The following is a 71,009-nucleotide window of genomic DNA, read 5'->3' as shown; positions in this document are numbered from 1 at the left end:
GGCTCGAGGGGAGGTCGGGGCCTCCAGATGGGAGTGGGGCAGGGCGGAGGCCGGACAGGAATGGTGATTCGCCGAAGAGAGGGACAGGCAGCCCCGGGAGTCTAGGGCGCTCCCACTCAGCAGCCCAGGATTCCCCGCTGGGGGCCATCCCTCTAGCCGCCTCTCCCACCTCAATGACACCAGGGCCTGGGGGGCCCAAGGCAGAGCTGGGCTTAGGCCAAGCAAGGGTGTGAGTGTGGGGTGGTATCCATCTGAACAAGCCCAAGCTCAGGAGTCCAGTCAGAGGGATCTTTCCCATTCATTCAACGAATATAACTGTGGAAAACAGCATGGAGGTTCCTCAAAAAAACTTAAAAATAGAATTGCCATATATGGTCCAGCAATCCCATTTCTGGGTATATTCAAAGAAACTGAAAACATTAACTCGAAGAGATAGCTGGACTCCATGGTCACTGCAGCATTATTCACAGTATGGAAGTAACCCAAGTGTCCATCACTGGCTGAGTGGATAGAGAAGGATTTATATACACTCTGGAATATTACTCAGCCAAAGAAAAGTATGAGATCCTGCCATCTACGTCAATGTGGATGGACCTTGAGGGCATCATGTTGAGTGAAAAAAGTCAGACAGAGAAAGGCAAATACTGTAGGATCTCACATCTTTTTTAAAAAGGGGGGATCTAGGGGGCACCTGGGTGGTTCAGATGGTTAAGTGTCTGCCTTCGGCTCGGGTCATGATCCCAGGGTCCTGGAATCGAGTCCCACATCGGGCTCCCTGCTAGGTGGGGAGCCTGCTTCTCCCTCTGCCTCTGCCTCTCTCCCTCTCTCTCTCTGACTCTCATGAATAAATAAATAAAATAATAATAATAATAATAATAAATGAAAAGAGGGATCTAAAAAAGCAGACTCTTTAAAAAAAAAAGCAGTTCATAAATAGAGAAAACAGATGAGTGGTGGGGATCGGGCGTGGGTGGAATGCATGAAGGGACCCAAAGGTACAAACTTTGAGTTATGAAATCAGTAAATCATAGGGAAGTAGTATACAGCATGCTGGCTCCGGTTAATAACACTGGATCACACATTTGAAAGTCGCTAAGAGAGTGGATCTTAAAAGTTCTCATCACAAGAAAAAATGTTTTCGCTCTGTGCCGTGACAGACGTTACCTAGACTTCTTGGGACGGGGCGTCGTTTCACAATAGATACAAATATCGAATCATTATGTTGTACATCCGAATATAATGTTGTAAGTCAATTATACCTAAATAATCCACGTATATAATAAAAGATGAAGAAAATCGTGGTGCCTCCTCCACCTCCACCCCAGGGAAGAGGCCAAAAGAGCAGGTGCTTGGGGTGGGGTAAGAAGGGCCAGAATTAGGTTCGATCCCACCAGCAACGTTATTGAGACTCACAGTGTGCTGAGGGTCCAGGAACGGCAAGGAGGATGCAGAGCCTGGAGATGAAAACAGTCCGTGAGGTCTCGGGTCCCTGCAGGTGGATGACAAACACCAGCCTGGCAAGGGGAGAGGCAGCTGGGCCGACGTCAGCAGAGGGGCTGTAGATCAGGTTGGGGTCAACCTCCCTGGGTGGAGGTCCTAGGTCCCTCCACTGGCTGACTAGGGGACCGTGGGCGACTCTCTGAGCCTCAGTGTCCCCATCTGTGAAATGGGGACCGGATTAGCACCTACCTGGTGAGAGAGAGAGAACTGAGCTCACACTGCCTGCAGAAGGGACCTATTCTCCCCGAAGGGGCGAGGAAGAAGACAGCGGGAGGCCGCCCTTCGCCTGGTCTTGAAGGGAAGAGAGGCGCTAAGGCTAGCGGGGCTTTAAGCGGAGAGATCCCAGCACGCGGAGATGCGGGAAGACAGCTGAGCGCATTCCAGGAGCAGGGGAAGTTCCTGAGGCTAGGCTTCTGGGTGAGCCTGGGGTGCAAAAATTGTCACAGAAAACACTGAATATTTTCGAATTTAGGATGTGCCGGCCTCCGTGTGCTACACACATCCTCCCCACCGGTGCTCGCAGAACACCTGGACATGGGGCTGCAGGGTGAAAGGCTCAGAGTCCCATTCATTCAGCCACCAAATACTTAAAAAGCACCTACTGTGTGCTGGGCCCCAGAGAATCACTGCTGAGCACGGAGCCTACGTTCTAGGGAGAGACAGATAATAAACACAAGCCCACAGATGATGGCGATGGCTCAGAAGGAAAGAAAACTAGATGCCGGGACCCAGAGTGACGGGGAGAGGCACAGGGTGATCAGGGAGGCTCACCTGCAGAAGAGCCGGGACCCAGAGTGACGGGGAGAGGCACAGGGTGATCAGGGAGGCTCACCTGCAGAAGAGCCGGGACCCAGAGTGACGGGGAGAGGCACAGGGTGATCAGGGAGGCTCACCTGCAGAAGAGCCAACAGGGGCTGAGTGACAGGGAGGGGGAGTGACCCAAGCTGGGACTGGAGGGACATGTGGGGACCTCACTCTGGGTCGTGTGGTCCAGGGGAGATTTGGGATTTCATTCCAAGTGTTGTGTGAAACCAAGAGGTGTTTACACAGAGAAGTGACAAGATCTCGGATTGACATTTTTAAAAGGTCACTCCGGCTGCTCAGGAGAATGCGGACAGGCCGCTCACAACCGTCCCCTTGCCCAACCTGCACCTCTCCGACTCCAGCCTCTGGGACCGAGGGAAGCGTGCTCTCTAGTTATATTTCCTGGCATTCTGGATCTACCTGGAAAAGACCCACCAGTGACTTTAGAGGAAAGTCGATTACAGCCCTCCATGCTTGTTTTTCAGCATTTTTACAGGCCCTGAGGGTCCGTGAGATTCAGAGCATAAATGCATAGACCCGTGTTTGCCCATAGGAGCCTGGGTGCATTTGCGCCTGGAGCAAAAAACCGCAGGGGCCAAACTCCGCTCTCTGGTTCAGCACAGCAGAGCACCCCCCGCCCCACCCCCTGGCAGAGCATCACAGGGCCCGGGTTCAAGGGCCGTCTCTGCCCCTCACTTTGGCAGCCTCTCCTAACTTAACAGCATCTCTCCTGTCCGGAGACCCCCTTCTCCAGAACATCGAAGGTGGAGCGGATGTTCCCTGTGGCCCTTCCAGATCACAGAGGCAAGAACAAGCCAGAGGCAGCTGCAGAGAACCACCTGGAACCTCTGAGTCCCGGGCCTGGGCAGCCTGTCTTGGGCTGAAGAGGCAGCCAGGACCTCACCTGGGGACTCACCACCAGGGCAGGGATGCAGCAGCCCTGTGCCGCCCCACTGCCCCAAGGCTCAAGCCAGCGATCCTCAGTGGAGAGTTCCTGAAACATGCACCTATGTTATTTTTCTTCTTATTTTCCTTTCCTCTTTTTACTTTGCCCCTGACTCAGGCGGCCCCAGGAAGGGCTGAGGCAGAGGAAGGCAGAGGAAGGGGAAGTCTTTTTCCTGGCTTTTGAAGTTCAAAAGCCTAGGCCTTGGGAGGAAAGGAAAGACCTCCAGGCACTGGTTTTGTGGAAAGAGCCAGGCTTCCAGAGCCCCCACCCAGAAAACGATTGGCTGAGAAGAGCGAGCATTACCAAGCGTTGGTGGGCCCTGCTGAAACCAGAGGCTGCAGCCCACTCCCAGGTGCAGGCAGGAAGAGGGTTTAGGGGCGCCAAGGTGGCACAGGCCCTTAAGTGTCTGCTTTCGGCTCAGGTCATGATGCCAGGGTCCTGGGATCGAGTCCTGTGGTCACGGGATCAAGTCCCGCGTGGGGCTCCCTGCTCAGTGGGGAGTCTGTTTCTCCCTCTGCCCCTCCCCCTGCTCGTGCTCTCTCTCCCCCTCAAATAAATAAATAAAATCTTTAAAAAAACAACAACAACAACAATAAAACCACTATAAACAACAGTACTATCACGGGCTGGTGATGGGGGACATGAAGCTCCAGATGCCCTCACCGACACAAATCCCTCCGACTCAGTCCCGCGCAAGCGCCTGGAAGATAAACACAACCCTGGGAAGGTCGTGGGAGGGAGTGACCATGACTGAGTCTCCATCCCCTTAACAGAATGAAAGCTGAATAAATTACATATTGTTTTAGTTAAAATATAAATATTATATATTATGAATTATACGCAACATATATGTTATATACGTCTATGAGATAAACATGCATTGCATAATATATAGTACATAAAATATATAAACATAAATATAAAATGTAACTATTTCAGTTATAAAAATAGATAGAGGGGCGCCTGGGTGGCTCAGTCAGTTAAGCGTCTGCCTTCGGCTCAGGTCATGATCCCAGGGTCCTGGGATCGAGCCCTACATCGGGCTCCCTGCTCCGCGGGAAGCCTGCTTCTCCCTCTCCCACTCCCCCTGCTTGTGTTCCCTCTCTCGCTGTGTCTCTCTCTGTCAAATAAATAAAATGTTTAAAAAATAATAATAATATTAAAATAAAATAAAAATAGATCAAAAAAGATGATGATGATAGATAAAGGGAAGCCCTAATGTACTGTGGAACACCTGTGCTTGAGAGCCGGCCTTACCCCACTGGAGCGGAAGTGATGTGGTGTCCAGAGGGGACATCACAGGTGGTTGTCTGGGGGACAGAGAGCCAGGGGCTCACCAGGCTCCTCTTGGGTGGGCCACCCCTTGCCTCAGACTAAGAGCCAGAGGGAGCTCGAGGTGGTCTTCTCCCCGCCCTCCGCCCCCGACCCTGTGCATCTCGGACAGCTGCAGCCCTGCAGAGCCACGCAGCCAACCAACCCACGTCTGCTGACCAAGGCGGCTCATGTCCCCCAGGACGGCCAAGAGCAGGGCCGTACAACCCACCCAGAGGGGCCTGAGTGGTGACCTGCCACATCTGTGGGTGGGAACAGGCCCAGGGCAGGGAAGGGGAGAGAGGACAGCCACAAAAGGTAGGACCTTGGGTGACTCACCACAGAACAAAGAACCTGCAGAATTAAGCAAGCTTCCTGGAAAAGGGCAACAAGTGAATCGTATTGTGTGTTATGTCAACCCCCCGGCCAGACCGCTGCCCAAATCCCCAGAGTTGGCCTGTCAAGTGGAGGGGAACCAGTTTCCAGCCGCAGAACAGGGACTCCCAGCAACTCCATTGTCCCCACCCCTCAAGTGGGCTTGTCCCAGAGCAAAGAACCGGCCGGCTCTGCCAGGCTCCACGGGGAGCAGCCCCAGGTCCCAGGCCTGCTCCACCCTCCCACCCTCCAGGTTTCAGTTCATCTGACTGCCTGGCTGGGAGCGAAGAAAGGGCTCTGATCCCCAACAGGTCACCGCCTGACACACCCCCACCCCTCCCTGAAACTCTCAGGCTCAGCCTCCAGAAACAGCTAACACCAGGTCACTTCGCGCCTGGGTCCGACTCCCAGCTGGGGTAGGCAATGGGTACCCAGAGGATGCTCTCAGCAGCCCCAGGAGCATCTCTGATGACTCCCACCCTGGTCTGGGGCTAAGGGACAACATGCCCTGGGAAAATGACCAAGATTCCCGTGAGAAGATTCCTGTGGGAAATCAGAGCAGTTGCCATCGACACGCACCCTCCTGCTCCCAAACCCCCAGCCCCGACCTCAGCAGCAGGAACAGACAGACTTCAGCCTGGAGAGTCAGCACCACCTGACAGTGGCAGCAGGTCTGAATCCAGGCATCTCTGCTACAGGGCAAGTCCCCAGAGCAGGTGGCACCGAGTGTGGCTTGTAATGGCAGAAAAACTAGGAAAAATAAAGACGTCCATCAGTAAGGTACCGGGAACTCAAATTGTATGACATCCTACAAAGGGATGTTCGGTAATTTGAAAAAAGCCAAGTATATCTACAAGAGCCAAAGTTTCAAAAGATATCCAAGACATAATATGAAGTGAAAAAAGCAAGATCCAGAACTGTATGTCTAGAATGATACCACTATTCTATATTTGACCCTCACCCCACCCGTCTGCTCTCTGCCTTTCTCTCATCTGCTCTGTGCCCCCAGGACGCTGGCCCCTACGGACCACAAAAGTGGGGCTCCCTCGCTGGCTGAATATCAGTTGGTTAGGCCAATGGAACATTCCAGCGATAGATCAGAGGATGGGATCAGAGACAAAGTGGGGCGTTTCTTCGCTCTGATCCCTCTCTTCCTGTTCTGACGGTGGTGTGCTCCGCAAGCCCAAGCTGCAAACACTGGGAGAGCGGGACGCGAGGCCCAAGCTGCAAACACTGGGAGAGCGGGACGCGAGGCCCAAGCTGCAAACACTGGGAGAGCGGGACGCGAGGCCCAAGCTGCAAACACTGGGAGAGCGGGACGCAAGGCCCAAGCTGCAAACACTGGGAGAGCGGGACGCGAGGCCTTCCTAGTGTTCATGTTCCCACCCCACATCATATCAAACACATTAAAATATACACACTTCTCACACTATGCATAATTTTGGCTATAAATTTTGAAGGGGCTTGTATAAATTTAATAATTCTGAGCCTGAGAATACATTACGTATTTTGTTCATACCAGTTAAACTTTATTGCTTCTACATAAAGTTAGGTCATAGCTGAACCTAGTTGCAGTAAGCTAATTGAAATGATGTTACCTAAATAAATGCTCATTAATTACAATTTTGAGGATTTCTTTTTCTACTTTGGAGCCAGTAGATACATGATCATTTGGGGGGGCACTCTAAAAAATTCACAGGTCCTAGGCATCATGGCTGGCGGCCAAAATGGCTGGAACGTCCAGAAGTTGCCAGGCCCTCCTGGGTCAATGCAGGGATCAGCCCAAGGAGACGCCAAGGTGGAAGAGAATAAACCAAACCCACAAGGGGAAAACTGCTCTGCTCAGAGGCTGCATCAGAGCTAGCACAGAGCCAGAAGCTTAGGGCAGAAGGAGCCTGAATTCTGCAGCTTGCCCAATGAGCTGACCCCAGGAGATGAGCTCATGAACCTGTGGCCTGACCAGTCGCCCTTCAGCAACCCAGCCAGATGGGTAGGATCAGAATGGCCCACCCAGGCCTCCAACCTGTTTTGTGGGCCATGCTGGGACTTGCAGCGCAGGCGGCACCCCAGCTTCCTGCTCATTAGGATACACCAAGCACTGAGCCCAGGGGCTGAACATCTGGTCCCAGTCCATACCTGCTGGCCCAAGCCCTCCCACCCACATTGCTACCAGACCCTTAAATGGGGCCTGCAGAGGCTCCCCAAGGGGCTGTGAACATGACTCACCAACCTGGCACCACGTGCACACACACACACCCTGAATGCTCTGGGGGAGGACCAGCAGGCCTAAGGCTTTATAGTCCAAGTCCCCAAGGGGGACTTCCAGATCCCCCGGGACCCTCAGGCTCTGGCTGAGGCTCCTTCTCCTGCTCCTCTCATGGGCCAGAACCAGGCATACCCTCCAAGGCAGACTCCCTGGCCGCTCCCCCAGCCCTGCCCCTGAAGCTGCAGCAAACCTGGGGTCAGGGCTCACACAGACACAAACACAGCCAACCCAGGGTACAGCTCCGGTTGAGGAGGAGGGGGGCTCTGGCAGGAACCATGCAAATTCACTGCCATGCCTACAGTGCTAATAACCAAGGAGCTTGTCTTCCCTCAGACGGTTTGCTTGTACAGTGACCGGGTCACTGCCCAGCATAGCCAGAAACAGCTGCTCCCTGCCCTCCCCCTGTGCTAAGGCAGGCTCGAGGGTTCTGGCCTGGAGCTCACCGTGTGTGGGGTTTAAGGATTTGAGGAGCAGGTGTTAGAGTCTAAGAAACTCTGAGCCTTGACTAACACTTTTTACCTAACTGCTGAGGTGGCTATTCTGTAGGCTCCCTGGCAGGGGAGAGAAACACCCCCCACCGCCAAGCAGGGCTCTCCCAAGGACCAGGATGGAAGAGCCTGCCTTAAGACACTCGGTGGTGGCCCTCCATGTCCCGCCCAGAACTGAGACAAACCCCCAGCCTCATACCTGGAAGGCCACTGCCCCGAAAACAGCAGGGGCTGTCTGTCCAAGGGCCATGGCAGACCCTCTTAATGGCAGGAGAGATGTTAGATGTCAGGTTCCTCAGCGACCCAGAAGCCAGCTCTTCTGTTCCCAGGACCTTGAACCATGAAGGTGGGATGCAGAGAACAGAGTCCAAGGCTGTGGGTGATGTGCTGGGAGACGCACAGGCCCCAGTCACTCCTTCCACCAGCTCACAGAGGGACTGACCCACTAGGGGCAGCACTGAGGGGCTTCGGGGTGCCCCAGCAGGTCCAGCATGTGACTCACACACCTGAAACTGAGCCCGAAAGATGGGCTGGCCTCAAGAGAGCAGATCACTGGATCATGGAGTCAGACCCAGGAGGAAGGCGGTATTTCATATCGTGGGGGTTTGGTTTTCTTTTCTTTTAATAATGAACAGCTTTTTATTTTCAGCTTTCAGAGGGCTGGTTTTGTTTGTTTGTTTGTTTACCTCTTAGATAAGGAGCCCTTCAAATAAACCTATCATGAATCTGTGATATTCCCAAAGCTGAATTCTGCAGCTTGACTACAGGGCCTTATAGCCCAAGGAAATAAACTAAAGGGAAATAAATTAAGCCTTGGGACCCCACTGTGATGCCCAGAGCTGATGGCCCCAGAAGGAGTTGGATGAGAAAGAGAAGGACCTGGGTGGTCGATTGACAGATCTGGAAGGGCCCTCGGAGAACAGCAAGGGGGGCACTCTCGGAGTTGTTTCCAAGCCCATGCACTTGGTGGTAGATATGGGGCTGGGTCAAGATGACCCCAGGGAGGGTGAGGCATCAAAGATGTGTCTCCAGGTTATGTGACCGATCGGGTGGTGAGGTCTTTTGCTGAGATATGGAATCCTGGGGAAAAATCTACCAGGCTGAGATTATGAGTTTGACTTTGTACAAAGTGAGTTTGAAAGCCTTTGAAAATTTTATTTTTTTTAAAGATTTTATTTATTTATTTGACAGAGAGAGACACAGTGAGAGAGGGAACACGAGCAGAGGGAGCGGGAGAGGGAGAAGCAGGCTTCCCGCCGAGCCGGGAGTCCAATGCGGGGCTCGATCCCAGGACCCCGGGATCATGACCTGAGCCGAAGGCAGACGCTTAACGACTGAGCCACCCGGGCGCCCCAGCCTTTGAAAGATGTAGATGAGGATGTCTAGCGGGCATTAGACGGTCAAAGCTGCAGTTCTAAGAACGCTGAGATGGAGATCAAAATTAGGGAGTTGTCTTAACGCAGGAAGTGACTGAAACTATGAGCAGGGATGAGGTGCCCAGGGAGAAAATACAGAGGAGGGGAGGGAGGGGGAGGAAGAAGGAACATGGAGGAACAGAGGAACCAGAAAAGGAGCCTCCAGAGAGAGATGGTGGGAGCAAGAACAGGACACGCGCGTTTCCCCTCCAACAAGCCGTGGAGACCAGCACGGACGGCCAGACCGAAGTCTTTCACAAAGGCTGCATTTTTAAGATGCTTGACCCGATGAACTGTCCTGATGACACTCATCAGGCCATTCTCTGTACAGCCACTGTGTCCCCAAGCGGTCACGCCATGTGTCCAGACGCCCTCCCTGCTTCAGGGGAGAACACACGGAGAAAGCCTCGCTCTACAGTTTACAACTCAGGGGACCTGAAGATACTCCTGGGTATCTAAGCCTCTTGACACGGCTTACGTACAGGTGGACCTCCGAGCTCCTTTTTCTTCGTGTAAGCTCCCCTATCACCTCTCACCCAGGGTCAGGTCAGGAACATGGGTGTCAGCTAAGCCTTCGCAGCTCAGCATGTGATGGACACAGCACAGTAGTTGGAACAAAAGAAAAGCTCATCCTGATGAACTAAGCTGAGCATGGAAGGAGATCTTCCCTGTCCCGGTCCCGCACGCGTAGACTTGGACTAGGAAACTCCAAATTGAAAGGTCTTCCCAGCGGAGATGGGCAAATACAATAGTTGGCAAGGTTCATTCACAGAGCACGTTCTCCACGCCAGCACCGCGCAACGTGCCACAGGTAGTAGTATCATGCTCACTGTACAGACCCGGAAATCAAGGCAGCGGGGGTGACCGACTTGACCCAAGATAATACAGCTAGTAAGCGATGGGTCTGGGATTCAACTCAGCCCCATTCTAAAACCTGTTCTGCACTTTTTTATTTTATTTTTTTATGTTATTATTTACTACATTTTATTTCATTATTATCTACCCTTTTTACTACTTTTTTCAATTGTGGTAAAATGCATATAACAAAATTTATTATCTTAATCATTTTGCAGTGCTAAGTTCAGTGGTGGCAAGGACATTCACACTGTGGTGCATTCACACTGTCCCTGCAGGACACTCTCACCACCCCAAACTGAGACTGTCCCATTAAGCAAAGATAACCGCCCATTCTCCTCCCCCTGCAGCTTCTGACAAGGCCGTTCGACTCTCTGTCCCTATGAACCTGACGCCTCTAAGGACTTCATATAAGTGGGGTCATACTGCATTTGTCTTTCTGTGACTGGCTCGTCACTTAGCATAACGTCCCTAGGGTTCATCCATGCGGTGGCAAATTTAAAAATTTGTTTTGAGGGGCACCTGGGTGGCTCAGTCGTTTAAGTTTCTGACCCTAGGTTTCAGCTCAGGTCATGATCTCGAGGTCGTGAGCTCGAGCCCCGCATCAGGCTCCGCGATCAGTGAGGAGTCGGCTTCAGATCCTCTCTCTCCGTCCCCCTCCGTCCTCCCTGGATTGTGCTCTCTCTCTCTCTCTCTTTCTCTCTCTCTCTCTCAAATAAATAAATAAATATAATCTTTTTTTTAAGATTTTATTTATTTGACAGAGAAAGAGAGAGTGAGAGAGGGAACACAAGCAGGGGGAGTGGGAGAGGGAGAAGCAGGCTTCCCGCGGAGCAGGGAGCCCAATGCGGGGCTCGATCCCAGGACCCTGGGATCATGACCTGAGCCGAAGGCAGACACTTAACGACTGAGCCCCCCAGGCGCCCCAAATATAATCTTTTAAAAAAAAGTTTGTTTTGAGGGGCACCTGGATGGCTCAGTCAGTTAAGCATTCACCTTTTCATTTCAGCTCAGGTCTTCACCTCAGGGTCATGAGTTCAAGCCCTGTGTGGGCCCCACAATGGGTGTGGAACGAACCTACTTAAAAAAAAAAAGTGTGTTTCAAATCAATAGGGTATTTACACGGTTCCAAATTCGAGGGCCCCAAAATGTTGAAAGTGAAAAGCTTCCTTTCTCAGTCTCCCTCCCACATGGTTCTTCCTTCTGTAAACAGCCAGCGCCGCTACTTCCAGAGAGCTTTTATGCGCACACAGGCAGTTACCTACGTGGATTCCTTTTTGCTCTTTTTTCATCCAAGTATTTTTTTACTCTGTTCTGCCTTGCTGTTGTTTCTCTTCCCTCCGCAGTCTGCCGTGGAGATCATTCCCCTCTTAGTTCAGAAGATCTTCCTCTCCTGCTCTATCAGCTGCTTGGTGTTGCATCGTCCGGACACACAGCGGCTTACTCAGCGAGTCCCCGTGGCTGGCTAGTTTGGAATTCATGCTCTTAGTGTCTTTAGGCACCTCTGAGCCTCATCGTGGCCTCCAGATAGCACATGACAAGCAGGGCTCCTGCACTGATTCATGCCATGGCTCCCTGCTTAGCAACCGTGACATGAAAAAGTCAAGTAAAGAATCGCACAGTTAGGGGCGCCTGGGTGGCTCAGTCGCTGGGCGTCTGCCTTCAGCTCAGGTCATGATCCCAGGGTCCTGGGATCGAGCCCCGCATCGGGCTCCCTGCTCCGCGGGAAGCCTGCTTCTCCCTCTGCCACTCCCCCTGCTTGTGTTCCCTCTCTCGCTGTGTCTCTCTCTGTCAATTAAATAAATAAAATATTTTTTTAAAAAAAGAATCGCACAGTTAAAACGCTACATGGGGAGCTCATAACGGAGGGGTATAGTAGTGCGAGATCAGCCACGGGAACTGCAGGTGGGAGAAGGCTCCACTCGGGCCCCATCCCCAACACTATTCCACCTGACGAATTCTCTCTGTCAGGAAATAGCCCCCCATGCGCCCAGCTGTCCCAGCCAGAAACCCGCCCGGCTCACCCTGTCACCTCCCTCTGCTTCACCTGCTCTGTTCTAGCCAGCATTGAGCCTGTCCAGGTGTCTCTCAGACCCTCACCCCACTGCCACCAACTCGTCCAAAGCCACCATCCCTTCTGCTGAGCTGCTCTGTCACCCCCTCCCCCGCAGCCCCCACCCGCAGAGTAGTCAGGGGCATCCCATCAAAAGGGAAATCAGACCACATCTCTCCAGATTAAAACCTTCCCAATTGTGCACCCATGTTCATAGCAACATTATTCGCAATAGCGAGAAGGTGGACACAACCCAAGTGTCCGACAAATGGATAAGCAAAATGTGGTCTGCACATACAATGGAACATTATTTGGCCCTAAAAGGAAAGAAATTCTGCAATACGTTCCATGGATGAACCTTGAGGACACTACACTAAGTGAAATGAGCCAGTCGGAAAGACAAAGACTGGGGGATTGCACATAGAGGAGGCACTTAGTAATCTAAATCATGGAGCCAGACAGTAGAACGGAGACTGCGGGGGCTGGGGACAGAGAAGGAGTTGGTGTCTAATGGGGACAGTTTCAGTTTTGTAAAGCGAAAAGAGCCATGGGGAGGGGCAGTGGGGACGGCTGCACCATGTGAATGGATTTAACACACTCAACTGTGCACGTACAAGTGATAGAGATGAGAAACTTTGCGTTATGTGTATTTTAACATATTTTTTAAAGCATTAAAAAAAAAAAAAAACCCTTCCAGAGCTTCCCAGGACTGCGAGCATAGAGACCTTGCTTAGCGGGAGGCCCTGCGAGATCTGGGTCCTCGCTCCCCACCGCAGACACCACGGACGCTCTGTGCTCCCCGGGGAACACCCTGGTTCTTCCCACCTGAGGGTCTGGGTGCTGGGCGTCCCCTCGGCCAGTAGGGAGTCACCTGCTCGGAGTGACTGCCCGCTGACTCCCCCACCTACTTTCTACCCCATGTCCTGCTTCATGCTCCCCTAGCTCCCCCAGCACCCCTGGCTTCGTGGCCCGCTTGCCAGTCTCCACCACCAGCACGAAGCTCCTCAGCGTTAGGGACCCGGGCCTGCCTCATCCATCACTGCCTCCCTGCTGTGGGTCGATGCTGCCATGGAAGCCGATGCTGAGACGGAATCTGGAGGGTAAGACCACCATCAGGGATAGTAACTGTGTGGGGAAGGGGCCACAGCAGGCTTGGGCAGAAGGAAAGCCGGCTGGCGATGTGGGCCTGACAAAATCTCAGCCGGCCAGGTCAGAAGCTCTGGAGTCGGTATCACCCACCTGAGTGGTTCTGCACGGTGCAGAAGTGCCATCCTTGCTTGGCCGCCAAAGGGAGCGGCCCCAGGAAGGGTGTGACCTTGAGCGGGGCAGTGTTCTGTGCCCAGGGCAGACCCCAAAGTTACAGGCATCTAGCGGCTCTCTGCCGACCATGCTCCTCATGGCCAGGTGACAAGCTCTTCTGGAGGGGCTTCAGGCAATGCTTCTCCATATTTACCCCAACCCCCAACCCCTAGCACAATGCTTGGCACATAGTAGGTGCTCAGAATGAATGAATGAATGAATGAATGAATGAATGAATGAACAGTTGATTGGATCTTGAAGTACAAACAGGATTTGGAGAAGGAGACAAGGCAGGAGATGTGTATTCCGGGCATGAAGCATCCTTTGTGCAAAGGTAGAAAGGCATGAAGAAACACATGGGATGTTCCCGAATCCACAAACACAAAGACAGGTTTAAATCACTATGCAGGGAAGTGAGGGAATGAGGCTCAAATGATAAGCAAAGGCCAGTGGACAAGGGCCTTGTAGATCACACCTGAATTTTACCCCGTCGGCAAAAGGATACTTTCAAAGGGTTCCAAGAATTGACATGATCAGCTGGTTTTAGAAAGATCATTCTGCTGGCCTTCCTGAGGACGGCCCAGGAGGGCAAGCGAGGGACGGGAGGCCGATCAGGAGTTGGCTTTGCACAGGCCAGGCCTGTGTCCTGAGGCGCGGGTACTGGGAGAGGACAGATGTGGCAGCGGGAGGTGAGCAGGGGCTACGGCCAAAGTCTGGAACCGCCATCAGGGAAGAGCAGTCAGTAAAGAATAAACATCTAAAGAACAAGGATGGTCGGTTGGGGAGAAAATCAGGAAAGAACAGGGCCATGGGAACACAGGAGAGAGAACAGTTCAAGAAAGAAAAAGTCAAGAGGGTCAAGGTCGTAAAGAGGTCAAGCGAGATAAGGCCGAAAGTGCCCATGGAGTGGACCACCAGGAGGGCAGGACTTGAGAGCAGCTTGGGGTGGCAACAGACCCAGCCCAGGCCAGTACATTCTCCAGTCTGATCTGAGGCTCAGGTTTCTCGTGGGCTTTCTGGAGAAAACCTTCCTCTGTCAACATGCTTCAGTCCAGGGTCTCCCCCGAGTCTGACCACGGAGATGCTCCGGTCCATGTGACCCTCCGGTCGCCTTCTTTGGAAAGGCGATGGCAGGAGCCCGATGGAGCATCAAGAGTCCTGAGCCCACATGGCACCATGTGTGAGGGGCCTTAGGCCTCAGTTTCTCCTGGGGTGATGGGTCCAGGTGGACTCTGCAATTGCCTCTGTTGATCTGGACTGGCCCGGCGCTCAGGTTCAATGAGAGTGGCACAGGTTGTTGGCTCTCCACACCCTCTGACTTGAGTCCCCTTGTGGCAGCCACATAGCACTCTGGGTTTCCCCATCCAAGTGCCCCATTGTGTGAACTCAGTTCCAATGAGGAAAGAAACTGGGTTGAGAAAAGAGAATATTTACTTTTCCCACCAAGCTGATACCCAAGTAAATAGTGTGGTCCCATCAGTAGAGCCCAGGCCTGCCCTCCTCCTCCCCTCCAGGTAGAGCCTGGAGCATTTAAGAAGGCACCCCGATGGACATGTCTCACACAAGACCACCCGATCCAGACACAGGCCAGCGCCTCACTCACCAGCCTCCTGCCCACCATGAAGCTCGCTGTCATCCTCGCCCTGGCCACCCTGGCTCTCTGCTGCAGCCCTGGTGAGTTCCCAGAGCCCCTCTCCCCCAAGCCAGGCTCAGGAACTCTTTCTGCTCCCCAGTTCTGCTTCCCAGTTCTGCTCAGGGGGCAGCTGCTTAGGTGGAACACTGAGTCCCAGCCAGGAAGCCGCGTCTGTGAAGAGGGCCATCTTGGGAACTTGGGGAGCACCCTGAGCCCGTGAGGAAACCTGGAAGGGATCCCATCTTCCATAGCCAACAACCTCGGAATTGCAGTGTTGGAACAGACTGGAGGCAGGAATGGAGGAGATCCTGTAATGGATGTGTGTGTTCAATGGCCAACAGAATAGGAACGATGAGCTCCTCAGAGTCCAGTCTCTCCAAGAGACCCCCAAGATGCCAAGAGACCACGGTACAGTGCCGCCCTCAGGTCTGGGGTCTCCACACCACACTGGCAGCCAAAGGGGCTAGGAGGAGCTGCAGAGCCTCATGTCTCCAAAAGAAATCCAAGCTAAGGCAAGGTCACCCATTCTGGGCAGAGAGGAATATTCTAGAAAGGGATCTTCCTTTGGGAAACTGCCAACCCGGAGTGGAGTTTTCTAAACATTTCTGTCCTCTGCCAAAAGCATTAGGAGTCTCTGAATAGTTGCAGCTGTCATTAAGAGGAAAGGAATTGGGGTGGGGGCGGGCGGGAGGGAAGGAGGGAGGGAGGGAAGGAGGAAGTCCCCTGATCTTTTGGTAATTGAGTAACTGGTTTTTACTCTGTATCAGCCTCTTCTATTCCTTTTAATGAGCAAACAAACAAAAAGGTTTTTTTTAGCAAATTTCAATTAGTTCACTTCAAAAGTTTCATGACACCCATGGCGATAAGTTTGATGACCCTGGGGAGTAGCAGAAGAGCTGGAAAACCAAACCAAGAGGCAATGGGGACAACTATTGTGTAGAGATATTTGTCTTTAAGGGGAAATAACATCATTTTGGACTGACATGTACAGTTGACATATACCGAACAGCACAGGGGTTGGGAGTGCTGACTGCCCCCCCCAGGCAAAAATCTGCCTATAACCTTTGACTTTTAACTACTCACAGCCTGTTGTTGACCAGAAGCCCTACCGATAATATAAACCACTAATTAGCACATAGTTTGTATGCCGTATGTATTATATACTGTTCTGACAATCAGACCCAAACTTTTCTGAATTTTTTCATTTTTTCTGGGCTACTCAGTTCATCTAGGAATCCTTCAAACTGTCACAAATCTCAAAAAAAAAAAATTCCAATACATTTATTGAAAAAATTCACATGTGAGGGGCCCCATTCAGTCCAATCCGGTGTTGTTCAAAGGTCAATTGTATGTTACTTAGATATCAGTGCTGTGCATAGAGCTGGTGGCTCAGCAAGATAGGGCTGAAATATGATAAGGGATGAATCTGGGATGCCTTTGTGTATTTGTGTGTTCGCACACATGTCATAATAACAATAATAATATCCCCCATTTATTCAGCCCTGACAATGTGCCAATCACTGTTCTAAACCCCTTTTGATCCTTATAATAACCCCATGCAATAGGGCTATTATTCCCATTTTACAGATGAGAAAATGGAGCCACACAAAGAGAAAGTAACTTGGCAGATGACGTAGTAAGTTGCAAAGCAGGGCTCTAAGTTCCGGAGGGGGTTTGACTTGGAGTGGCCATTCTGGGGGTCCCTGGAGTCCAGGCAGGGAAGCGGAACTTGCACACGAGGCAGAGAATTCAAGGACGGGGACCAAGACTCAGGCATAGGAAGCAGTGACTCTCTCCCCCCATGTTCCTGGGGCAGAGGCCTGAAAAGGGAGCACAACCTGGGGAGCACTACGGGTGAAAGGAACATAGTGGGGCCAAGCTTGGACACAAGAGGCATGTGGGCAGGTGAGTGCACCCCAGGGGCCCAGTGCTCATGGTGCACACCTCTTCCCGGGCCAGTTCAGGGGATTGCTCTTGTCCTGGACAAGTATTTCTTCCTGCCAGAGCCTGACTCTGCCCCCTGCCCCCACCACCACCCCCCGTGGCAAGTGGCTCAGACCATCACTAACCATAGGTAAGAGGCACGCTTCCGGCGGGACAACAACCAGAATCCCTCGGCAGCCCCTTCCCAAACCCCCACTGTTGCATAAAAGACCAGATCAGCAGCTTCTTTTATCAATCCTCTACCTGGAGCTCTAACAGAAAGAACAAATGGCAAATTGCCCCACCCCAACCCAGGAAGTACAAGGAGGGCTCGGGCAAGCCACGAGAAGCTGGCTGCAACCCTGGAAAGCCTTCCCACAGTGCCAAAGAGCCAACGGCGTGGAGCACCACCAGATCTCATGTTCAACACCATCCCATTGACAGGAAGGCTGCTCTCTCTTGCTGACAGGCCCGCCCGCTTGCCTCTGGGGCGGGCCCAGCCAGGGGGCTGGCCAGCTTGGAAAAGGGCCTGGACACGCATGCTCTCTCTTTTCTGTGCTTCAGCTTCTGCAGAGATCTGCCTGAACTTTCTGAATGTCATCAAAACCCTCTTCATGGGCATGCTCTCCAGTTACGAGGCTGCGATTGAAGTTTTCGTCCCAGACGCCAACATGAAAGATGCGATGATCCAGTTGAGGAGTCTGGTGGACACCCTACCCCCAAACACCACGGAGAACCTCCTAAAGTTCATGGTACACAGCTCCCTTCCCTCTGCGCCGCTTAGCAGCAGATCCCCCCTCCCCCAGTCCCTGGGCTGCAGCCTCGCCCCATTTTTTTGGAGCCCTTTCTAGCCCTTTGGAGCAGATTCAGTCATCTTACCCTTTTTAAGAGGCTTCTGAGAAATGATCAGAACTCTTACAAGCTTAGCTCTTCCCAGAGCTACTGAACTTCTTAATTGACACTGAAGTTTCTGCATGCAGACATCTTGGTCTGACTTTGAGTTTTCGCTCACTATTGTCTTGGGGTTTTTTGGTGTGTGTCTGTTTTAGGACATTGTCTTAAAGAGCCCAGCGTGTGCTTAGGACTTAGAAGCTGAAGATCTCCGACTGCTGGAGCTCCTGCGGCTCCCGGACACTTCCTCCACCCTGTCCCCAGCCTGGCTCCCTTCAATAAAGTATGAGCATCTCACCTTTGTGCCCCCTGCCCCCACCTCTTTTTTGCTCACCTGCTAGAGTGAGGAGGTCTGCCACTACGAGGGTAAGGTTAGCAGGTGCAAAGGGAAAGGCAGCGGCCAAGCAAACACATCTCCGAGGGGCCCAGGTGTCTCAATCCCAGTCCCCCACACATACCAGACTGGCCACAGGTGGCAAGACAGTGTCCAGCACACACTCCCTGGCATGGGCAGAGAGCCACCCAGGGCCCTGCTCAAACTTAACCTACAGGGGAAGAAAAGGGGGTCCATAGAGGGTGGCGGCTGACCTCAGACAGACTCCTCAACCTCCAGCCATTTAGTGATGAAATTAACTGTTATGTAAATATTTAAGCTGATTATGCTACCCAGCCACACCTGCAAGCAAAGATGGAGCTTTCCAGAGAGTTACGTCTCCCAAAGATAAATGGAAACATCTGCTTCAAGCATGTGGCCAGAGCAGTTGGGATCACTTAGGGGCCGGCTGGCCCAGCATCAGAGCATTTCACATCACACACGGCGCACAATCCCTCAGGGAAGGAATTGGATTCCTGTAAGACACTTACACGACAAAGGTGGGAAGGTTCAATTCCTTGATTAGGGATCCAAGGTGTTTGGGGTGCCTTTGAGGGTGACAGACCCTGACTCCTCAGGGCCAGCAGGGGCGTTCATGTGGAGTCCCCAGACATGGCAGGATATATGCTACATGAAATTACTTATTAAACTATTTTTTAAAGGGGGTGGAGAATAGAAAAAAAAAAAACCCTGTTATGCATTTCCTAGATCCTTTTATCTGTCACCATAGTTAGGACATTATATTTCCAGGTTGGTTTGTTCGTTTTTAAGTAGTCTCCATAACCTGTGTGGAGCTCAGCTCACAACCCTGAGTTCAAGACCTGAGCTGAGATCAAGAGTTGGACGCTTCACTGACTGAGCCACCAAGGTGCCCCTATATTTCCAGGTTTAAATCGCAAAAGCCTACAAGTCAATCTGTCCATTCACATCAGTCTTACTTTAAAGACATCTCTGCCCCGAAGAGAACCCCGGGGTGGGGAGCGATGTCACAGATGCAGGGCTGGTCAGCACCGGGTTACTGCTGTCCACCGTCCATGTCCATGGGGTGATGTTCTTGCGCCCTGACTTGTGCCCCTGCCCCCTTTCCTGAGTCCCTGTTCAGTCAACTTTCCTGCAGAAAGAGAATCAGTCACCCCTTTCTTCTGTGGCAAAGGAGTCTTCAGGCATGAAACTAATCCCTAGGTATTTACTGGCATTTTCAATGCATGCATAGTGGCGCTGGGCACTCTGAGGAACCCAGGAGCAGATTTCATAACCCAGGAGGTATGTGTAAAGCACTTGCTCTGGGCCCGAAGAGCACTAAGGCCCAAGTATGGCAGTGTGAATAAAGCAGGGGCTTCAGCTCTCAGGGAGCTGGCGATCGGATGGGGAAGCTCACCAGCTCTGGCAAAATAAACGAGTCAAAAAACAGGTAGAGGAAACAGCGATAAAAACCATAAAAGAAATCCATGCAGTGATGCGAGCCAGAGGAGTTTAGACAGGCCAGCTGTAGCTCGGGAGGCCCCCTTCTTAGGATTTGAGCAGAAGCTTAAAGGGAGGACAGGAGCCAGTCCCCAGGGGAGGGCATTCCAGGCAGAGGGTAAAGCAAGAATGATGGTGAGGCAGATGCACAGAGACCGGGGCGTGGAGGATGCCTGGGGACACCCCCTCCCTTCTTGAAGCCCCAGTGAACCCAGCCCTTGGATCCCAAGAGAAAATTCAGAACCTGTCTAAAGAACCTTTCCTCTAGGTTCTGTTACCTGTCCCCAAAAGAGCCCAGACCTCCTCCCCAGATCATCTACCCCACCCCTCAAACTCCGCTTGTCCAGAGGAACTCATGCTCCACCCCTCACCCCGGGCTCTTTCCAATCTCAGTCCGCTCTCTGGCTGCTGCAGCCAGAAGGACGTGCATCCCTGACCCTGCCCTGGGCAGTGCCCATTGCATCCAGCCAAGGAGGTCAGCCTCCAAAGCCTCTAGGAACTCCCTCCATGTCCCCAGGGCCACCCCCAACTGGGCCACACCAGCCACCTCTCCCTTCACAACCCAGGGGCCTCCTAGCTCACACTCAGCGCCCCTGAAGTCCATTCTCCTCCCAAATGCCAAAGTTATTTTAATCATATGAAAACCCCCTTCCACCGCCACCCTCCTCCACGAAGTAAAATCCCTCAAAGCTTTCTAGCGCTCTTATAAAATGCAAACTGCGGAACCTGCCCATCGCTGGCTCTCACCTCCCGCCCTCCTTCCCGTTGCTTATTCCCTCTGCTCAGTCCAAGTCCCTCCCTCCCTCCCTCCCTCCCTGCCTTCAGGTCAGTGTTTTTTTTTAAGAGCCAAACCCCTTCCCACCTCAGGGCCTTTGTCCTGGCCTCACAGCGTCAACTGCTCAAAAGTACTGTTTAGAAAATGGCCCTAGAACAAACTGTGCAAAGAATAGAACTTGTCATAAAGATGTGTCCCGTGTGGATATAAAAACACCCCCCTGTTCCGTGGCCATCGGCCCCCGGCCGAGCCACACCATCCGCGGACACTGAATGAAAGTGTAGGACGTGCGGAGGGGAGGCAGGCACGGAAAGAGCATCGGCGGAGCGCAGGCAAGGAGGCTGCTGAAGAGAGAAACCTCTGCAGGCGGAATTTTCCAGCCAGCCCCGCGGGCGGGAGGGCGGAGACGCGCCTTCCTCGCCCTCAGCGCCCGGGGCGACCGCGGCCAGTAGGGGGCGGTGTCGGCCAAGGTGTCGGGGAGCGGACGCGCGGCTCCCATACCCTGCGCGCCGCGGCCCTGAGCCCTCCCCGGGACAGATGATGAAACCCAGCGCCTTCCTGGGGCCCTTTTATCGTGTATATGGTTTCTTTAATTTGATTTCTGAGATTTTTTTTAATATCAGAATTCTGAGAAAACACAGGGACAGTCCCACAAACAAAGCGGTTGCCCGCGGAAGGCTGCCAGTGATGTGTCAGCCCTTTGGGAATTAGTAATAATTCCATTCCCAGACTATTCCAAGGGCGAGTCCAGCAGAATCTACAACCTGCGAGGACCAAGGGGCGCTGCTAGAGCTGTCTTTCGCCCTCATTCCGCCCCATATTTCAAGTCTGGCAGCAGAAAGCACAACCTAGTAATTATCTTTATAGATGGCTTACTTGCTAGGGGGCATTCTTGCAATTTCTTAGTCTTCACACAGCCCAGATTCCAGAGCCCAGGCCCCCACCCCTGCCGTACAGAGAACGAGATTCCAGACGCAGGAATCTGCTAAGCCAATAAATAAGATTGATGAGCAGTGTCCACCCACCCCCAAACACACACGTGCATGCACACATCCTAAAGCCACCGCGCCCCACCCTTCCTTGTGGGACAATGCTGAGGGACTGTGGGACAAAGGAGGGACTCTGTGGTGGTAAAAATTCCAGAGCAGGTCATCAAGATTGGCAGTTTCAAAAGAGATTCTTGGCAGAAGGTGGGACCCTGGTGTGGGGCCTCCTGACTCTCCCACCTCCTACACTCACTCCCTCACTGCTCAGGCCCCGGGTTCTTCTGCATCCAGGTCATCATCCACTCACATACCTTTGCCTCCCGTGAGCCCTCCACCTAGGTGAGTATTGTTCCAACGGATAAGGATCCAGGGCCATAGAAGGTTCAGCATTTTAATTACCTATTCACGGCCGGGGAAGTATTTACCTAGGGCAAATACAACACAGGTATCTTGAGATGAAAGGAAGTACAATTATACTGCAGCGGGTGTCTGCCTCAAGGGGGCTAGAGATGTAGGTGATCCACAAGAATGTGAGCTGTCAACACGGAAACGTGTGTTCAGTTTTGAGAGAACAGAATGCAAGATGAATGGATTCCAACCACAGAAAGAGCACGAATCCGTATGGTGTGTGTTGCCAGAAAGCAGGAGGAGCTTGGAGAACCGAAGGAATGTTCGTTGGGTTCTTTTCTGTCTGCATGTGCTTACCCGTAAGTTAGAGCACAGGTCCACATGCTCTGGCCGCAGCCTGCATTCAAGCCATGACCTGTTTTTGAAGATTTGATTTATGTATTTATTTATTTGACAGAGAGAGACACAGCGAGAGAGGGAACACAAGCAGGGGGAGTGGGGGAGGGAGAAGCAGGCTTCCCGCAGAGCAGGGAGCCCGATGTGGGGCTCGATGTGGGGCTCGATGTGGGGCTCGATCCCAAGACCCTGGGACCATAACCTGAGCCGAAGGCAGATGCTTAACGACTGAGCCACCCAGGCGCCCCATCCATGGCCTGTTTTTGAATGGACCTCAAGCTAAGAACGGTTTCTACATTTGAAGAAGGAAGAGGAGAGCAGGAGAAAAAGTTTGCCCATTCCTGTATCATATAAATATATAATTATATAACCAGCCTTTTTCACCATGAATATGCCAAACACCAAAACACAGGGAGGCCAGTGTATGAATGTAAGCCTCCTGCATTTGAGAAGCATTACACGCAAACTAAAGAAAAAACTTACAATGCATCCCAACAAAGCAAAAAAATATATATATGTATATGTGTATGTATATGTATATATGTATATACATATTAAAAACAAGGGGGAAAAGCCCAAGAAAATTATATTTTTAGTACTATATTAGTTTTGGCGTTCATACCTCTGAGGAGCCCAGGGGAAAGATTGCATTCCTCGACCACATTGTCAACTAAAGTGTGAATCTGGGTGAAAACGGTCTTTGAAAATAGTCTGTCACCCCCACCACCTACCAACAAAGGAACATTTACTCTTGAAGGAAAGAGGAATGGCGAGTCTCAGACACTGCCATCACATTGCAAAATCCCAGGGCTTGCCATTGCTCTAAGTCAGTGTGTCCCCGAAGTGATTGATCGCTAGGAAAGCTAATTTTAACACCCTCAATGCATGAAACAGTTGAGGTTAGCCTGACAGAAAAATCTATAAATGACTCACAAGGCAGGAAAGAGGAAGCAAAACTAGCCCTCATCAACTTTATCAGGATGATGTGGCTAAAATTATGTCTAGTTTATGGCTGAGGCAAGGCATGCTGTTTGTGAAGGCCAAGGGACTGGTGGGTAGTAATTCTCCGCAGGGTGACCGCCACTCAAAACGGCTTCAGGTGGACGATAAAGCACACCTTGATTGATGCTGGCGGGGCCACACAAACAATGCATCCTGAAACGTGTAATTAGGGAACACTTCTCCCAAGCACTTACAGAACACACCAACGGGCACATGGGACAATGTGAGGATGAATCATCCGTAGTAAGCCACCCCACATCTTTCCATGAGCAAACTAAAATTATAAGACTATAGTACATGCGGGGGGGGGGGTTGGAATCTGAAAATAGATTCAGCTAAACATGCACAGTGGCCAGTGTCGGGGTTTGGAACCTAGATCTGTTCCCCACCAAGTGAATAGATTCCTGGCCCATGGAAAAGTCTAGTTAACTCATAAAACATCTGAGGTTGTGTGTCTGCGGCACCCGACCATCCTGTGTTAAGTGTGAGGCACATAACTAAAGAGCATCCTTTAGAATTCCCTCCTGTGGTTCTAGTAGCCCAAGAAGTACTCCCTCAGCCCTGGGACAGGGTAGAGGCTCAGGTCAGGGGCTGCCTTGCGGGCCAGATGAAATGAGGAGCAAGCCTCAGGGTACTGGGCAGGAGAAGGGTCTTCTGCTCCCACCCCGACCCTCTGTGTCCAATCAGCCTCTGAGTCCATGTCCTCAGTTTCTCTTGACTTTGTTCCCTTCCTCCTGCCCCTCTTGTCAATAGCAGACCTTCACCATCTGTAGCCTGGGTTATTGCAAAGAGCCTCTAAATTCATTCCCCATGGCTGCTAGAACAAATTGCCAGAAACTTGGCGGCTTTAAAAAATGTATTATCTTATAGGTCTAGGGGTCAGAGGTCCAAAATGTGCTAAAAATCAAGATGTCAGCAGGCTGTGTTCCTTCTGAAGGCTCTAGGGGAGCAACCAGTTCCTTGCTTTCTTATTTCTAGAGGCCGCCTTCATTCCTAGCCCTGTGGCCCTTCCCTTCCCTTCAAACTCAGCAGTGCAGCCTCTTCTGTTCTCTGGCTCCGGTCTCTTCCTCTGCCTCCCTCGGCGACAGATGAAGATCATTGTGCTTGCACAGCGCCCACCACCCCCATCCCCCCATAAGCCAGGCGGCTCATGGCCGCTCAACGTCCTCTGATTAGTCATCTCAATTCCACACGCAACCTTCATTCCCCTTTGCCATGGAACCTAACACATGCACAAGTTCTGGGGATTCAGACGTGGGCCTCTTTGGGAGTCATCATTCAGCCCCCAAAGAGTCTCTAAGATTTCAGTCATGCCCCCTTCCACAATATTCTTCCCGCAATTGCCAGAAATCAAACAGAAATGCCATGCTTTTGTTTAAAATCCTTCTCTGCTACCAGTCTCCTATAGGATAAAGTCCAGACTCCTCACCCGGCCCTGGAGGCCCTCCTTGGAGACGGGCCCTGCCTGCAGTTCTGGCCTCAAAGCCTCCTGCTTCCCCCACCTACACCACGGGTGCAGCAATGCGCAAGACTTGGAAGGAAGGTTGCCCTCCAAATTAGGTTGGCAAGTTCACAGACATGGACGCAGTGAGTCGTCTACGGGGATGAGCCAGGAGATGGTCCCTAACGAAGAGGAAAGGTTTCTGCCACACCCTGTACTCCACCAAGGTACGAGGGCGTCACGTGAAGAACGCGGGGGTCACCTAGTAAGTGGAAATCCAAGCGGACGTACTGTGCCCTGCTGGATGAACAGAAAGGGCTGGTGTGCCAAAGATGAGGGGTGGGCAACAGCACACTGAGACAAGGGGTCCTGAGCAGGAAGAAGGGACAATGGAGGAGTCTCTGCCGCTTCCATCCGCAAGGAGCCTTGACTGGGTCCCTTCAACCAGGATCTTATATACTAAGTCTGTGCTCACCGCCCAACCTTCCTGACTTGTCCACAGGGCAGAATATACTTGTCTAGTCTAGACAGTTCTCACAGCAAATTAACAAATGTGCTCCTGGGGGCGCCAGGGTGGCTCAGTCGGTTAGGCATCCAATGCTTGGTTTCAGCTCAGGTCATGATCTCAGGGTCATGGGACTCAGCCCCGCTTCAGGCTCCACACTCAGCACAGAATCTGAGATTCTTTCCCTCCCCGTCCCTTCCCTCTGCTCCTCCCCCTGCCCCCTGCTCTCTCTCTCTCTCAAATAAATAAAACCTTTAAAAATAAATGTGATCTGGTTGCAGCTATGGGTCTGGACACTTAGTATGCAGCCTCCTCTGAAAGATGGAGCCCTTCTCATTCTGTCCCCTCACACAGGTTCTCAAGCGACAAAGCTAGGAGAAAGACCCAGGTCCCATCTCTCATCTGGTTCCCCCAGACAGCCCCAGGTGTGTGGTCTATGGAAGACAGACAAATGGAAGAAAGGGCGAGCAAGCGGGAAATCGGATGCCACCAGCCCAGAACAGAGGATCCTCCTGGTGGGCAGACCTCCTTCCTCAGGTGACACTTACCTGCATTACTGTGAGGCACACACATTTATATCCGAAAGAGGCACCACATCCATGCTGTTCACATCTCCACACCTTTGCAGGCAGTTCCCACTGACTGAAGTACCCTCTCTTCTCAAAGTCACCTGAAGATCCACACTCTACCCTTCATGATCCGTGCAATATCTGGGACATAATTATACTCAAAAAAATCCATCACTTATCTAGAATTCAGACTTAACTGGGCATTCTTTTTATCTGCTACATCTAGCAAATTTGCGGTTCCTTCAAGACTCAGCTCTTGGGCTCTTCCTACCCTCCCCCCGCTGCCCCGAGGCCCGGGGACTCTCTCTACCACCATTGCACCTCACCTAGGCTCTGTCGTACACTTATCTCATGGGAACACGTTCTCTTGTATCTGCTTTCCTCTCTCAAACATGAGCGCCATGAGGGCATGATCCAAATTTGTGTTATCTTGCCAGTCATTGAAGAAAAATTAGAAAATCCAGGTAAGCAAAAGGGGGGGGGGAAGCACTCAAATATGAATCCAGTACAGCAGGATCCTACTTTTGAGCCTCTGGTGGAAAAGTTGAGACCAATGTGGAAACTCAGACAGTAGATTAAGCACGTTACAGGCGTAGAGAGCCTTTTTATCCCCATCTCTCTTCTTACAGGCGGGACCACATCAGTCACCAAGTGGTCCCAGAGAGATAACCCTGGCTCCCAAAGAAGATCTGCCATCGCTCACTGGCCAACCCCTTGGAGGAATGCACGTGTTCATGGGCAAGAAGGTCTAACCAAAGTCAACGCATTCCAAAAAGTTTGAAATTCATTGTTTCCCCCTGGCTCCTGTCTTTCTTTCTTCCAATAAAGATGAGATCAGCTTATACAACTGGATGTTCTGTAAACCACAAATCTATCTGAAGTGTATTCATTTCACCCTTGATGAATTTCAAGACCTGATTATTTTGCAATTATATCAATGTTGATAAGTGTTAACTATTTACCAGATAAACAAAAAATTATTTTTGGATAACCAAAAAATCAAATTTTGATGTCTCATATCATAGAACAAGAATTTCTGTATGTATCCCCGTAACGGGAAACTTTGAAAAATCATATGCATAAAGAAACGTATTGACTCACATGTTAAAAATAACATTTTTATTTTTGTAGACTGGTAAAGAGGAAAGAGAAAGGAGGGAGAGAATGTGCTCGGGCTCTCTCTAGCTCCTGGTCATATGGAGTCAGTAGTCATGCACGGACTCTGAAAATTGACAAAAAGTGACCAGAATCCAACTCTCCCTGATTTTTTTTTTACATTTTTATTTATTTATTTGTTTGTTTGTTTGTTTTAGAGAGGGAGACAGAGAAAGCATGGGGGGAGGTGCAGAGGGAGAATCTTAAGCAGACTCCACAACCAGCTTGGAGCCCAACACGGGGTTCGACCTCACAACCCTGACATCATGACCTGAGCCGAAATCAAGAGTCAGACACTTAACCCACTGAGCCCCCTAGGGGCCCCACTCTCCTGATTTTTAGCGCCAGGGAAGGGTGTAGTGAGAACCACCAGCATTGACCCAGCATAGATGCTCGATAGATGTTTATTCAATGAATGAGTAAGACAACCACCAGGGCCCCGTAGTTGCCAAAGCCCACCCTGGTTACAAATGTTAGCCCACACCCCATCCCCTTAGAAGTGAAGAAACGCACCAAGTGGAACTCCTGCAGCAGCCCTGCGTCCAAAACGGGCTGGGGCTCTTGAAGCCACCTCGTGGAAGGTATTCTTTTAACTGCAGGTGTTTGTTTCCTTTGGCACAGAAAGATGTAATTTCCCATTTTTAGAACAATGCTCCAAAGAACAGTCACAAAAACAGCTTTCAGAGGGGGCGGTTTTCTTCCTGGCCACTGCTACAGCCCTGTAAAACAACAATAACAACGGGATTTTTATTCAAAACACTGTTTGCCTCTCTCTGTAAAATCAGGAGGCCATTCGTTAGCTTCGCACGAGCTGAGAAAAGATCCCTGCGACCCCTTGGTAGAGCATCCAAACTCTTCTCTTTGGGAGGGGTCGATTTGGAAACTACTCTGCTGTTGGATCTGTTTTGGTCTTGATACACCTCCTTCCATGTTGTTCTTATGCGGTAAGGGTGGAAAGGAAGTGTCTAGAAAGCCTGTGTCTGTTCTTCAGGTGCCCCGTGCAGTCTTGAAACCAGAAGAGGACACTCTGTTCTTGAGGACATGCAAATAGCAGACTGAAGGAGAGGACCCAGGAACCGATGAGGTGCATCCCCTCCTGTCTTAGCCATGAAGAAATCCCTTTCATTACCATCTCCACACAGACTTCCTCTCTGCTTCGTAAACTCAAGAAATTGGCTCCAAGACTTCGGGAGCCCTCCCCCTCCCTCCCCATCTACTTAGCCCTTCCTTTCCATGCTGCTGCCTCACCTGGATCACACAGAACTCCTCCCCACCTGAACTTGCATTTTTCTCTCCTCACCGGCCTCCTGGCCCAGTCACTTGGACGTCCCGTGTGGGCCTGCACACCCCAGCTTCATCTACACCCTCCCTGCTCAACCATGGTCAGTGACTCCTCTTCCTATAGACAAGAGTCCAGCATCCTTGGTGGGACCTCATCTGGAGCCAGTCTTCCTTTCCAAGCTTATCTTCCACAAGTTCCTACATAAATCTTAGGCGCCCTCCAAAATGGCCGGCTCACCACTCCCAGACTCCACACCCGCCCTCTGGGTACCACCTCCCTCCCTCACCCCTTACCAAAGCACTGAGATTCTGCCCCATCCACAAAGTATCTTCACTTCGTAAAGAAATCATTAATATAACTTTTTTTTTCATATATGTGCTGAATTGTATGAAGGAGAAAGGTGCTAAGCCACTTTAAGAGTCCTGGGTGGAACCAATTCAGTGTCAGTTTTGACATTTCTATACTACCCTTTACTGAGCACATGCTATGACCCTGCTGCTGAGCTGAGGGCTCCTTAGGTATGACCTCATTCAACCCTTGCAATGAAACTATAAGGTAAGTACCGCGTCCCCTTTTTACAGACAAGGAAACAAAGACTTTGAGAAGCTAAATAACTTCCCCGAGGGCCTCCCGGTTTAAGAGGAGTGAGCTGGAGCTCAGGCTTGGCTCACAGTATTGACTGCTGTGGCCAATACTTGACACTTCTTTCTCGGAGACTTTACAACACAGCACAGTTAGGATGAGCAGCATGGGTAGGAAACCACAGGTTCTTCTCCCAGTTAGAACAAATTCATGGAAAGTTTCCCCATTCAGTGTTGGGGGGTTTTTTCTTCTTGTTTTTGTTTAAGACAGTAGAGGGATTTAATCCTGGAATATTGGGAGACATGATGAAGTTTTCTTTAAAAAATGGTATCAGGGTGCCTGGGTGGCTCAGTTGGTTGAGTGTCCGACTCTTGGTTTCAGCTCAGGTCGTGATTTCAGTGTCTTGAGATCGAGCCCACATCAGGCTCCACACTCAGCATGGAGTCTGCTTGAGATTCTCTCTCCCTCTCCCTCTGCCCCTCCTCCTGCTGCATTCTCTCTCTTTCTCTCTCTCTCTCTCAAATAAAAATAAATAAATCTTTTTTAAAAACGGTATCTAAGGCTTTGATGCTTGGAGGGGAAGCTTTGATGCTGCACCTACATCACCCTAAGATCCCAAGCCAAGTAGCAAGAACATGGATTGTGGTGCTCAGGTTCTGGCTCCTATGTTTTGCAGCAGAGAGGCCCAGTAAGATATTTACCTTATGAGGTCTCAGTTTCCTCTTCTATAAAATAATAATACTTAGCCGACAGGGTGGTTTGGATGGATTCAATGAAATAATTTATACAAAGCACCTAGCATACAACGAGTGTTCAATAAATTAGTACTGTTACTACTTCCCTTGGACATAAGAATCTGTGTTTCTTTTCATTTTTTTAAATCGAAGTCTAACACATATACAGTCAAGTACTTAAGGAGTGCACTTGTCGTGATGAGCACAGAGGGATGTATGGAAGGGTTGAATTATACTGTTGTACATCTGAAACTAATATAACACTGTATGTTAACTAACTGCAATTAAAATAAAAACATAAAATAAAATAAAAACTGGGGTGCCTGGGTGGCTCAGTCAGCTGAGCACCTGACTCCTGATTTCGGCTCGGGTCATGGTCTCAGGATCCTGGGATTAAGCCCCAGGCGTAGGGCTCTGCCCTCAGGGGCGAGTCTGCTTGAGGATTTGTCTCCCTCTCCCTCTATCCCTTCCCACCCCCACCCACCCAACCCCTGCTCACTCTCTCTCTCAAATAAATAAATAAATCTTTAAAAATAAAAAAATGCATAAATGGATAGCTTGATAATCATTTACATATATATGCACTTACATAAGTATACCAGTCCAGACATAGAATATTTCTAGCACCCCAAAAGTTTCTCTCGTGCACCCTCTCATTCCATAGCTCCACCAGATATACCTATGATTTGACCTTTCATATTTTAGCTTTGCCTCTTCTTGAACTTCGTAGTAATGAAATCCTACAACGTGTAATCTCTCACTTCTATGTAGTACTCTACTGTAGGAATACACCACCATTTGTTTATGGCTTCAACCTCCAGTTGATGGGAATTTCAAGTTTGGAGACAATGCCTTTGAACATTCTTGTACATATCTCTGTGCTGTTTATATCTCTTAGATACATATACCCAGAGGGGAATGACAGAGTTAGGGAGTAGGCATATCTTTAGCTCGAACAGAAACTAACAATTTTCTACGTGATTGTACATTTCTACAGTCCCCACAGCAATGTATGATAGATAGTTCCAGTGGGTCCATATCTTCAGTGACCCCTGGTATTGTCACCCTTTTCATTTTTGCCGCTCTGGTGGGTGTGTAGTGGTATGTCCTCGTGGTTTTAATGTGCATCTTCCCAGTGAGTAATGCTATTGAGCACCTTTTCATAGTTTATTTGGCCATCTGGATTTGTTATTTTGTGAGGATCTATTAAGTCTTTTGCCCAGTTTTTATCCGGTCATCGTCTTTTTCTTACTGATTTGTTTTAAGGACTTTTTTTTTAAGATTTTATTTATTTATTGGTGAGAGAGAGACAGAGAAAGTGCAAGCAGGGGGAGGGGCAGAGGCAGAGGGAGAGGGACAAGCAGACTCCCTGCTGAGCGAGGAGCCTGACACGGGGCTGATCCCAGGACCCTGAGATCATGACCGGAGCTGAAGGCAGATGCTTAACTGACTGAGCCACCCAGACACCCTTCTTATTGATTTAAAATGGTTCTTCGCATATCCTTAAAACGAATACTTGGTCAAATGTATGTATTGCAGATTTCTTCTGAGTCTGGGGCTTGCCTTTTCATGTTTTTAATGGTGCGTTTTGATGAGGAGATGCTATAATTTTGATAAAGCTCAACATACCTATTTTTCTTCTATGGTCAGTGCTTCTGGCGTTCTGTTTTAGAAAATTTTGCCCACCCCCAGGGTCACAAAGACATCCTCTCTATGTTAATTTCCTTTTATCTTGCTTTCCCGGTAGCTTCCTTTAGAGTTGAGATTAGCTTCTATTTCAATAAGGAGAAAAGGTCCCACAGAAAAACTCACCATGACTGGTTTGCGTGCTTTTGCTCACATGATCATGACTACCAGTCTTTGGACCATCCAGTCTGTTATCCTAAGGCCAACTTAGAGCATCAGAGGGCACCATTGCTGACTGGCTGCATTGCTGTAATTCCAGAGACTCTAATTTGGGCGGCGGGGGGGGAGGGGGGGCATCCTCCAAAATGAGCCAGAAAGGAGAAGGGAAGCTATCAGTCCCCCTCAATACTATTTACATTCTCAGGCCAGCGGTTTACTCCAAAACCCTAGCTGTGATCACTTTGCAGACACATTCTTCCCATCCTAGCAACTCTCACTGCCCCTCCTTTATAAGCCTTTTCCCCACGCATGTTCTTTTCTCCCTGGATTTGCCCTTTCATCATCATTCACCTACCCAGTTGACGCCTTTGCTTCTTCCCCCCTTAACCACCCCTCCTCTAACTCCAGGTTTCCCAGCTTCAGTGGGGAGGAGCCTCATTTCCCAAGTGCCACGGACATTTGGGGCTGGAAACTGTTGCTGTGGGGCCTGTCCTGTACACTGTAGGACGCACAGCTCTTCTGGTTCCTCCCATTTCCTTCCCACCTTCCTTCTGTCAATCAAGAGGCCCGAGGGAACAGTAAGGGGGTGGGAGGCAAATCATAGCTTTTTCAAGCTGAAGAGAGCCTTAGATATGATCTAGTGCAACCCCCTCATTTTACAGATGAGGAAACGGATCCCGAGAGGGGGAGGGAAAGGATGCACCAGAGCCAAATATGTGGGGGAACAAAGCCAGGCCAAACAGGAAGTTGAAATTCCAGGGCTTGAGGCAGAATTTCCAGTCCCACCAGGGAACCTGGGACTGCTTCCCACAGCAACTTTCTCCTTCCAAGCCATGCATCCTATTCCAGAAACAACCAGGACTGCTCAGATAGAGCAGCAGACTCAGATGGGACAAGCCCCCAGCGTGTGTGCATGAGCATCGGTCCCTGAGAGCCTGCTCCAGAGCCTCTCATGGACACAGATGACAACCCATTCTATCGGGGATGTTTTGAGATGACAAATGCCATGACCATGTCTTAGTTTTAATTCTATCATCATGAGGGAAATGATGGGCATACCACCTGCCCGCATCTGTCCCAACGGAGGAGTTGGAGAGCAACAGAGGTGGCTGGAGAGCTGGAGGGAGCCTGGAGATCGGGTCTGTCCTGGCCCTGTCGCCAAACAGGCAGATGATGGGACCCCCCTACCCCAGGGTAGCGCTCAGCTGGAACCTCCCAAGTTATGGTGGCTGTTAACACCTACTGAGCGCTTACCGTACACTAGACACGGGTGCCCTCCAGAAATGTCTTCGACGGGGTCACCCATATACCCAAATCACCCTACTCATTACTTCTTGCCAACACCAAGCTCACCCCTAATGTCACCATCAGACATCCATGGAGACCCCCTTGTGTGTAAAAGTCCACACCAAGAACTTACACAAAACTCAAGATTTTAGCGGTTCCATGATGAGTATTTTCACTTTAACAGTTATGAACTTGTGTCAACAATTATTAGAAAAATGCCAGATTTCATTTATGGTAGTGATGAAGATTTCTTTTTAATTAAATGTGAGGTTTTAAAATAAATCTGTTTCAAGAGGACCATTAAACAAACTGTACGGAGGGCATGTGGATGTGCAGAGAGGGTGATGGTGGCCCTGGATGGACTTAAGTGTGGGCCTCCAGCTTAGAGGCGGCTGCCCTGCCGTAGCCCTTGCACATCGGACTCCCACCTGCCGCTCCCACGGCCTCTGCCTCAGTAAAGCCCTGTGGATTTGAAAGACCCTAGTCAGCCCTTCTGCCTTCTCCTGGCCTGTTCCACGTGAGGGTCACTCACTTCTGGATTCTCTCTGCTTTCTGGTGGTAAAAGAGAAACCCAGCAAGGCTGATAAATGTACTGAGATCCACAACCAAGAGGCCAAGTAAGAAGACAGAAAGGCATGAGGATACCGCGCCCTTAACCTGGTTCCAGTCCTGGGCCTTCTGCCGCCCAACGGACTTACAAGACCCTGGCTGGGAAAATGTCCGGCCCAAGGCCCTCTGATGAGGATCCCTCCTGCACTGGTCTGTGCACTGGCCATGCTGTCAAGGACCCCACACCACCCCCTCCTGCCGGGGGTATGGTGGCATGGGGGTAAATGGCGCAGGCTGGTGGCTCCAGAATCTAGGTCCTATGGGAATTCCAGCCTCAGACGAAATTTCCTGTACTAGTACCTATACCTGGTGATACAGGAAGGACTGTCCTCCCTTGGCAAATAGAGACAGTTTATAAATAATACTCATAAATGAGATGGGGGGACTTGCTCAAAGCCCCAGGGATATAACAGCAAACAATAGGCTGGAATCCCAACCAGCCTCCAAACCCCACCGTCCCCAGCTCTCTCAAAGACAGGAGTCAAACACCATCTGCCCTTGGAGTGCCGGCCATTGTATTCTCTTAGGCGCCACCTCCCCCACAGCTGGGCGGGTGCCTGGACAAGGAAGCCTGAGCCTTGTTCAGGGCATTGTTCTCCCTCAGAAGAGGATCTCGAAAGCAGAAGGAAATTAGAAACAACCACACAATGAATACCAGATTCTCCTTTCTCCCTGCTTTGGCGGCCAGGAGATTAAGCAGGGCCGGCTGACAGTGCACCCCACCCAGCAGCTGCTGGCCCTCCAGGAAGTCGTCCATGCCATTGGGAAGGGCTGGTCTTGGAGGCTGCTCTGGTTCTCTATTGATTTCCACAAGGTCCATGTTCTTTCTCCAGCTAGATGCTGACTCTTGGAGGGCAGAGACGCATCTGGGGCTTCCTTCCCACAGGGTATACCCAACAAGTTGCTGGCACTCTGTGTTGGCGGGTTGAGTAACTGATTCCACCTGGGCACTTTCCTAGACACTTCAGAGGAGTAAACTCATCGAATCCCCATAGCCATCCCATGAGGGAAAAACTACTGTTAGTCACATTTTGGTCATGAGGTAGTGGAGTCCAGGTGACCCAGGGACGGGCAGGACTGATCTGACTGGTAGCTTTGATGGGACTACATGATCCCGCTCCTCACTTCTTACCAACATCAGCATCCCCCAGTGAAGCCATGAGACATGCATGGAGGCCTCCTGAGGTCAACCTCCAACCCCACATGCCAGCTAAAGAGGGTGACCTAAGAGAAGACATGTCCCCTTCAGTACTTGCACCCCGACCGACAGCACAGGATGTGGGTGGACATTAACAAGCTCTTGAGGAGGAGACGCACAGAGCTAATGTCAATCTTACGAACTTTGCATCTGAACATTCCTGCTAAGGATTTTTTTCTTAAAAATACACTCTTTTTTTCTGTTGGGGCTATTATTCATTTTAACATAATGTTGTGTTTTATGCCTCCTACGTAAGTAGGCACCAGCTTTAAATGTTGTGGAATATTGAGCTCATATATCTTAGTCAAACTTCTGTTTGCTTTTTGCTGCATCCATAGCTACGATCTGAATAAATAGAGGAGAAATGTTTGGCTCCCAATCCTACTAGCTGGGCCCTATGCCATCATTCCCCAAAACAAAGGGGAAAAGATGCCAGAAGTGAGGGACCAGGATTAATGGTGAAAGAAAACACCGTCCTGTTCCAAGGGGTCCTGTGCAGGGTCAAAACTCCCCAGAAAGGGATGTGGAGAGGGCAGGAAGGCATTCCCCGTAGGTCCTCATGAGGAGCATGCGTATTTTAAACCTGTGGGCCGAGGAGAGAGGCTGTCACAGCCCAGCCCACTGCAAATGAGGTCACAGGCTTGGAGGACACCAGTGAACCCCAGCTTGTAAGTGGTATGCCTAGACGTGGGACCCAAGTCCTCTCTGCTCCCCCACCACCTTGTTGTCCATGGGCTGCAGGATCTGGAAGCTCTGTGCTGTCTGTTAAGTGTCCTGCACCCTCTGAATGGCATGATGTAATAACCACACCCCTGACCATGTACAGGGCGTACATGAACAAGAAACCTCAAGGATCAGGCTTTGTCCTTGGACTTTCTAGTGTACAACCACACAAATGGATCTGGGGTTTTTGTTGTTTTTGTTGTTGTTAGTCTGTTATATCAGAATGTTAAAACAAAGGTGCTGGAAAGGTCAAGGTCACCCGTTCACTCTCTAAATGAGCCCATTGTCACACAAAGGAAAGAGGGGAATCTTCATCCCTGGGCATCTTCACCATCCTGCAATCCTCCTCCCATCTCCGAAGGCATCTGAGTCTCCAGAAAAGCCTCCCCACTGGGTCCAGTAACAGCCACCACCTCTTGTGCACTTGAACCCATCCTCGTGCCTCTTTCAAGACCAGGGAATCAACTACCCCATCTTGCTTCCCACTCTCTCCTGCTGGCTTCTTTGGCTCATCCAAAAAACATCTTCAAGTCTGCCCCAAGAAAGATCTCTTTGTGTCTGCCTCCTGTGGCCAGAGATTGTCCCATCTTTCCTCTTTTTTTTTTTAAGATTTTATTTATCCATTCATGAGAGACAGAGAGATGCAGAGGCAGAGGGAGAAGCAGGCTCGCTGCGGAGCAGGGAGCCCGATGCAGGACTCGATTCCAGGACCCTGGGATCATGACCTGAGCCGAAGGCAGACGCTTAACCGACTGAGCCACCCAGGCATCCCCCATCTTTCCTCTTACCTTTAACATCAAACTTCCTGGTAGTCTACCTTCTTCTTCTAAATTTCTCCCACTAATTCCTAAGCCTGCAGTGGGCAGCCCAGCCCAACCACTCTATGGGAACTGCTCTCTCAAGGGCCACAAATAGTCTATAAGCATCAACTCCAGCAGCCACTGCTCAATACCCATCCTATCTGACCTTTCTACATCAATCAAACCAACAGAAAAAACTCTTCCTCGTGAGATGTGCCTAGAGCAAGCACTGTGCATGGCTTACTCAAAAACCATTCCCCTTCTCCTCAGCTGGCACAAGACCAACTTTGTTCAAGGACAGGAAAGAGATTCTTTTATTTCAACAGGGTGGGCACAGGCCTTGGTCCAAGGGCAGGCATGTATCCTTTCTAACCAGTGGAATATGGAGGAACATCTGTTGGAGTCTTCTGGGGGCAGCCCACCCCCCACCCATAAGAGAGAGACATATGAGGAGGATGTCTGCCCCATGCTGCTCCCTGTTTCCTGTCTTTGAACTCAATTGTGTGAGGATGTGATGCTTGAAGCTGAGGGAAGGCCAAGAGCACTCAGCAACACTGGCCCAGAGCTTTGCCACCAAACATTCTGACTATGAGAAAAATCATCTCTGTCTACATCACCACCGGACAGGTGTGCCATTACCTGGAGCCAATAGCATCCCTAACCAATATGTCACTACTCTCTTGGTTACTGACACTTCTCTCCTGTCCCTCATTCTCAAGTCTCCATGACCCTTTGACAGCCCCTCTGCCCACCCCTTGAATATCGGGGTTCTCCTGGACCTCTCTGCTGCTTGGGTGTATGTCCTCTTCATCCACCTGCTTACTAACTCAACAGATATCTTTTGGCACCTTCTATGTGCCTGGCTGGCCTCATAGAGTTGACGCTCTAGCGGAGGGGACAACTAATAAACAAGATGAACAAATAATAAATCTCAACTTTTGATCACTGCATGCTCTGAATGAAATGATCAACTAAAGAGGATGTTGAGAAAGATGTGGAACGTCCTCAGGCTGTAGTCAGTGACCTGAGAGGGAACATTTAGGCTGAAGTTTGAAGGATGAAAAGGAACTGACAACGATGGGGCACAGCATTCCAGACAGTAGGAACAATGTGAACCATGGGTGAGGACCTGAGGAAGGAAAGACTTGGCACGTTAAGGGGAATGCAAGGAAGCCAGTGAGGCTGAAGAAGAGTGATGGGGAGGAGGAAGTCAGATGAAGCTCAGATCCGTGCAGGACCTTGTAAGCCTCAGGAAGGCAGTGGTTGTTAACGCTAAGTGCAGTTGGAATTCATGAGGTAAGATGATTAACAGTCGAATCTGTGTTAGTGAAAGATCGATGCGGCTGGAATCTGGAGCCAGAGTAGAAGAGGGGAGGCAATGTGGACTCACAGTCACCCTGGTGAGAGATGGGGGTAGCTTGGCCCAGGATGGTAGCAGCGTTGACGGTGATGTGTTTCCCTTGTGATGTACTCCTGAGGTAGAAATTATGGGACTAGCTGATGAGGCGGATTCCAGGGGTGAGGAAGTAAGAGGCATCAAAGATGTTCCCCATATTTTCTAGCTTGAACACAAGTGAGTGTCGTACCATTGATTGAGATGGAGAAGCAGGTTTGGAGGTGAGGCATGCAAATCATTTTTGGGGTTCTGTTTTGGAGATGTTGTGTTTGAAATGCCTGAGAGCCATCCAAGTGAAGAGAGCAAGAGACAGCCAAGTACTCAAAGTTGGAGCTTAGGGAACTGGGAATTTGGAGATTGTCAGCCTAGAAATGTATTTAAAGCCATGAGGAAAAATAAAATAATAAAATAAAGCCATGGGAATGGATGGGATCCACTGACGGAAACATGGACAGGGAAACAGTAGGGTCATCAGGCCATTTAAATGAGAGATATTTATTCTTCACATCTCCTTTTGTCTTCTCCTTGTGTTATTAGATTGCCACATCTTATCGGTTTAAGTCCAAAATATCCCAAAAGCTGTCTTCTCTCTCCATTCCCATGATTGTGCCTTTCCAGCCTTGACCTTGTCTCACCTGGAGACTTTCAACAGCCTCCGGGACCTCAGTGCCTCCAGGGCATCCACCATTCTGCCACCGGTGGGGTGGGCCACTGCTCAGCCTTAGCAAAACTGAAACCAGAGGGTGCAGCAGGAAACCTCAGAGAAGCAGTTGTGGGAACAGGGTTACTCAAGCCTGAGTTGGAGAGGCCCCCAGGACAGAGAGAATGAGGTGCCCAGGTCGGTAACCGCAGCAACTGGGGTGGGTGCAGGCAGACTCAAGCCATGCACCTTAGTCAGCACCCTGCTCTGACAGGAGTGCCTTTATTAGGGCAGTTGACTCACATCAGCCCATGTGGTTTCAAACTTCAAGGTGCCACGCAACACCTGGCATGCGAGCGGGCTCTCTACAACAGACAGCAACCACAACACCAAAAATAACAGTGACTAACGTTTGCTGAGCGCTTACAATGTGCCAGTCACTGTTCCAAGTGCCCATATGCTCCCCAAGTCCACAAGACAACCCCACGAGGCAGGTATTATAGACGGGGACGCTGAGGCTCAGGGAGGTTGAGGAGCTGTTAATAGCAAGGGCTTTGGTGTTAGACAGGCATGGGTTTGTCTGCCGCTACCTGATTGGGCTTTGTGGGCTCTCCCAGCCTCATCTGCAAAAGGGACTTAAATAAGAAAACTTGGGGTGCGCCTGGGTGGCTCAGTCGGTTACGCCACAGGCTCTTGATTTTGGCTCAGGTCGTGATCTCAGCGTCCTGGGATCAAGCCCCACGTCGGGCTCTGTGCTCAGCGGAGAGTCTGCTTCAGGATTCTCTCCCTCTCCCTCTGTCCCTCCCCACCGCTCACTTGCATGTGCTCTCTCTCTCTCTCTCTCTCTCTCTCTCTCAAATAAATAAATAAATCTTGAAAAAGAAAAAGGTAACTTGGTAAAGCCTTTAGTTAACGCTTATCATAAGAAATGCTCAATACCGATCACTGTGATAGCTATTACAAGAAAAACAAAAGCCAGCTTGTGCCATTTCCCCATATAAAAACCTCCAGTGGCTCCCAATCCCCAAAGATAAGGACTCTGGTCTCACCATAACCCACCCACATGACCCACTCCTCCATCTGGGGCCACTCACTTCCTGAATGTACCACCTTGTTACACCTGCTTCTCTGCTCTTGTTGTCTCCAGGAGCAGAACGCCCTGCTGGCCCTACTCCACCAGGGAGGAGACAGGAAGTTGCACTCAGGGAGGTCCAAGGGCCACCAGCCCTAAGCTCATTAGACTTACAGACTGGGACCTCTCTCTCTTTCTTGCATTCTGAGCACCTAGCACAGCGGCTGCCACTCAGTAGACGCTGACTGAAGCAAGTATCAAAAGCTCATGACATCTTCAAAAAGCAGCCATGGGAAGGTTGATGGAGAGACCAGTTCAGGATTCCAGGAAGGGCCAACGTCTCAGCCAGCCCTTCTAGCTGGGGCCAGTGGTATCACCTCCACATGCCAAGGGCGGGTCTCAACTCATCTCTCCTCCACCAAAACTTCAGAACAATCCTGGGGGCGAGACTTCAGTTTAAATAACATGGGTGGTTTGGGGAATGCAGCCCCGGGCAAAAGGTAGGGTCAGAGAAAGGTTGTCATCTGGTCTGATATTCTTACAGGTGCCTCTGCAAACCCAGACACTCACCCTGTGCCCATCCCAGGTCCTTGCCCAGCGAGCCAGCTGGCAGGACAGTTGCTGGAATGCTTAGAATGGATGCTTACTAGTAAGACTCTCTAGGGGGCGCCTGGCTGGCTCAGTCGGTGGAGCATGGGACTCTTGATCTTGGGGTTGTGAGTTCAAGACCCACACTGAGTGTAGAGGTAACTTAAAAAATAAAATCCTTAAAAAAAAGGGGGGGCTCTCCAGAAGCCCAAAAGCCTTTAGTCTCAAAAAATATAATAATAATCTCACAGGACAGATGGCACTTCAGTGCCTGTGACAATTAGCACTATATTCCCAAGAAGACTACAGGCAGATCACAAATCCCACTCCAAAGAGAGCAATCAGAATAACAGATAACATTTCTTCCTACGTGCCCAGGATTTCACATTTATAGTCTCATCGTATGTGTACAACACTGCTATGATGTGCGTGGCTATTATTATCCCCTTTTTAGCAAGGGGGAAGCAGAGGCTAATTCAGAACAGCTTGCGGGGGTGCCCGGGTGGCTCAGGTCAAGTGTCCAACTCTTGATTTCAGCTCCAGGTCATGATCTCAGGGTCATGGGATGGAGTATAAGCTCCCCCGCACTCAGCAGGGATTCTGCTTGAAATTCTCTCTCTCACTCTCCCTCTATCCCTCCCCACCCCTCCCTCTCAAATAAATCAATAAATTAAAAAAAAAAAGAAAAAGACGGCTTGTAAGTAGGGAGCTAGACCTGAACGCAGCCCTGCTCTGGACCCTGAGGTTCTATCTACCAAGCCACAGAGCCTGTTCCATTGCACTGTCTGCAGGAGGGGGCTCTGATCCCACGTGACTGTGGGTTGGGGGGGGTCAGTGGGATTCCTGCAGTTTCTTACCAGCTGCTTTTACTTGGAGGGTGGAGAAGGCAGGCAGGCACTGTGAGAGCAGTCCCCCAGTGACTGCTTCATTAGTGCTCTAGCCGTCCCTGCCATGGTTTTATCTGACTTCCATCTAAGACTTCCCAAGCTGGGGGGTGATAGAGATCGAAGTCAGTAGGTGCCTTCCACAACCCCTGTCCCCTGAGTCTGAGCTCTTCCGGGGCTCACACAATGGGACCTGTGAAGTTGTAAGAGGGGTTTCTGCAAATTTTGCAAGAATAATATGAGGAACCTATGCCCATCTGCTCCCCAAAACAGAGTCAGATGTCCCAGGGGCATCCCATCTCCAAACCCTATCCATAGCTAGGCACTGCATTTCCAGAAGGGTAAACAGCATTATCTTGACATGCCAGAAGGCGTGCTTCAGATATTTTAAACCTGTCTCTGCTTTCTCCCACAATTCAGGTTGTTCTTCCACCGAGCAGTGCCTTAGGGCTGGCTGTTATCACTCTTGTCCAACTTGTCACTCATCAGCTTCCCTGAGGACCAGCGTGGCTCCAGGGTAATTTCTTCTACCTTATCCTCATTCCAGGGGAAACCACTATACTCAACACCATTTGGGCTGAGGAAGTTGAATGAGTGAAAGCAATAAGAATAAAATCGGGGGGCGGGGGGCGCTGGGTGGCTCAGTCGGTTAAGCATCTACCTTCAGCTCAGATCATGATCTCCAGGTCCTGGGATCGAGCCCCATGTCGGGCTCCCTGCTCAGCAGAGAATCTGCTTCTCCCTCTCCCTCTGCCTCTCCCTGCCCCCCCCCCCCCCCTTTTTCTCTCTCCAATAAAAAAATTTTTTAAAAAAAATAATAAAATCAGCCATGATTTTCTGAGTACTCAATATGTGTCAGGTACAATGACTCAGAAATGAGGAAACAGAGACTCAGAAACACCCCAGGAGACCCGGCTCGTCAACAGCAGAGCCAAGTTTGAACCCAGGACTTGCACTTGTCACTGCACAATTGTCTTCCAAGAAGGTTTACAACCCAGTGCCCATAGGATCTGAGCGAATTCTCCAGAGTGTTTCAGCTCCCTTAGAGGAAGGGGTGGCTTGAGGAGACCCTTTAAGCAAGAGATATAGTTTGAATTCTAGCCTGAATTCAGGGGCTCTGCCCCAGGAACACATCTCCCCATAAAAGGACTGTGTCTAAATACCCTCTGCCATGTGCACGGTCAGAAACTCTAAGTTAATTTGGAGACAGCCAAAGGGTTTGAAAAGAATGCCATCTTCCACCTCTAGCACCCTCAGAATGACTATGAACAGAGAGACTATCAAATTCCAAACCATTTAAATAATTGACGTGAATAAGAGGCTGAAACCAAGACAGCCTTAAGATCAAGGTGAGGGAGCTAGAATGTTCGTGGTGGCAGCGGGAACTGCCCACCCTCACTCCAGCAACAAGCCACCAGGATGCCATCCTCAGGACCCCGCCTTCAGCCAAAATCAAAGCCAAATGGCAGGTAAAGAGATGCTCAGTCCAGGAACCCAGGCAGGGACAGATTTGCCAGGATGTTGGGAAAGTCCACAAAGTAGCTCAAGAGGACCCTTGTGGAAGAGAAGAGTGGGAGCGGGAGAAGAGGAGGGGGCTGGACAAGTGACCTCCATGAGCTCATCCTTTTTTTTTTTTTAAGATTTTATTTATTTGAGAGAGAGAGAATGAGAGATAGAGAGCACAAGAGGGAAGAGGGTCAGAGGGAGAAGCAGACTCCCTGCTGAGCAGGGACCCCCCCCCCGATGCGGGACTCGATCCCAGGACTCCAGGATCACGACCTGAGTCGAAGGCAGTTGCCCAATCAACTGAGCCACCCAGGCGCCCTCCATGAGCTCATCCTTGGGTTGAAAGTTAGTGGACTGGCACACTTGCCCCCGTGCTGGGCTCTAGGCTTGTCCTTAAAAGGCTCCAAGAATTTGAGGACCTACACCCCAGCCACCTGGTTGTTTGCCGAAGCCCAGATTTGCACTTCCTAAAGAAATGCATGGACTGGATCCATGAGAAGGCCCTAAATGGCCAACAACCTCCACTGGAGCACCTATCACATTGTCTTTCTTAAAAGGGTTTCCTGACCCACTGAAAGCAATCAAGAGTTTTGTGAACCCTAAGGAACTGGGCTGGGAGCCCAGAGGTCCCCAACCTTGCCTTTGTTTTGTCTCCCTAATTCCCATGGATGTGATCTTCATGTTTCTTCTAGAGCTACCATCTGCTCCTCCTTCCGTATCCCACACACTCACCTCCCCACTCCACCCGTGGAGCTGATCTCAACCACACATGCCAGGCTGGGGCCCAGGCAAACCCAGGCATTGACCATAATTCTAGACTCGCTGCAGTTGGCAGCATGGTCCAGTGGGATGGGCTGCCTGGGCAACCACAGCGTGGCCCCCACACAAGGTTGCACCCCACTCTCGTGTCTGGCTCCCTAGAGGGGGCCTTTTCTGTCTGACCCTCAGAGGTCCTGGTCCGGAGACCGGCCCTTGTTATGGGCTGAATTGTGTCCCTAAACCCATATGTGGAACCCCTAACCCCCATTAGCTCAAAATGTAACTCTATTTGGAGACAGGGTCTTTAAAGAAGTGGTTAAGTTAAAATAAGCCCATAGGGTGGGTCCTAATCCAGTCTGACTGGTGTCTCCATAAGAAGAGGAAATTTGCACCCACAAAGAGACACAAGGACTCACATGCATGCCGGAAAGACCACTTGAGGACAAGGTGGGAAGACAGCCGTCTGCAAGTCAACAACAGAGGCCTCAGAAGAAATCAGACCTCTGACACCTTCATCTTGGACTTCCAGGCTCTGGAACTGTTCTGTGGTGTTTTGCTATGGTAGCCTGAGCAAATTAATACAGACCTCATTACAGGCCTCTATCACTTTCTGTCACTAATAATAATAAAGCCTAACCTTTATTCTACACCAGGCACTGTGCTAAAGCAGTTTGTATGCTTATCTCATTCAATCTTCTCAACAACACAGGGAACGTTACCCCATTTTACAAATGGGAAAACTGAAGTTCAGAGAAGTTAATGCCTTATCCAAGCTCACAGCCAGTGGATAAACAACTCAGACAGGATTCAACTCGAAGCCATCACAACACAGCCCGGGCGGGCCCAGGGCACCAGTCCCTGGAAGGACCCTGCAACAGATTGAATGTGTGTCCCCCCCAGAATTCATCTGTTGAAAATCTACCCACTCCCCCTGCTCCGTGTGTGCACACGCGCGCGCACGCGCACACGCGCACAGACACACACACACACACACACACACAGCACCATGATGTTAGGAGGCGGGGCCTTCAGGAGGTGATTAGCTATGAGGGTGGGGCCCTTGCGATGGTATTAGTGCTCTTATATAAGGGACCTCAGAGAATTCCATCACCTCCTTCCACCACGTGAGGACACAGTGAGAAGTTGACAGGCCGCAACCCAGAAGAGAACCAGAACCTGACCTCAGACTTCCAGAGCTACGAGAAATACGTTTCTATCATTAATAAGCCACCCAGTCTACGGTATCCTGTTATAGCAGCCTGAACTAAGTCAGCCCCCGCAAGCCCAGCTCTCAGACCAGCTGGATGGGTAGGGCCAACATGGCCAGTGGTGGTGCATGGCCCCATAGCGCCTTCCTGGAACCCCAGTGGTGGCAGGTCTTCCCAGGAGCCCATGAACCTCGCGTTCCTCATCTGAAGACCTGTGGAGCCGTGACTTCGTTCCTCTCCCCTCTGAGGGATGCCTCTGCCACTTTGTTCTTTGGCAGCGGGCACTGAGCAACCCACTGGAACCATCAATAAGCTCGCGCTTCACAAGCCGTCTTGGGTCCTCTTCGAATCATTCCTGTTAGCTAAGTGCCCTTGGGGACTCAAGTTCATTGATTCACCTTAGAAAAAGGATTAGCGCATAAGCAACAGAAATGACAGCTACCTACCAAGAATAAGACCAGGGCTACTTCCCCGCCCCCTGCTCCCCATGCCAGAAGGTCAGAGCTACCGTTGTCTTAGAGATGGTCCCTTGTCCTTCCACCAGAGGGGTCCCACAATGCAGCAGACCGAGCAGGGGTGGTGGTAAGACAGGGGAGTCTGACATAAACTGCAGGGAATGGTCATCTCTTGCAACTCACTCACCCTCCCTGCAGGCCCCCTGCAGAAAAATGCCAAGTCAACTCTCTTAATGAACAAAGCCGAGCTTTGTAAGCATTGAATTACTTTGGAGGGTGAGAGGAGGAATAAAATCTCTCGGTCCTCATGTTACTCATGTTACAGTGTTCATTTCAATGTAAGCGTGATTAGTAGCCCCCCCCCCCGCCACCCCCCCCCCGGCTTCTCCTGCCTATGGTACAAGCAATGTGAGGGCAGGAGCGGGTTCTCTTCCCCGTATCGCCACAAGTACCGAGTGTGTCTCAAGGTGCAGTACCTGAACCACTGGCACCAGACTCACTTGGAGGCCTTGTTAAATGCGATTTCCCAGTCCCCGGCTCAGATCTACTGAATCAGGCTCTCCAGAGTGGGGCCCAGGAATCTGCATTCATCAAGCACCCCAGCTGATTCTGAGTCTCACTGCCCTGCCGGCTCCTTAGTCCACTCAAGAAGTGGACCAGGCCCTGATGGGGAACATCAGTAGGGGACCCAACTGTCCTGAAATGGCCCGGGGGTTCCTGGGACATGGGACAGTCCAGGGCAAGCTGGGATGGCTGGCCATCCTAGCCCCCTTCAAATCACACACAAGGACAAGGAGCAGGGGCTTCCAAGCTCACAGATGAGATTGTCATCTCCAAATGGCTCTTACTTGGTGTTGGAATGTGCCTCAAATGTACTCAGCGTTAAGAGTGGGCGTGGGTGATGTTCTGGGATTTCACAACACTCCAGATGAAAAAATGAAGTCAGACGATGAGAAGCTGACTCAGGGACTCTAGAAGAGGGTCCAGCTCCCCCAGTTTGTCCCCTGCCCAAAACCTACTATCACCACCCTGTGCTGAAAGCAACAAACACCTGCCCTGAGCTGAGCGTGTTCCCTTAAGATCAGAGGAGTCACCCCTGGGTAGGAGGAGGTTGTGAGGATCATGGTGTGTCAGAACCAGAAAGTCTCCTGGAGATCAGACAGTCCTGCCTCATTTCCTATATGAGAAAACTCAGGCCCAGAAGGGCCACACGATTAGCAGGGTCACATAGCGAGCCAACCAAAAGGTGACTCCAGCTCTCGGATCTCTGCACCTCGACACGAGCCTTGTGGGCAAAAAAAGAAAAAAAGAAAAAAAGACAACAGCAGAAAAAGAAGCCAGAAATATTAATTGAGGGGGAGGAGGTTAGACACATGGATGGGTTGGAGCAAAGAGCGCTTAAGGCTCATGGTATCCTAACCCCCCCCATTACAGTTAAGAAACTGAGGGACACAGAGGTCAAGTATATTTCTCAAGGCCATACACAGGAAACGTCTCTTGCAGGTAAAAAGCCCTGTCCACAGTGGGACCTGCCAACGAATCCGAAGATTTGCTATATCTGAAATGAGAGACCCTCATGACAACGTGCAGCAGAAGGGAGGCACCAGCGCTCCAGGAGCCAGGACTAGATCCCATGGACACTGTGCCAAAGCCTTTAGCTGGGGAGCTTACCCAAAGAGAATAGGGGTTATCCTGGAAAGAGCAGTGGGGATGACTTTCACTTTTCACTTGAAACAGTTTTGAGTTATTTGAAATAACTGGTAGACTTTGGTTTTTGTGATAACTTTTCTTAAAAAAAGATTAAAGGGGTTGGGGGTGAGGGGTGCCTGGTTGGCTCAGTTGGTGGAGCAATGCAATTCTTGATCTCTGGGTCATGAGTTCGAGCCCCACGTCACAGGCAGAGTCTACTTTAAAAAAATAATAGGGCGCCTGGGTGGCTCAGTTGGTTAAGTGACTGCCTTCGGCTCAGGTCATGATCCCGGAGTCCCGGGATCGAGTCCCACATCAGGCTCCCTGCTCAGCAGGGAGTCTGCTTCTCCCTCTGACCCTCCCCCCTCTCATGTACTCTCTCTCTCTCATTCTCGCTCTCTCAAATAAATAAATAAATCTTTAAAAAAAATAATAATAATAGTTAGCCTGGTGATGGGTATTAAAGAGGGCACATTCTGCATGGAGCACTGGGTGTTATGAACAAACAATGAATCATGGAACACTACACCAAAACAAATTATGTAATATATGGTGATTAACATAACAATAAAAAATTTAAAAAATAATAATAATAAGGGCACCTGGGTGGCTCAGTCAGTTAAGCGTCTGCCTTCAGCTCAGGTCATGATCTCAGGGTCCTGGCATAGAGCCCTGCATCGGGCTCCCTGCTCAGCGGGGAGCCTGCTTCTCCCTCTCCCTCTGCCCCTCCCCCTGCTTGTGCGCGCACTCTCTCTCTCTCTCTTTCAAATAAATAAATAAAATCTCTAAAATAATAATAATTAATAAATAAATAAGATTAAAGGGATGGGGAGTTCTTTGGTGGCTATGAAGAGAGAAGCAGGAGACCAAGCTCTGAGCTGTGGAAAGCAGAGAGAGGAGAATAGTGGGATTTTAAGGCAGAGGCTGAGAACAAGGCCAGAAGACCAAAGGACACCTCAGTGACTGGAGGCAAGGTGGATTTCCCCGAAGGGGGCTGTCTCTATGGTGGTAGAATTGGACTCCAAGTTGCCTTTTTGAGTACACTAAAAGTAACCAATCTGGAGATCGTCAAGCAGCACCTAAGGATTTCACAGCTAATTTCTAAAAAGTATTTTGAGTTCTCCATAACTGAGCTTTCAAAAATATTACCTCCAAGTTATAGTCCGTGACAAAATGGAAACAATCTTCCAGGAATTGATGCTTCTGTGGTTGACCCAGTAAAGCCCTGGCTATGCGGAACCCTTAGGGAATGAATGAGTCACCTTAGAGAGTAGAATTTCCTGAATAGCTGAAGGCGAAAACCTTAAGTAACAAACAAGTAAACTTTTAAATAGAAGTCTTTCTAAATGGGCCTCCTCGCTCCCCCTGCATTCTAAAGCAGAGAACCCAGGACATTATTTCCATAATCCCATTTTAAGGCAGCCCCTACGGCTTACCAGTGCCTGGAAGAACTCCACTCTTAGGTCCAGAATTTTCCTTCTCTTGCCACAGTCCCCACCCCACACCCGTGCTCATTCCCTCCACGCCTGCCCTGCACTCACTTCATCCCTGGTCCCCAGTCCAGCGCCTCATTACGGACGGTCATCCAGAGCTCAGCTGCCACGCCCAGTGGATCAGCAGTTTTCTCTGTCCCTATTATTAAAGTTACAGAATTGGAATCTACCAAAGAATCACAGAACCACACGGCCAACCATCAGAGCACATAGCCAACCTATGTTTGACACACGACATTTTCCTTTACAGAGCTTACAAAGCAGCCGGCAAAGGTAGTTTTAGCTACATTTTTATGACAAAACTAAGGCCTGCAGGTTATGTGAGCTTCGTAAGGTCACCTGACCAAAACCCAGGAGGGGCATAACTCGAATCCAGGTGTTCTAACTCCAAATATAAGGATACCTTGCTACTTTTTGAATTACCTACTTTGATCACACATCTAAAATCTGCCAAGAGGGCACCTGGATGGCTCAGTTGGTTAAGCAACTGCCTTCGGCTCAGGTCATGATCCCAGGGTCCTGGGATTGAGTCCTGCATCGGGCTCCCTGCGCTGCAGGGAGTCTGCTTCTCCCTCTGCCCCTCCTCCCACTTGTTCTCTCAATCTCTCTCTCCCTCTCAAATAAATAAAAAATAAATAAATAAAATCTGCCAAGAAAATAGGCAGAATGAGCCAAAATCGGCAATCCAGCTAAACTCGTTTCACTTGAAGATCCGTGGAATCAAGCTGGGCGGTGACTTTTTATTTCCGTTATTGTTAAATTGTTGCTTGTGCGAATCATCGTAGTTGCAAATGGCAAAGAAGTATTTGGTATGAGCAAGCCACTGAGGTGTTTCAGGAGAGGAGATACAAAGGGTGTGGACAACATGACCAGGTCCGCACTGTCATTGTGAACAGCCTGTAAGTGAAGAAATCAAAGGTCGGAGTGAAAGTGTCTGTCGTTAATCTACTCTCAGGAGAGATGGCTTCTGCTCTATTTTTATCTGGAAGTCCTACAGACCAGGAATGTGTTTCTAATGATGTATCCATTTTCGCCATATCCCAGAACAACACAATAAGTGTCCTATGTTCCAACACATCACTTATGACGGAATGCTAGCCTTTTGGATTTTTGCAGAATCCCCACTGTCACTCTGACTGGTATCCCTTCAAGTTCACGACCACAGATCTCAAGGTACCACCCAACACTGCCCGGAAATGCTACTCCATTTCTTAGTAAGTTACCTCACCCCCTTCCCAAGATGGCTATTCCACACCTTCTCCTCTCCCCTCTGGCCTCCTTCCCTGACTCTGCTCTCAGTGCATGACCTCACCCCTTCTGTCACCCAGAAAATAGAAGCCACCATCAAAGGCTACCTCATCTTCCCTCCATCAAGCCCTCGGCCTCCCAGCATCAACTCTCCCTTCAGGCCAGTTCTGTTGATAGAGTGACCACCTGTCCTGGTTTGCCTGGGACTGGGCGCAGGGGAGTGACCCTGGGACATGGAACTTTCCGTTTTAAAGCTTTCCCAGGATGTGGGACTTTCAGGGCTAAAACGGGGGGAAGTCACTCTAAACACAGATGTGCTCCCTCCACGCCTTCCCACGGGAAGCCCACCCTCCGGGGGGACACTAGGTACCACCCCCTCTTGCCAGCCCGCAGGGTCCAGTCCTGCATCACCCTCTCTTCTGCCTCGACCGCCTCTTCCTGTCCACTGACCCTTTCCCCTGACCATATAGACATGGTCTAAGAATAAGAAACATCTCCCTTGACCCCACTTTCCTCCCCTCCTACCAACCCGATTCGCTGCCCTTCCAAGCACAGCTCTACCTGTGCCCACTGAATCCTTTCACACTTGCCATTCTTGGTCCATAGCTTCCACTCCAGGGGCCGGGGGAGGGGGTGGGCTCCTCTTTCCTCTAACAGAACCTCCATGGTCAAGACCACCCATACTGCCAAATCCAAAGTGAATTCTGAGTTCCTATCTTACTCAACCTGTGGTGAGGGATCGAAGATTTTTGCATCTTTATTTCCTATTGATTACAGACTAACACTTCTAAGAGAATACGAATGAAGAGCTACAAGAATGAGCACGAGCTTGGGTGAGATGGCTACAAATGTAGCTGAATGCCTACTCTGAATTTCTGTAACATGTCTCCCCGTGAAGCAGGCAATGCTCTAGATCCCGCACTCTCCTGGTTTAGGGTGGGCCCTAACCCAAAGATTGGGGTCCTTATAAGAGGGAAATTTAGACAAAGAGATGCAGACGTGTACAGAAGGAAGACGGCCATGTGTGTGAAGAGGCAGAAATGGAGGGTACACCCGTAAGCCAGCAGCCACCAGAAGCCAGCAGCCACCAGAAGCCAGCAGCCACCAGAAGCCGGGAAGAAACAAGGAAAGAGTCTTATTAGTCTTCCCTAGAACCTTCAGAGGGCACATGGCCCTGACAACACCTTCATTCTGGACTTGCAGCCTCCAGACCAAGAGACAATAAATTTCTGTTGTTTTAAGCCACCCTGAGAAACCAGTACGACCCCCAGTTTGTATCTCCAGCCTGGACTGCTCCCCTGAACCCCCAGAACTCTGTACGCACATCTGTGTCCTCGACGTCCCCCTGGCGGTCTCAAACATAACATGCCCCTAACGGAACTTTTGGGTTTTCTTTCCCAGATTCTTTTCTCCCTGTTTCCCCCAACTTGGTAAAGGGCAGGGGCATTCTGCCAGTTGTTCAGGCCAAAAATGTAGGAGTCGTCCTTGATCCCTCTCTCACCACTGCCCCCACATATCCAATCCATCAGCAGTTTCTGTCAGCTCTACGTTCTAGATATTTCCTCCCCTCTGCCAACCATCATCACGTCTTGCCTCACTAGAATGTTCCAAGAGGGCAAGGATTTGGTCTGTTCATTGCTATCTAAGGGACCTGGAACATAATGGGCATTCGATACATACTTGTTAGATCAATGAATGATTCAAACATGCCCCCGATTGAGAGTTTGTGATCATGTAAACAGAGGCTACTAAGCACAGTAACAGTAAAATGAAGATAAGGAAGCATTTTAACTATGTGAGACAATAAACTGTTTACAAGCAATATGTTAACCCTGAATCATTTGCATACTCGTCATGGTCCCCAGGGTTCCCTTTTAAATGACCTGGTTTACTTGGTAGTTATACAGAGCCTACGTCCTTCCTCACAGCCTAGTTCAATACATTTAAAACATAGCCTTCAAAGTAATATCATTACATTTCCTTAAAAGAAAATGCATAATCTACAATTCAAACTTTTGCAGTGATCTCTGAGAGCATACACATGCTAGGAACACCCAAGCTTCTTGATGTTTCTAGTCTCCACCATGGCTCCATTAGCATTCCAAAAATGCATCTTGAAATACTCAAGCCTTTTGACACTCAGGAAAGCATGCTAGAAGCTGTAACCGGTTTGAAAAAGAGAGAAGGTCACTCTCTCAGGCAGCTCCCAGCACACCCTGCTAAGCCAAGGAGAGACTGAGACGATGTAATCGATATGATCGATAGCCCACGTTTGCCATTTTCCCCATGAGGTTGTTGCATACAGTTCATTCTTTTGAAGTTCAGTCAGCTCAGCAAACACTTCCTGAAGGCTGATCTTGGGTCAGACACAGCTCCAGTGCCAAGGGCTCAAAGATGAGTAAACAACACATGGTCCCTACCCTCCAGAATCTTCCACTGGGAAATAATTGTATCAGTTATATTAATTATATTGGAATTATGTTCACATAACCAGACTATAATAAAAGCTTGGTTAAGGGGGGTTTAAGGCGCCGTATAGGGTACAGATAAAGGAACAGGTAACTCCCCGAGAGGGAGAGATGTCGGGCACAGAGAAGGTGACGTGAGAGATGGCCTGAGTCCACAAAGTGGAAAACACGGGGAAAACAGGAAGCACAGTTCATCCATGTATGAGTGCTCGATCACGAACCAAAAATTACGTGAAAAAAACTCATAGAATTTAGAGAACTCCTGTAGAACTAGAACTACAGGCTAGAACTCCAGTTCCTAGCCACCAAAACCACACAAGTTAAGAGGTTCAAAACTCAGCTAATCGTCCGTCCCAATGCTTCGTCACGCAGCCGCAGAACGAGACCTGAGTGTTTGATTAAAGGGTCTGATGGGTGGTCACCCCAGGTGGGCAAGGTCAAGTTTTGTGAATGACTGCTGACATCAGATCATCACCTCCCACCAACCTTCTCTCTCATGTCTTTATTCACAAGAATCCCATGCTCACCCAGCTGGTGCATTTCTTTTCTTTTTTTTTTTTTTTTTAAGATTTTATTTTTTTATTTGAGAGAGAGAGAATAAGAGATAGAGAGCATGAGAGGGAAGAGAGTCACAGGGAGAAGCAGACTCCCTGCTGAGCGGGGAGCCCGATGCGGGACTCGACCCCGGGACTCCAGGATCATGACCTGAGCCCAAGGCAGTCGCTTAACCAGCTGAGCCACCCAGGCGCCCCCCAGCTGGTGCATTTCTGTAGAAGAAATAGACCATACAAGGTGCTGGGCCTATTGCGATCCTGCCAGGGCGAGCCCTCCCTGCTGTTCATCACAGATGCTTCCTCCACCTGGGGTCAGAGACGTTCTGATTTTATTTACACCAGTACAGGAGAAGGATCCGGGAGGAACTTTTGTTGGGCAAGAGCCTCCAGCCTCCTGCAGCCCCAGGGATGAGGATAGAGGCATCCTACGGGCCACACGGGAAGGCCGGCACTCCTTGGGGGAGAGCTTGCCGACTACAAATAGTTCAGGCAGCCCTGGTGCAGAGGTTCTCTACAGCAACACCTGAAACATTTTGTGCTGGATAATTTCTTGTTGCGGGGGGCTGTTCTGTGCGCCATAGCTTGGGCTGCTAGGAGAAAAATACTCGAGATGGGTGGCTTAAACTACAGAAATGTATCCCACGGTTCTGGAAGCTGGAAGTCTGTCCTCAGAGGTCCAGAGCATGGGGGTTTCTGGTGAGAGTCCTCAACCTGGTTTGCCAAGAGCCACTTTCTCGCTATATCCTTTTTGTTTGTTTGTTTTGTTAAGTTTTTTCTCTTAAACATTTTTTACCAATTTTTATTTTTATTTATTTATTTTTTAAAGATTTTACTTATTTGAGAGAGAGAGAGCACGCGTGAGAGAGCTGTGGAGGGAGGGGCAGAGAGGGAGGGAGAGGCACAAGCAGACTCCTCCCTGAGCCCAACGCCAGGCTCAAACTCAACGATCCTGAGATCAAGACCTGAGCTGGGTTAGGGGCTGCCCTTTGTGCCACTCCCACGTCCTGGACCCTCAGGGTCACACCGCCCATAAACTGGCACCTCCTCATGAGGAAGTATTGAGCAATCTCCCGACTGAGGCAAAGGGTTGGCTCCATATCAGATCTCTCTCCTGTGCCCACAGGCCCACTTTCCCACATCTTTCGACCCTACTCGCCTCCTTGGACTTCCCACCATTTGCCTCTAGGCCTAGGGTGGGATCTGGCCCCTGCTTCTCATGGGCGCCCCCAACTGGGTTGACCCATGTGGCCCCTCTCCCTCTGGTTTATCTCGCCTTCTGTGGCCCTCACACACCCCACCGCACCCCAGCTCCTTCCCGGCTCTGATCTCCCCTTGTCAGCACCTCACTCTGGCTGTGACCCACAGCTCAAGGACGCTCCCGGAACGGACTGGTCCACACACCTCTCCCTCCACTGTCCCTCTGCCCTGAGCTCCCAGGCCTTGGTCAACACCCTGCCCTAAGCAATACTCACCAGAAGCCAGCCGCTGCCCACCCCAGGGCCCCTCTGTCACCACCACCCTCACCTCCCCCTGTCCGCCCCTCCGGTCACATTGCCTGACTCCCTCCTGCCTTCACCCTCCCTGTCAACTCGGCCCTCAGAGCCTGTGCCAGGATGCTTCTCCTCTTCCCCCCTCCCTGGGGCTACCAGCATTTCTCAGCGTGATCCAGACCCCTACACGAGGATTCCCAGGGGCCCCTGTTTAACATGCTGTGACAGAGAAAGAAGCCAGACACAAGAGGACACACACCGTGTGATCCCACTTATCGGCGGTCCCTGTAGCAGTCAATCCACAGAGACAGAAATGGAAGGGTAGCTGCCAGGGGCTGGGGGAGGGGGAGCTGGGAGTGAGGGCTTCACGGGGACAGAGTTTCTGTTTGGAAAGATGAAAAAGTTCCGGGGACGGCTGGTGGTGATGGTTGCGCAACAGTGTGAATGTCCTTCATACAACCAGGCTGTGCACTTAAAAAATGATTAAAATGGTCAAGTTTCGATTATGTGTATTTTACCACAATAAAAAAAAAAAATGCTACGGGACGCCTGGGTGGCTCAGTCGGTTCAAGCGTCTGCCTTCAGCTCAGGTCATGATCCCGGGGTCCTAGGATCAAATCCCGAATCGGAGTCCCTGCTCAGCGGGAAGCCTGTTTCTCCCTCTCCCTCTACCTCTCCCCCTGCTTGTGCTCTCTCCCTCCCTCTCTCTCTGACAAATAAATAAATAAAGTCTTCAAAAAAAAAAAAATGCTAGGATGCCATCAGCATCTTGGGAAGTTTTAACCAGCTCCCTCCAGAGGGTTCTATGCACCCTCCATGTGAGAACCAGGAGCTGCCGCCCCTCCAGTCCCGGGCCTGCTGAGCCAGGCCTTCCTGATCTGGAAGCCACACAGGGGAGACAGCAGGGGTCTCCCTTCTCCCACTCTCGCACCTTCCAAGAGCTGCCAGCCAGAACCAGCCCAAGGCCACTTGTAAACATGTGAGGAGGTTGCTGACTTCCTAGGGGCTGGGGTTCTAACCCAGATCTCAGACACGATCCCTCAAGGCTTTCCTGAGGGGTGAGAGCTGTATCAGACCCTGAGGAATAATGGGCCTAGGGGGTGGCCGGGGCGCTGCTGGCCAGAGGAATTACAGGACCCAAGGCCCAGAGGCCTCTGGTACGTGTGAAAAGGGCTGCAAGGCCGGCTGGTGAGGGCTGGGGGATGTGTACCGAGAACAAAGGGAAGCCTGGTCAGAGGCCTCCGGGCCCCTCAGAAATCAGCCGCCCTGGTGCGAAGCAGCCTGCAATCTCAGTGGCTGGGCTCCGAGGAACTCCCGTCTACAGGAGACAGTGTTATCTTAAGAGCACAAAGCACTTGGCCTCCTTATCTCCTCACACTGTTCCCTGTGGTTTCTTGGGATGGCCTCTTGCCTCCTACAGCCTCAGCCAGGCAGGCCTGGTCAGCACACACATCCCATTCTCCCAGCTACAGCTGGGGCTGGGGGGCGGGGACGGCGGGGGGCGGGGAGGGGGGGTTCTTGGCCCTGCGACCTCTTCAAACCCAAACTGGACCCCGCCCCATCCCTGCCAGTGCCCCCCCCCCCAACAGCCCCTGCAGGTAGCCCCCAGCTCTCACGGGGCCACGTTAACCCCTTTCTAGACCCCAGGAGAATGTTGGTGGGAAAGGTTCTCTTCTTTTCCTTTTTCCTTCTCCTTTGTCTTTCCCAAATTGACCACCCCGAGGCGTGTTTAGAAAGGAGGAGAGTGTGCGCCCAACAAAATCACTTTAAAATAAGACCTGCCAGGGGCGCCTGGGTGGCTCGGTCGTTAAGCGTCTGCCTTCGGCTCGGGTAGTGATCCCAGGGTCCTGGGATGGAGTCCCACGTCGGGCTCCCTGCTCAGCGGGAAGCCTGCTTCTCCCTCTGCCACTCCCCCTGCTTGTGTTCCCTCTCTCGCTGTGTCTCTCTCCGCGTCAAATACATAAATAAAAATCTTTAAAAAATAAAATAAAATAAAATAAGACCCGCCAGGCCTTGGAATGCAAGAGTTTCACTAAGGTCGAGAATTAAGATGAGAAAGGACGCCTACTTCAGCACTTACTGTAATAAGATAGTTGGACAGATTTTCAAGTGGCTTTGTTTTTTTAAAAGAGATCCATTTCCTTGGGTAGTTTGGGGTCTGGTAAAGTGGTAAATGCACTAGGAAATCGCCTCGATGGGTTTGTCAGGCCAACATTTTTGTCTCCTGTACGAGGAGGGTGGGCAGGTTGCCAGACTGCTCACGCCCCCTTTTCCTGAGATGTCTCCCTAACAGCCTGTCACTGTGCACAGGGGGACATCCTGGACAAGCAGCAGGCCTCCGTCCCTCCGCCCCAACGCCTCCCACTCCCTTGTTCCTCTGCGCGTGAAGCCCATAGCATGAAATTAAAGTTCCCCTTCTAGAACCGGCTCTCCCAGTGGGTGATCCAGCCCTTTGTGCAATCTTGTCATTTTCCCTATTTCGCTGTGAAACTATGCTTGAAAGTATTCTAAAGTGGCTTTAGGGAATATTCGTATCGCAACTGTTTTTCACTTCAATAAAAGGTGATGGTAACTTTGTCCAGGGCCAGGGAGCTGGGGACCAGAGGAAACAGTGGTAAGATGCCAGGTGCCCTTCTGGCTCCAGATTTGTAGAAGGGCATCACATCCCGCTCTCCCCATTTCTAGCAGGAGGGCAGGAGGCAGGACTCGGGGAAGCCTCCCCCGTGTGTGCGCGGTCCCTGCTTCCTGCCAGGCAGGGCAGCCCTCGGCTCCCTGCCCATGACCGCTGGGGGGGGGGGCAGGCAGGACCCAGTGGCCAGCTGTCCTGGACAGTGAGAGCCACAGAACCCTCATCCTTGCTATGCTTACCTCTTCCCCTTTCTGAGTCCCCCCGGCAACTGATATTTTAGGGACAGGAGAAAACAAAGCTCAAGGGTTAAATTGCATTCTGGGTTGTGTTCGAGTTCATTCTAGGTACATCAATTCAGAGTCTAATCAAGCAAACTTGGGATTAACAGAGGAGGGCCTGACCCTTTCCGAAAGGCCCTGAACCCTGAAGGCCTGACCTCTGTCCCCAAACCGGGCCTTCCTTCTTGAGCTCTCTGCTATGCAAGGAATTCTGCATGCAATAAAAAGAATCAATCAATCAATCAATCAATCCCCCCTGGATTTGCCGCTTTCGGATCTGACCAAGTCGGAATGTGTGGGGCAGAGGAATGCTCCTTGCCTGGGCAAGGACAGCCATGCACAGAAAAGCAGACCTCAGTAAATAACGTCCTCGACTTTCCCAAAAAAGCCCAGAGGCCGCCTTCCATGAGAGGTGCAGGGCTGATCCTTCACCATGAGGTAACTAGGATGAGAAAGAAAGCGTTAAAGGCCGAACCCTGTCCTCAGAGAATTCATATGGAGAAATCCTAACTTCCAGCACCTCAGAATGGGACTGTATTTAAAGACAGATCCTTCAAGAAGTGACTGAGGTAAAGTAAGGTCATCAGAGGGGCCCGAGTCCAGGAGGACGAATCACAAGAGGACATAAGGACACAGGCAGTTACAGAAGGAAGACCATGTGGAGACATCATCCATAAGCCTCAAGACACCAAAACGGCCAAGACCTTGACCTTGGGCTTCCGGCCTCCAGCACTGTGAGAAAATAAAATTCTGTTGCTTAAGCCACCTGGTCTATGGCACCTTGTGACAGCGGCCCTGGCGGGCGAAGGCAGAAGACGCAGCTTCTGAAAGCCTCTTGCCACCCATCTGAGGAGAACAGAAGAGTTAAAGGAAAGTGAATCTTCTATGAATGTGGCCAATCATGTGGTTTCGTGCTGGGTCCCTGTAGCCACATTTCCCAGGATTCCCTTCCCTCTAGGGACCTGGGTCAGCATGGGCCACGAGAGAAATGCGTGGGCATTCGGAAGGTTTGGAAGGCACAGGTGAAGCGCGGCCATTTTGTTCTGCTCTGAAGGTGGCGCAGGGCAGACGCACCCCACGCACACCGTCGCTGCCCTGCTGGCCCACCTTGCTGGCGTGGGGCAGCCGCTGGGCCTGCAGCAAATCCAGCTCCTGGGCCAGGTGAATGCCGCTCTGCGATGAGGGCCCCAGCTTGCCCCTCAGGTCACCCTTCCAGGTTGTCATGGAGAATGCAAGCCGTGAGGGCCAGGCATGGTTCCAGGCTGTCCCTCCTCCTCCCCTCCTTCACACCCACCGTCCCTCCCTGAGCCAGCCCCGATGAGACACAGGACAGCACCTTACACAGACTGGAGGCTGACCTCCCACCAGCGTGGAAGCTCGGACCCCTGTGACAAAGCCCCTCTTCTCTCTGTAGCTCACGGACGTTCTACTGCTCTGATCAAATCCTGACTGATAAAATAATCAATAGGGAAAAAAAAAAAATCTGTCTTAGTAGGCTACCCAAACAGGTGCGAGATTAAGACAAATCACCTGACGATGTCCTATATGTTTAATTCTCTGTGATAGCAGTTTGAGTGAGTAAAGCACGATGGAGTCAACATTGTGCCTCTCACCAGACGCACAATCTCAAAGCCAGTTCGTTTCCAACCTGCTGTTCCCGTCTGTGAATTCTCTCACACTGCGATCCTTTGCTTCCATTCCTCTTGCATCATCCTAAGCTAGACCCTCAGAGCTTCATTCCTGCCTCCATACCGCCTACCCTCAGACCTGCCACTGCCCCCAAACCTCTGCTTCTAGAAAGCCACCCTGCAACACGCTTCAAAGGCAGTGCTCTTCCAGACCAAGACCAAACCCTCGGCCTACATGTTAAGACCTTTCACAATCTGTCCCCACCCTACTGCCCCACCATCCTTCCCACTGTTCTTCAGTACATGCCCTCTACAGGGTGAGATCAGTCTCACCTTCCCTGTTGGGGCCTGCCATGCCTACTCCATCCCTGGGCCACCCCTCAGGTTGTCCCCAGGCTGTAGGACCTCTCATTGTTCAAGGCTCAAAGCTCGCCTCCTTCACGAAGTTTCATCAAGACCATCAGGTGTAGCATTCTAGAGAAAGGACTCTGGAGCTAGCCAGTCTGGATTCAGACTCTGGCTTGGCCCTTGCCAGCTCTCTATCCCTCAATCTTTCTGTGCCTCAGAGTCCTCCACTGTAAAACAGGGATATAACGCTCTTGCTTCATAGGGTTTTCATGAGGATTAATGAGTTACATCACATAAAGCATTTGCATCATGCCTGACACCTAGAAAGTGCCTGCTAAAAGTTAGTTCTTATTTTATTTTTAGTTTTATTATTACCTGACCATTCTGATCATCTCCAATACTCTTTTCCCCTGAATTTCTACCCCTGAAATAGTAGAGACCACATCACTCGAGCACATCATTCATAGTTGATCTTGTACCGTTCGCTGCAATTTCATGTGTAACAAAGAGGAACAAGAACATTTTATCTGTAATCAGAACATAAAAAGCAATAGCTTATTCATGAACATAAAATATTCTTCATTCCTAATGTGCAGAATAAGCAGGAGAAATTTCCCTGCTTCTTCCTGATAGCATTTAACCCCTAAGAGGCCTAGGAGGAAAAAAATGAAGACAACTGTCAGGAACATAAAGACAGGAGAATGCCCCCCGTCCCCCCACGCACGCATGCACATACACACACACACACACACACACACACACAATGATCCTGAAACTCATCCTCCTGGTGTATCTGAACACCAAAAAGATGACATTTTCAAAGACGTGGTTTTCACGTGAAGAACTGCCAGGAGGGTGGTCTGATCAGAAGAAGGGACCTCAGCCAAGCATCGGCTCCTCCTGAAGCTGAACAGCACCCAGGTTAGGGGAGATCCTAGGGGGCCACTAGATGGCGACAGCATCAGGTGGGGTGGGTCCCTGGCGCCGTGCAGGCTCCCAGCACTCCCTCCCAGGGCCTTCTGGTTTACTGCCCAGACTGCTGAAGGCTAATGAATTAGCCAGTTCGTAGTTCAAGACAATATGGAAGTCCTGCAACACTCCACTTTTGCAGGACTCCCTTTCTTCAGCTTTAAAATGAAGACATTGGTAGAACCAGAGGAGAGCTAACAAAGCACCCAGTTCTGAAATTCTGCACAGTGTTTTCTTTTTTTTATTTTATTTATTTGTTTGTTTGTTTGTTTGTTTGTTTCAGAGGGGGGCTGGTGAAGGAGGAGCAGAGGGAGAGGGACAAGCAGACTCCCAGCTGAGTGCAGAGCCCGACTGGAGGGCTGGTTCTCATGACCCCGAGATCATGACCTGAGCCACAATCAAGAGTCGGACGCTCGACGGACTGAGCCACCCAGGCGCCCCAGCACAGTGCTTTCTGTACAGTCAGAGCAAGCAAAGGCAGTCAGGGAGGACTCTAAGAGTTTAATTTTTGCCCCAAGCAATCTACAGATTCAATGCAATCTCTATCAAAATTCCAATGGCATTTTTCAGTGAAACAGAAAAAGCAATCCTAACATTTGTATAGAGCCACAAAACAACCGAAGCAATCTTGAGAAAGATGAACAATGATGATTTCACTTCCTGATTTCAAGGTATATTACAAAGCCCCTGTAATCAGAACAGTAGGATATTGGCGTAACGATAGACAAATAGATCAAGGGAACAAAATAGAGAGCCCAGAAACAAACCCATGCATTTAAGGATAATCAACTTACAACAAAGGAGCCAGGAATATACAATGGGGAAAGTATAGTCTCTTCAATAGATGAGAGTTTGATTTTCCCTTTCCCTGTGAACAGAGCAGTATTAGAAAGAGGGGAGAAAAAACAGAGCCTCACCTGTGCCTTGACGCATTTGGTACCTGAGCTCTCTAGGCTGAGAGGTGCCAGAGCTAAGGATGGATATGGAACATAAAGACAGGAGGGCTGGGTTTAAGTCCCAACGCAGGGTTTAAGTCCCATCGCAGACACTGGGTTTAAGTCCCAACGCAGACACTTACAGGCAAAGCTGTGAGGCCTCAGCTTTCTCGGCTGTTGTGTAAAGCTAACAATCATGCTTATTTTATGCACGTATTGATTACAGTGTAAAGCACTTGGCACAGAACCCAAACCAAAGGAGGTGCTCAAATCATTAGGCTATTCAGCAAATGTTGACTGGTGTCTACAAAATGATAGGCTCTATTCCAAGGCACTGGGGCACAGTCTTAAAATGACTTCACCTTATAGAGTTGACCTTTCGCAGGAAAAGACAGATAATAAGAAATAACCAAAATAAAATAAGATTTTCTCAAAAGCATAGGAAAAGTTTATGAAGAAAAGCCAAGCAGGTTAAATGGGACAGGAATGGGGTGTGATTTTAGGTAAAGTCCTCAGAAAAGGCCATTTGGAGAAAGCAACCTTGAAGGGACACCTTAATCCTCATTGCCAGTGCCCCGGGCGTGGTACCAATAAAGCATTTCTCTTGGTGTTCAAATGGACATTTCTGCTCAACATACCCCCCCAAAATCGAATGTCTGAGCTAGAAGAGAACTTGGAGATTCTCTATTTCATTTTATAGATGAAGAACTGAGACCCAGAAAGGTGGATTGACAAACCCAGGGCCACACAGTTCATTCCAAGATAGAGGTTGATCCTGACCGTAAGGCCAATGTTTGTTCTTGCCTCTGTTTTAGCCCATTTGTCTCTGGCTGACTCTGACCCATGTAAATCTGCCACCTGGAGCCTGGAAGCCTTCGCTCTAGTTCACAGTTAATGGCTGTGTAGTCTGAATATTTCTTATTCAGACACGTTTGATACGAAAAAAAAATTATCATAGATTTGCAATGACCCCCATTTCAATAATTAAGAGTGAGAGGCCATTGCTTCCGGTGATCACTGGGTACCAAGAATGCTGTGTGCACACAAAGACAAACGCCACCCACAAACTACTTATCCTTGGCTGTAAGGCAGTCATCAAAAAAACCAAAAATATGTTTCCATTCTTCTTTTTTTTCCCTTAGATTGTCACTAAAATGTGAAAACAAAATTTTGGATTGTGCTGAATCCTTGAACCCCTGAGAAGACACCCGCAGAGCCCAGTGTGAGGAATCTCACATACGGGACATGTCCTTGAAGGGCTGTTTCTCTTAGGAAAAAATCCTTGCCTGAATCAGGGACATTTCTAAGAACCACTTAAGGCTAAAGGGAGCAGCAAGTACAGATCAGCCCGTTTCCCTCCGTTTTGAAGCTGTCCTCGGCCAGAAGGACGGCGGCGGGAGCTGGACACCTCTGCACAGCTGTCGGAGACATAGGAACATCAGTGGGCCAATAAGGTGGGGACCTCAACGCACCACCCATTCATTCAACAGATACGAACTGAGCACCTACTATGTGCTAGGCTTGGAGGATATGACAGGAAACCAAACAAAGCCCCCGACAACATGAAGCTTCTAGTGAAGAAGAAGGAAGTGAAGGAATCAGGGAATTAATATATGTCAGAGAGCGGTAAGTAAAAGGGTAAAAAGCACAGGCAGTGCCTGAGGTCCGGGGACGGAGGGCTTGTTACTTTAGGTAAGGTCTCAGAGAGGGCCTCTCACTGGAGGGCAAAGAGTTTGTCAAGGAAAGAACATTCCAGGCATAGTTCACAGCCAACGCAGAAGCCCTGAGGTGAAAGAGCAAGGAGACCCTTGTGGCCGGAGCTCAGATCAGGAGGAGAGATGGGGTCAGAGCACTGAGGGCCAACAGACCTTTGCCAGCATTTGAGATCTCCCTCGAGTGAGAGAGGGAGCAAGGGAAGGTCGTGAGCGAGGAAGGACATGATTTGACGAATGCTTTGAAAGGATCAAACCTGGGGCGCCTGGGTGGCTCAGATGGTTAAGTGTCTGCCTTCGGCTCAGGTCATGACCCCAGGGTCCTGGGATCAAGTCCCGCATCGGGCTCCCTGCTCAGCAGGAAGCCTGCTTCTCCCTCTGCCTCTGCCTCTCTCTCTCTCTCTCTCTCTCTCTGACTCTCATGAATAAATAAATAAAACATTAAAAGAAAAAAAGGATCAAACCTGTTGCTGTGCTAGGAGACCAGAGAGTACCCAGGGCAGAAACAGGGAGAGCAGTTTGGAAACAGTTGCCATCCTCCAGATGAGAGACATGGCGGCCATGATCAAGGTAGTAAGGACGGAGATGCAGAGAAGAGACTAGATTGCGGATCTGGAAGACGGAGCTGATGGGAATTGGTAATCATCTACATATGGGCTGTAAAAGAATTAGAGGAGTCCAGAATGACGTCAAAGTTTCAGTCCGAAGAACCTGAGGGTGGTGCTAATGTTTATGGAAATAAGGTCTGTGGGAGGTACTGGGTGGGGGTGGGGAAGAAGGGAGGGGAAGAGAGAATTTTCCCACCAAGTGTTCAAGCTCTGTTCTTGATTGGTAAAGTCAGCCTTGCATAAGAGATGAGCCATATGATCCCCCTGTCCCACTACTGGGTATATACGCACAAGAATTAAAAGCAGGTACTCGTGCAGCTGCGTGAACACCACCCATGTTCGGAGCAGCCTCACTCACAATAGCCAAAATGTGGAAACAACCCAAATGTCCATCAGCAGATGAGTGGATTAACAAAATTTGGCATGCATATCGAATGGAGTCTGATTCAGCCTGCTACGGCACACACGAACCTTGCAGACCTCATGCTCGGTGAAATTAAGTCAGACCCAAAAGGACAAATCTTGTATGGTTCCGCTGATATGAGGGACCTCAAGTAGTTAAATCCATAGAGGCAGAAAATGAAATGGGGGTTGCCAGGGACTGGAGGGAGGAGAGAAGGGGAAGTTAGTGTTTAATGGGGACAGAGTTTCTGTTGGGGAAGATGAAGATGTTCTGGAGGTAGAGGGTGAAGATGTTCTGGAGGTAGAAGGTAGGGACGGCTGCACACCAGTGTGGGTGTACTTAATGCCACCCAACTGTATACCTGAAACCGTTAAAATGGAAAGCTCTACATTATGTATATCTTATGATTTTTAAAAAGATAGATGGTGATCTCAAAGGTTAGTCCACTGGCAAGGGCAAAGCCTCCATGCAAAGCCCTTACCAGTGGACTAACCTTTGAGATCACCATCTGTCTTATAGAGACGTACAAAATCAAATGCAAATGAAAAATGATCCTAAAGTTGTCCCATGGTTAGCTGTGGGCACAGGACTATTCACGTCCATTCCACCAAGTGGCTGCAAAATAGGGAGATGGAGAGCGTCGCAGGAGGGGCGGGGGCCAAACAGGAGCCTGTCCCAGGCAGAAACAGTGTGAAGGAGGACAGGACCGGGGCGCCTGGGAGGCTCAGTCGATTAAGCGTCCAACTCTTGATTCTGGCTCAGGTCGTGATCTCAGGGTCACGAGATCGAGCCTCGCATCGGGCTCCTCGCTGAGCATGGAGCCTGCTTGGACTTCTCTCTCTCTCCCCCCCCCCCCGCCACCTCTTCCTCTGCCCCTCCCCCGCTCTCCGCGCACGCTCGCTCTCTCTCTCTCTCTCTCTCTCTCTCTGAAATAAATAAAATCTTAAAAAAGAAAAAAAAGAAAGAGCACAGGACTGGAATAAGAGGCTCAGAGAAGCAAAGTGAGCAAAGAAGACTGAAACAGCAGGAACAGGCACGATGTGGCGTGCAATGGGGGAGACCTGAGGACATTTTGGTGACCAAGAGCAAGCACCCATGGTGAGTGGCCACACCGGAAACAGCTCACACTGAGCACTTCCTGTGTGTCTAAGCAGCCTACAGGGACTAACTGACTCAATCCTCACAGCCACCGACCATGTAAGGGATGTCCCCCCGCCCCTGCCCCCGCATCATCCCCGGTTCACAAATGAGGACACTGGAAACCTCCCAAGGTCAGAGAGGCAGAAACAGGATTCGACCTCAGGCAGGGCAGCCCCGGAGCAGGGCTCTCACCCTCTCGGCTACACAGCTCCCAGCGGCTGGCAGTGTGACCCACAGTCCCGTGGTCAACTTCCCCGGATTCCACCCTTCCAAACCCCCTTGAGCATTTAGGACACCGTGTGACCAGGTCGATGTCTTGATTCGAGAGTCCCGCTGGTCCAAACCTCACAGTCTTATCTCAAAGTGCAGCGATGGTTCTCCGATCAAACCTCCCCATCTGGTTATTTACCGGGATGACTCTCTAGGACATCAGCTGACCGCCGTGCTACCATGAGAAATGCGAGTTGTGTGCTGTTCAAACGTGTCTCTAACAATCAAGGGAAATGGCAGAATCCTTCTGAGAAATTGATTTAGAGATAGCTGGAGGCTCGTGGCAGGGGCAGGAAAGGTTCATTTCTGGCGTCCCGGGGAGGTCATGTTGACACGAAACTCAGCCTCAAAGTCCATGCAAGTGTGGACCATGGAAGCTGGTTTCCGAGGAAGCATCAGGGTCAGGGGAAAGCCTACGACACGGTCTGTCGATGAGTCTCCAACAAGGATGACTGTAATCACTCACCTCTAGTTTGAACCAAGGCACATGAAACCACAGCAAGTTCCTCTCAGCTGCACAGATTTTATCTGAATCCCTATGCTCAGCAGCTTTAATTCTGCCTCCTTCAGGGCTCGCTCTCAGTAAATGCTCATTGACTAAAGAGATATTATGCATCAGAGCATAACAGGCCGTTTGAGGAAGGGGGTCAAATCCCACACACCTTTCAATCTCAAGACACTTAAATAAAGGCCAATGAAGTACATTGTGCAGCAAGACGTGTTGCGCTGGGAAGGCAAGCACTGCGACAAGCTAGAAGCCGCTCCCAGAAGGGCAAGAGAAGACTATCCAGCCATGTGTGAGCACTAGGAAGCCAGCCAGAAGCTCTTGCCATCATCTGTTTTATGTGCCTGACACAGTGTTCCCGGAACCCTCCCAGTCTCCACTGGACGTGAAGTCTAGTGGAAGCCCAGTCCTATGGGAGCTGACACAGGGATGCCCGGGCACGCCAGGACAGCACAGAAAAGGGACACTGAGCCCAGACTTGGAGGCTCAGGTGGGCCTGGGGGTGCTGATTCAAATGCTCAGAAAAACTGGGAGCAGGGCACCTGGGTGGCTCAGCCGGTTAAGCAGTTAAGTGTCTGCCTTCGGCTCAGGTCATGACGTCAGGGTCCTGGGATCGAGCCTGCGATCTGTCCATCTGTTGATAGATCAAGATCGTGACTGGGCTCCCTGCTCAGCGGGGAGTCTGCTTCCCTCTCCTTCTGCCCCTTCCCCCGTTTTTGGTTTTGCTGTCTCTAAATAAATAAATAAATAAACAAACAAACAAACAAAATCTTGAAAGAAAGAAAGAAGGAAGGAAGAAAAGAAGGAAGGAAGGAAGAAAACCAGGGAGAAGAAGGCACGTGGAAGAGCACTGTGAATACACAGCTCCAGGGGCCGACATCAGGACGCTGGGAGGGAAAGGTGCACACAGGAAGCTGTGGGGGCTGAAATGGCAGGCGGGTCATGGCGGCCTCCTGTGCTGAGCCAAGGATGTGAACCGCACCCTGAAAGCCAAGACGAGCCACGGCAGAATGTGAAGCAGGGGAGCACACTGATTTGATTTTTATTTTAGACTGGCCTCTAAAGCTCCCTCCACCTGCGGAGGGAAAGATCTATGATGGGCAGACCCGTGAGGAGGTGATTGCAGTCAGGAATGAAAATCAAAGATGTCAGGCCTGGAGCTCGGAAAAGCAGGCTGAAATCAGCAGTCCCCTAGAGGTGACCCCGAGAGAGCCTAGTGTCAGAAAAATAAAGACCCCAGGACAGGTCCATGGGAAATTCTGCCATTTGTGAACTTTTGGGGAGAGAAGAGCCCATGAAGGGTCTGGGAAGGGAGGGGAAAGCCACCCTAACCATACAGACATCAAGATAAGTGATGTCACTCAGCAGAGGGCTGAGAGGGCTTCCAGGAGGGCGCACAGCACCAAGCACCCAGAGACTGGGCTGGGCAGAGTAAGGATTAGCAAGAACAGCTTTGGGGGGGCGGGTGGGGAGCCCAGGGGCAATGGGTGGGGCACCAGGGTGAGTGGGAGGCGAGGAAGAAGCACCCTTTCTAGCAGGTTGGCCCCTCAGGGACAACCCCATAGATAACCAGAGGGAGAGGGGTTGAGGGAGGGTTTCTTTAAACAGGGGAGGGGTGCACAGATGTATTAGTTGGGAGGAGATGCCAAGGTAGAGGTAGGGTGCTGGGGAGAGAAGGGGTGAGTGAAGGGGACGCACAGAACCCCTGGAGGGATCCCACGTGGTGCTGGGGTGGGGGAGGAGGGTTCCTGGGACAAAGGAGGGGGCGAGGTGAGGGGAGCTGATGAGTTCCGATTCCCCAGTGACAGGGCTGTCACTCTGCTCCAGCTGACGGGCTCCACAAAGATTTTCCACATTTCAGGAAAGGCCATACATTCCCTATTTTCTGTGAAATCTGAGTTTTAAATGTGTACAGCTACCCCCAAAAAACAGTTTAATTGTTATGCAGGCCCAAATCATGGCTATGGCCTGGACTGAGCCAACAGCCCCCCACTTAGTGCCCTATGATCCAGAACTTTCACTCTCCAGTTACTTCCTCTCTCTTGCCCTTCACACGGGTGTCTCTCCTCAGGGAGGCCTCAGAAAGCATTTCCTTTATAGGATCAAAAATACTTTTCCTTAAACCCTGGTTGATCTTCAACGAGATGTGGATACTAACCCTTTAATCCTAAATCTCTGGCCTCCGCGCCGCCCTGAACTCTGAATTTAATAGACACTGTCCTAGAAGTCATTTACACCAACCACGTAAATGGTCCACAGTAGCCCTCTGTACAAAAAAAAGCCTTGAGAATTCTTCTGTAGCAAATGCGTTCTCTGCAGGCTTTTCAAAAAAAAAAAAAAAAAGCTGAAGGGGAAGAAAGACTTGAATTTCTAGGCCCTGGAGAGGGAGGGACTTCTGCACCCGGGAAGGCCTGGTCCCATGCGGACGCTCCTGTCGCCCGATCTCCAGATGGAAAGGGTCACTACCAAGACCGTTCTTTTAGTCACCACCACCTTCTCTCACCTGCCTTTGGGGTGGACACTGAAACTGCCCCGGCTCGGCTGCTGGTTTCCTTGGGTTGATTCTGGTCTTTGCACTCCAGTGCTGGTGGGTGTGTTGTGTTCTAACAAGGACAAGGATTATTACAGGGTCACTCTTCAAGTCGTCCACAAATTTTCACAAATTCTAATAGATTAATCAGGTGTGAATTATTTTAGAGAAAAAAATCTTGCCTTTTCCAGAAAGGGCTTGGTTGAGTAACTGAGCATTCAGTGATTCTCTCTTCTATTTCAGTTTGTTCAGTTTTCAATTATAAAATGAGACTCAGAATACATCCAAATAACCACAGAAGAAAGGAATGTTTTTTTTTCTTTCAGAAAGAACTGAATAATAATAGCAAACACATCAGCACTTACCATGTGCCAACCACTATTTTATCTTGTATGTTAACTCCTTATGGTAACTCAGGAGACAGGAGCTGCACTTACTTTGTTTTACACAAGAGAAAACTGAGGCCCAGAGAGTTTGAGTAACTTGCCCAAGATTACAAAGTTAGGATGTGGCAGAGCTAGGATCTGAAACCAAGCCCTCTCTAAACCATTAAACCATCCACTCAGGTCCAACAGCATATATTAGAGGATATGAAAGGGAAAAAAGTCCAAGCCAAAGTTACTAGAATTACCCCAAATAAGAAGTCGTCCTGAAAAAAGTATGGTTCTTAGCTACGTATATATATATATATAGCATCACAGTGTCCTGTTGGTATAACTTGTGGCCAAAACTTGAGAGCTTTAGAAATAAAAGAGTAGGGGCACCTGGGTGGCTCAGTCGGTTAAGTGTCAGACTCTTGGTTTCTGCTCAGGTCATGATCTCAGGGTCATGAGATCGAGCCCCACGTCGGACACTTGAGAGATTCTCTCTCTCTCTCTCCCTCTCCCTGTGTCCCCCCACCCCAGTTTGTGCTCTGTCTCTCAAATAAATAAATAAAATCTTTTAAAAAGGAGAGAGAGAGAAATAACAGAGTAATATTACTAAAACTAACAAAACAAAGATTCTGTACTAGCTGGACTGGATAAAGGGGTAGGAAGGGAATCCAGTTCCAATTCGCTTTAGAAAATGAAACAATCACACTTTCAAGCAAATGGCTTTCTGATACAAATACAAAATTAATCTGAAGCCATCAGAACAAGTCACAAGCCCTACCTCAACCGTAGTAGGAAGCCATTATTCAATGCAGCCATACCAGAGGCACGAGAGATTAATATTAAGTCACGACATGACTCTAAGCTAGATGTTCTCAGTGACAAAGAACCAGGCCTAGAGAAAACTTGCGGGGGGGGGGGGGGGGGGCGGAATCTTTCACAACCGCCGTTTTGGTTTTATCCTGAATACAGAGGCTGAGAGAGATAAGTGGAAGAAATGCATGGCATCAAGGTGGGAGTAGGGGAGGGAAACAGCCATGAAATTAAACAGGGTATGATCCTAAAGGCTCTTAAAGCTTTTCCTTTTAAAATGTACCTCTCGGGGCACCTGGATGGCTCAGTCGTTAAGCGTCTGCCTTCGGCTCAGGTCATGATCCCAGGGTCCTGCGATCGAGCCCCGCATCGGGCTCCCTGCTCTGCGGGAAGCCTGCTTCTCCCTCTCCCTCTCCCCCTACTTGTGTTCCCTCTCTCGCTGTCTCTCTCTCTGTGTCAAAGAAATAAATAAAAATAAATAAATAAATAAATAAATAAATAAATAAAATCTTTAAAAAAAATGTACCTCTCACTGTGGAAAACATTGTCCTAGGTGGTGTGTGAGCTTGGAAAAGATAAAGGCGGGATCCAGCCCGTGACATAGCTTCTATTGTGCCCCAAGATGGGCCTCATGATAACCTCAAAGCCAAGCAAAGGACCAAACCCATAACTTCGGCTGACATGTTCTGAGCTGATCAAAGGAGAAATCCAGAGGCTGGGTTGCGGAAAATGCACTGCTGCTTGAGATTGGACAACTTGGCATCATCATTCCAGAACACAGCCACTGTGGGGGCAGGAAAGGACACGGAGGAAGGGCAGGCTACAGGCGTGGAGGTCATTCCCTGCATACTGCAAGACCCCACAGTCCTGTTTCACATCTAAAGGTCGTGGTGAAATATATGGAGAAAACAGATTTGTGACTGTTCCTGATTATTACTCAGTCCATGCAAAATAATTACTAAGTACAGAACACATAGCCATTAAATGGTATTATCACTATACATGGGGTTATGTTACTAATGTGAATCACTCACAACTTCCTGGCCAAGTAGATTGAGCTGAACATTTTTATTCTAACAATGAGATCATGGTTTTTGGCCAACAGATTGGTAAAAAGTAAAAGAGATCTCTAAAAGCCAACAAGGGTATGGACAAAGCCAGGGTTTTCACACCCAGAAGTGGGAATGTATGCGGATACAGCGTTTTGGGAGGGCGATTTAGAGTAGCTTTAAAATTTTAAATGCATGTGCTCCTTCTGCCAGCAATTCCATCTCTAATAATTCAGGTGAAATATGTGTGTGTGCCCTCCAAGTGCTGTGTGCAAGGATGTTTGCAGACACTTGAAATAACCTAAAGTTCCGTCTAGAGGAATCATTAAACATCGAATGCTTCATCTATGCTGTGCCACAGTCCACAACAGTGAAGAAGAATGAACATTGATTGACCTACACAGAACATCTCCAAAACATAATTATTAAAGCGGGGGGGAGCAAATTGCAAAACAAGACAGTGCAATCTTATTTATGGTTTCTTTTAATTTTTTTTAAAGATTTTATTTTTAAGTAATCTCTCTCTCTCTTTTTAAGATTTTATTTATTTATTTGACAGAGAGAGACACAGCGAGAGAGGAAACACAAGCAGGAGGAGTGGGAGAGGGAGAAGCAGGCTTCCCGCTGAGCAGAGAGCCCGATGTGGGGCTCGATCCCAGGACCCTGGGATCCATGACCTGAGCTGAGGGCGGACGCTTAACAACTGAGCCACCCAGGCACACGTTTAAGTAATCTCTACACCCAACATGGGGCTCGAACTTACAACCCAGAGATCAAGAGTCGCAGAGTTGCACGCTCTACCGACTGAGCCAGCCGGGCGCCCCATTTATGGTTTCTTTTAACTCACCAAACTACAGACATCTGTGTTAACATACAGATGTGCCCAAATGCACAGAGCAAAGTCTGTGGGGTGCATGCCGAGAGGATGTCAGTGGTTAGCACTCAAGATGAGCATGCAACTGGGTTTTGAGGATGAGGAGGACTTCTCTTATTGTTTCAATGTTTTCCAAAACTGAATTGTTATGTGGTGTAATTAAAAATTAACCTTTGAGGGGGAAGATGGGCACAATAGAGAAAAAATTAAATCTTTGCCAATGTTAGTCCTAATAATACCCAATTGCGTGTTCATCGGGGTGGAAAGTATTTTACCAGCTGTGGTATTTCACCAGCTGAGGAGGTCTGTTCAGCAAATACTTAGTGAGCCCTACTGTAGGCCAGGCACTGTTTGCAACTCTGGAGAAATAGTAAAAAGATCTGCCTCGGGGCGCCTGGGTGGCTCAGTCATTGAGCGTTGTACGTTGAGCGTTGAGCGTCTGCCTTCCGCTCAGGTCATGATCCCAGGGTCCTGGGATCGAGCCCCGCATCGGGCTCCCTGCCCAGCAAAAAGCCTGCTTCTCCCTCTCCCACTCGCCTTGCTTGTGTTCCTACTCTCGCTAACTCTCTGTGTCAAATAAATAAATAAAAATCTTAAAAAAAAAAAAAGATCTGCCTCAATGGAGTTTATAGTCCAGTGGAGTTTATGGCATATCTGCTTTGAGGGG

General features: G+C 50.0%; 1 protein-coding gene and 1 long non-coding RNA gene across 2 annotated transcripts; one reads left to right on the top strand and one right to left on the bottom strand.

The window, feature by feature from the left end:
- Nucleotides 1-14,834: 14,834 nt before the first annotated feature.
- Nucleotides 14,835-18,056, top strand: SCGB1A1 (secretoglobin family 1A member 1). Its single transcript, XM_025879220.2, has 3 exons — nt 14,835-14,986; nt 17,433-17,620; nt 17,918-18,056. The coding sequence occupies exons 1-3, from the start codon at nt 14,932-14,934 to the stop codon at nt 17,948-17,950; spliced, it is 276 nt and encodes a 91-aa protein (XP_025735005.1). The 5' UTR covers nt 14,835-14,931; the 3' UTR covers nt 17,951-18,056.
- A 9,102-nt stretch (nt 18,057-27,158) lies between these two features.
- On the bottom strand, nt 27,159-67,283 carry LOC112829164 (uncharacterized). Its single transcript, XR_003209671.2, has 2 exons — nt 67,209-67,283; nt 27,159-27,489 (listed from the first exon to the last, which is right to left on the bottom strand). It is a non-coding gene; the product is annotated as an uncharacterized lncRNA (long non-coding RNA).
- Nucleotides 67,284-71,009: the final 3,726 nt, after the last annotated feature.

Source organism: Callorhinus ursinus, unplaced genomic scaffold (assembly GCF_003265705.2).
Source record: "Callorhinus ursinus isolate GAN/ISIS: 27379988/994484 unplaced genomic scaffold, GSC_fseal_2.0 scaffold51, whole genome shotgun sequence".
NCBI classification, from domain to species: domain Eukaryota; kingdom Metazoa; phylum Chordata; class Mammalia; order Carnivora; family Otariidae; genus Callorhinus; species Callorhinus ursinus.
This window is presented reverse-complemented; position numbering and strand designations above follow the sequence as displayed.

What these genes read in the sequence shown, in the direction of transcription:
- SCGB1A1 (XM_025879220.2), top strand. Translation starts at nt 14,932, where the DNA reads ATGAAGCTCGCTGTCATCCTCGCCCTGGCCACCCTGGCTCTCTGCTGC. An exon ending in GGCTCTCTGCTGCAGCCCTG is followed by an intron (nt 14,987 to 17,432) that starts GTGAGTTCCCAG and finishes TCTGTGCTTCAG; the next exon opens with CTTCTGCAGAGATCTGCCTG. An exon ending in AGAACCTCCTAAAGTTCATG is followed by an intron (nt 17,621 to 17,917) that starts GTACACAGCTCC and finishes TGTCTGTTTTAG; the next exon opens with GACATTGTCTTAAAGAGCCC.